Source organism: Streptopelia decaocto (assembly GCF_964273445.1).
Source record: "Streptopelia decaocto genome assembly, chromosome: Z".
Taxonomy (NCBI): Eukaryota; Metazoa; Chordata; class Aves; order Columbiformes; family Columbidae; genus Streptopelia; species Streptopelia decaocto.
Window position 1 is genome coordinate 82,097,908 of NC_138657.1, and position 68,797 is coordinate 82,166,704.

Consider the following 68,797-nt stretch of genomic DNA (forward strand, 5'->3'; position numbering starts at 1 on the left):
GGACATCTAATGGGGAAAAAGAGCACTGGAGATTTTCCTTATGTCTATGGAGAAGAAAACAAGACCCCATTTTCAGCATTACCCGAAAATATCAAGCAACTGCAAGACTATCTGAAGTGGGAAGAAATCTCAAAATATTTGCTACGGCTGCTGGAAGGAAATGAAAATCAAAGTGCTCCGTTTTTAAAGGGAGGGCTTCCCTGGTATGCCAGGAGCCCCTGGGAGACAGATGACAACAGCAGCTGGAAAGAGGTAAGTAAGATAAAACCTGTAAAAAACACTCCATATATTCAAATTCCATTGTACAGTGACACATCAGCTTTCTCTGACTTGTGGATTGTCCAGAAAAGTAGCAGAAATGCATCTTGTATGCTAGTCATTTGGTAAAGACTCTACACTTGATTGCAAATTGTCACTCACAGGCATTAATTAATGAATTTGCTACTGGGCATAAATTCAGCAAGAATTAAGCAGATGTTAGTGTCTTGATTCCCTTCAGGTTGGTTGGTCGTTCCACTCTTTTCTAGCACCTCAGTTCGCCACTTCAGCCCCAGGTTCTCCATCAGCCCAGCAGAACGAGCCGGTGTGAAGAGCAGCTGTGAGTAGAGGGGGCGGGAAGGAGGCAGAACGTGTTGTGTGTGAAGCTGCACCGCACTGACTCCCCTTGGCACCGGTCGGGCTGCTCTTTTGCCTGGCTTGTGAGGTTCTGCCAACCGCGGGACAGAGCAGCCGGGTGGGAAGCTGCTTCCGCTCCCAGCTCCACTTTCTCAGGGCAGCGTTTCTCCAGCCTGCGCCGCGCTCGCCTGCGCCCTTTCTTACAGCTTACAGTGCACTGCGCTCGCCTGCGCTCTTACAGCGCTCGCCTGCGCCCTTTCTTACAGCGCACTGCGCTCTTACAGCGCTCGCCTGCGCCCTTTCTTACAGCGCACTGCGCTCTTACAGCGCTCGCCTGCGCCCTTTCTTACAGCGCACTGCGCTCTTACAGCGCTCGCCTGCGCCCTTTCTTACAGCGCACTGCGCTCTTACAGCGCTCGCCTGCGCCCTTTCTTACAGCGCACTGCGCTCTTACAGCGCTCGCCTGCGCCCTTTCTTACAGCGCACTGCGCTCTTACAGCGCTCGCCTGCGCCCTTTCTTACAGCGCACTGCGCTCTTACAGCGCTCGCCTGCGCCCTTTCTTACAGCGCACTGCGCTCTTACAGCGCTCGCCTGCGCCCTTTCTTACAGCGCACCGCGCTGACAAGCTGCAGCGTGCGCCTCGGACCCGCCTCCTCTTCCCCCTGAGAGCGCGTGTTAGTGCTATATCACAACAAGACTTTGCAAGAGATTCACCGCTATTATTGTTCTTTTGGAAAATCTCATAAAATACACTTGGGAGGATATCAGTGAGGCTTGGCAGAAAGTAAATGGGGTCCAAATGACATAACATAAACTGCAGAACTTGCTAGAAACCTGTTTGTAAGGTGTCAGGTATGGCAATGGTGATATAGCTGCAGAATTCTCTTGGGTGACATTGAAATAGAATAAAAAGATGAACATCCCCCCTTAAAGACATGAATGGGAAGATATTTTTTCTTGCCATGTCTACTGTAATATGATGTAATTAATATTGCTGTGCTGACTTCAGCCCAGCCCCCCTCCTGAGATCCTGGTGCAGTGAAGTCAGTGAGTCCGTTGGCTTTCGCTTGAACATGGGTGAAAGTGTACCTGTTAAACGAGGCTGTGATTTAAGCCTCTTTCACCGCTGGTGTGAACGCTGCCCATGGGTTTCTTCCTGTCTATGGCTTTGTGACAGTGATGCTTCTAATAACGGTCATCAATACTATCTAAAAAGGAAGCGATTGATCTCCTCTTCAGCTCTGCAGTGTGTAGTTTTGTAATCAAATCAGATGAACAAATTCATGATGCTATGTGAAAAGGGAAGTGTTTTGTCTTCTAAAAGTATCTGGTAATAAATTGTACTTACAAAGGCTGAAAGTTGCCTCCATTAAGCTGAGTCATATCCATATGTGTGTACTTTTGCCCTAAATTAATATCCATATTTTTGTGGTCAGGTGTTGAACATGTATGTGGAGTAATGAGATTATTGCCTGAAATATCCAGAATTCTCCCATTATTAGTAAAAAAATGATGTATTTCACATGATTAAGATACATAAAAACTTGCAGAGCCTCATTTTTCCATAGAACCTTTGATTTCCAGCACTCAACAGTTACTTAGTCTCCCTCCCGAAGTAAAACATATGAAAGTATTACAATAACCTGTGCTTTCCCATGTCGGACACGAATACCCAGTTGCGTGCAGCCTGGACAAGACAGTATGTGTTGCTTCTCTTTGGCTTCAGCAAGTTAAAACCCAGCACCTCCAAGCCAGGCGATGTACGGCTTTGAGATCCACTTCCCAGGTGCTGGCGGTCGGAAGGAATGTGCTTTTCTTTCTAGAGGACTGTGATAGTTTCCTAAACATTCATGATAGTTGTTATTTTTAACAAAGGAGACCTTTTTAATGTATAAAGGTGGAATTCTGGTATATATGAAATTCAGTCGTACATGTAGACAGTGATACACGAGCATCAATGGCCTTTGGATTCTGGTGCGCGGATTTTCGGCTGTGTGGGTTCAGTGTCGCGGATTTTCGGCTGTGTGGGTTCAGTGTCGCGGATTTTCGGCTGTGAGGGTTCAGTGTCGCAGGTTTTCGGCTGTGAGGGTTCTGAGTTGCACAGGTGGTCAGACAGCACCTTTTTCAAGGTGCTGCTGTCCCCAGCTGACCGAGGTGCTGTGCACAGGGTGATGAATGCAGCTCCCTGGCCCAGGGCAGATGGCCAGATAAACTGACAATGAAGGTGCAGCGTGTACAGGAAGTTTGTACTTGACATTAAATGCTTCTGCAATCATATTCTAAGAGGAGCCAGACGCCGTATTTAGAGCGGGTCACTGAGGTACTGGAATGCGACCCAGAAGGTAGATGGTGAACCCTCCCGTCGGCTGGTGGAGCAGCTGTCCCGAGAGCCGTCTGGGGCTGCGACTCCAGGGTGCCCGTGCAGAGACGCTGACCGAGGAGTCCGTCTGTCCGTCTGCACAGCCCCACGCTCCTGCCCGCCGAACAGAGCAAAGGCAGGCTGTGTTGGGAAGAGACGTGCTAGGAGGACTTTGTCACGGACTGTTTCAAATGTAGCTGATTTGATTTAAAATCTGAATTTTAAATTTAAGCTCAGAAATTCCCAAAGCTAATGGCTGCAGAAGTAAATACGGATAATGTACTTCAGGTAACTCAACTCAGGGTCTTGCTTACCAGCTCGGATTCACTCAGTGCGTTAGTTACCACTGGTGCTTGTGTTGTGCTCTGCGTGTCGCAGGAATAACGCAGCACTGCTGGAGGATCCCCCCGAGCAGAGAAAGCGCTGCAGCGCACGTGAGCGCGGCAGGTCTGGGAGCCGGCTCGGGCGCTGTGTCGCCTCTGCCCTGGCTCCAGGCAGCGCCAGGCAAACAAGGATCTCGCCTGCTCTTCGTTCTGTGAATAAATTACAGCTAAAGCAGTTGAGGATTGGAGGGGAAATCTCTCCTGCAAGTTGGCCTAAGTGTAAAAGTAAGTTGGAAAATAAGCTTAGAATCATTTCCATAACTTGGCTGTTTGCCACTAATGAGACACTATATAAATGAGATGGCAGACAGAATTATTTGGGAGAATGACTTTCCTCTTATTTTGGCAGTTGGTTATTACGTTAACCAAGACAAATGAGGTCTGTTTTGGAAAGATTATTGGGAATGTGTTTGTTATGTGAATACACAGAGCAGATATGTATCAGGCTTATTAACTTAGTGAATGGCTTTTCTCAGGACTGGTCTATAAATAATATTTTTCTCTTTTTATTAGATGATGGACTATCTGCTTCAAGTTGTGAATATGAAAGAGAGCACTCCAAGCTGAAAGAAGGGCTCCAAATCATGAAGAAACGTAATGTTTCCGTAAGAGACTATATTTCACAAACACTTGATTGTATCAGATAATCAACAAGGTCTCTTTCCTGTAAACAAGATTTCCTTTGTGTAAAATATCTAAATACACATATTCTTCTATGTTTCAACAATGACTAAACTCTCTACTTCATTTTCAAGGTTGCATTTTCTCACTTGAATGGCTTTGATATATATAATTGTCATGGAAGGGTCTTCCAATTAATTATATGACTTACCTATCTAATCAGTTCATCTCTTAGTTCAAAACTACATGACATTTCAACATTTGCAATAAATAGTACTAATAAAGAGGCTGGGTTTATGTTTTCATTTGAGTTAACAGAATCTGGCTGTGCTGCGGCTGGTAACAAAGAGGCGACAGCACGATTTTCCCACTGCAGCTCTTTCCCTCCGGATCTGCAGCCTGGCCTGTGATTTTTGTTGGTGGGGAAGCTGGCGCTGGCTCCCCCGGCCGGACGGGCACCGGGGTGCGGGAGCGCGGGGCTGCGGCACCGGGGTGCGGGAGCGCGGGGCTGCGGCACCGGGGTGCGGGAGCGCGGGGCTGCGGCACCGGGGTGCAGGAGCGCGGGGCTGCAGCACAAGGGCTGCGGCACCGGGGCTGCGGGGGAGCGGCTGCAGGAAAGCGGCTGCGGGGACCCAGGTGAACACGGCGGGGACGGAGGCGGTGCGGTGTTGGTGGCACTGCTGGGAACTGGGAACACGGACCTGGCCCCTGGGGGCTGTGCTGAGTGCGGCGGGGTTTCCAGAGGCGCAGGTGAGCGCCTGCTGCTCCGACCGGCCCCCGTCCATAGGCCTTGGCTGCGGGGCCGCTGCGCGCCAGAGGCAGCTGCGCTGCCCGTGCTGGGCTTTGACGCCCTCCTGTTCGCGCACTGAGGACAGCTGTGGTGGCCGCAACTGCTCTAAATTAGTTAGATCTTGTATCTTGCTCTTGTCGGTGTCTCTCAGTGTTTAGAAAAACAGTATCATGATCAAAACGGCAGCAGATGCTTCTCCTCCTGCCACCAACAGGCAGCTGTCTAACAGCATCTTGAGTGAGAGATACTTTTATGCAGACAATTTGTTAAAAATGGGCCTTCTTCCATTGCTGAAGCCTAATCTATGCACGTGTGAGGGAGAGGTGTCCTTCCTACATATATATTTACCCCATTACTTTCCAGTGAAGATCTTTCCTGAGCCTGTTTATTCACCATTCCTTTAAGTCACCCAGTTCTCTCACTACAAAGCAATGAGCCCATATAACAGCAGCTTAGTCAGGTACTTTTTTTCTGCTCATTTCCTTTTCTTGAAGGGTGTTGTTCCAGCTCCCTGATGGACGCTCTTCAAAACCAACATGCATGGAGTATTTTCAAACAGAAACCATCACCCTATAGCTTGTCATCACCCTGATGTCACCTCCTGCTGTCTGTTGGGAAAACAACAGATTTTACTGGCTGTTTCTATTAACCCCCTTGTATTTCACAGGTGAATATATAAGCCACAGACCTGAGTGGAACGTGAACCCTTTCCACCAAAGCACAGCATTAATGGCCAGCTTTCTCCTGCAATCACTCAGCCACCAGTGCTGGGCACTTAGACCACATTCTCTCACCAGGTGATGTGAATTTTCAGCCTGCTTTCCCTGTAACCACCTCACTGTTACTGGGCTAAGCAGAACATCAGTGTCTGCGTGTTACCGACTCCACGAGAACAGCTGACCTGCTTACAATTAGCAGGGTTGTCTTAATACCCCAACCTAGCCCTACAAAGAACATTTTCCTCTTGTTCACCCACCTTTAGTTCCTGTAGGCCTTCATTATAAATGTTTCAATCAATTGCTGTTGATACATACTGGAATTATAATATTTGTGCTATTCATAGTGAAATGCTCATTCAGCTGAATGCTTGGCTGTGTCAGGGCTCTTTTGATCAAACCAAACAGAAGACTTGACCAGGTCCTCTGCGTAGCCCAGGTCATACGGAGGAATTCACCGGTGCAGGGACTGCATGCAGTGTAGATCGCGTCTGGGGTTCCAGCAGATGGAAGGAAAGATCCTGTCAGTGTAGGACTCGATCTGACTTGAGAACCCTTTAAGGGCATCATCGAGTGGAAGGCATAGACAGGTAGATAAGTGCATCTAAGCAATATGATTCTTGCAATCCAGAGAGTGAAGTGCAGGCTGCAGACAGGCCCATTTCTCTGAACGTTTAATTTTTGTCTTCTTTCCTAGAAGCCTGTAGCGAAGTTTGGTGTTGTATTTAACTTGCATTACCCATCTCAATGATAGGAATCCCGCTGTCCTACACTTCCCTGTCCCCACAGCTCCCTGCTCCCCGCCAGCCCTCTCCGCGCCTGGCAGCTTCACGGGGCGGATGGGGACGGGCTGCAGGGAGCCGCTGAGCCCGTGTGCGCTGGCAGAGCGCCAGCTGTCCCGCCGGACGGCGCCTGACGCGTCAGACCCGGGGTGTCCCCGGTGCTCTCGCGCTGTGCGACAGGGACCTGCCACCCCTGCTCCAACTCTTTGCCATGCTGAGCGATGTGCTACCCTGCAGCCTGCGGACGCTAAGGGTGCTTTTCTGGCCACAGTAACGCAGAAAGAGATTCTGCCTGCCTACCCTCCTGCCCTATGGTTGCACGTGTCTCTTGAGTCTCCTCGTGCCGTTCTTCCAGTGTCAGTGCTCTGTAACTCACGCTCCTGGCCTCTCCAGCCTCCCCTCTCGCACCTCTCGGTGCTGTGAAGCTTTCCCACTGTGTGCGGCTCCCTCCCAGCTCTGGAAACCTTGTTACAGCAAAAGGGGGCACTCCTGCACTGTGCTCTCCTCGCTAACCTGTTCTCTGAGCGGAGTCTAAGAGCTCTGACCAGTAATCGTTCACCAGTGGGTAGTTAGTTCTCTGGTTTGCAACTGACTGCCTGTGTTAAGAATCCTTCTTGATTAAATGGGTGGCAAAGACGTGCTCCTCAGGTGCGTGTCCTTCCTTAAAGCTGCTTTAAACTGTCCCCTGCTCAAGGAGAGACCAGCGTTTCCACCAGTGCCCAAGGTGTGCTCAGCCTGTCTTGTCCTTCTCTGCTGCTCGTCCCAGCTCATTGCCTGAACGCTCGCTGGCCTTTTACCCTGCGTACATCCTTCCCCTGTTTCTCTCCTTATGTCTGCCCCGTGCACCCAGAATCTGGTCTTTCTTTTTGTTCCGTACTTGCTGAGGAACAAAAACGTGTTTGAACTGTCAGCTTCAGTTGATCCTTGTTCTATCTGTGTATCCCACGGTGTCTTCAGGCTGTGGCAAATACTAATAAGGCTTGGGATTCGCACTCACATTAAGCTCAGTTTTTCCCTGAGCTGCTGTCTGTAGCCGCTCAGTCTTACCCCGCCTCACCTCGCACAACGGGCTGTTGTGGTGAACGGGCTCCCCTCTCCGCGTCTGACGCTCCCCGGAGCAGCAGGAGCAGCAGCCGAGCCCCTTGGGTGGCTCCAGTGCTGGTGATCTGCATGGGGACAGTCACCAGGAGAGGGGACTCCGGGTTCCTGTCTCTGTTCCCAGTGTTATACAAGGTGTTCCAAAAAGATGCGCTCAATTGGAAATCACTGTATCTCTGCAGCCCACGTTCGAGAAACTCTCACCGCTTGAAAGGGCCGGGGTAGAGTTTCCAGTTATTGCCACTAGGTGCCTCTGCCAGCGCGCAGACGGCCCCGGCCGCTGCGAACCGCGATCTGCCAGGGCCACGGGGCGCTGGCCATCGGCACCAACGGGGCGAGGAAACGGGCACGGGAGTGGGGGAGCACGGGGGACCGCGCGCTGCAGGGGAGGAGGTGGGAAGAGTTCAGGGGAGTTCTCTGCGCGGCCCGTGCGCGTCCGTTCGTCCTGCCGGCCGAGTCCACCTCTCTGAAACACCCTGCAACACTTCATTAGATAATTAGATAATCGTACAAGCATAAAACGCAGGGACAGTTCTTGGGACAGAGACCAAACACAGCTTTAGCTCCCGTCCTGGTGGTCTCGTCTGCTCTCTCCGACTCTTTTTCTGCATAATGCCATGTTTCAGAAGGAAAGAAGTGGAAAGAAAGAACTGTTCTTTCGCCTTTCTCCTAGACAGATGTGGTGGGGTGATCTGAAATGTGCACATTTCCTGGAGGAGAGGTGAGAATTGGACCGGCTATCTCGCTTCTTGAGCACCTGTTTCAGTCACTGGACTAACGGGGCCCGGCGGGGACCCGCTGCGTGCAGAAGCCCGGGTGTGACAGCACGCGTCACGTGGAGAAAACTCCCTGGACCGGGCTGCTGTGTGGTGTAGAGAAACACTTAGTCCCTGGATGACGATTTCACTTCAGCTAGCTCTTCATGAGCCACCCACACTGTTCTTAGCTGACCTAGAACAGAAACAGGATTTTATGGCATGTTCTTGCTGCAAAATAAGGCAGAGCCAGAGGGCCGGCTCAGCTCTTGGCGCCCAGTCCCCCAGGCCGCGCGGCTGCAGCGCCAGCAGCGCCGGCCCCTGCCGAGAGGCAGTTGGTGAGGGGCCTTGCTGCAGCACAGGGCAGCAGCGCCGCTGACGATGGACAGGAGAGACTCTATCAGAACCGGTTCCCTGGCATTTCGCAGCTGCCTTCTGCGGGTTTTGTGCTCCGAACCACATCGTGCACCGACACCACACTGCACGGCGGGCAGCGTGTGCTCCTCCAGCTTGCAGCCGCTCCGGCAGCCCGAAATGGAGAGGTGCATGTGCCAGGAAACCCTCACATCCTCCATGTCTCCCGGCCGCATGGCCCTTAGATGAAAACCAGCAGAAACCCAGAGCTATGAGTCAGGTAATGGGAACGGGTCTGGTCTGCGCTCCGCGGGCTCACGCTGGCACTGTCTCACCTGGACTAGATGTAGCCAATGCACCATCTGAACCAAAGGCCGAGTAAGCTGGTCCCAAAGCACTGCAAAGGGTGGCAGCAGAGGGGTTTTTTTCCCATGGCAGTGCAGGGTCACACCTGTCACTTCCCTCAGCCTCACCTGTCCTCCCTCAGCCACCAGCAGTCACCTCAGCCACAAGGCAGGGCCTGAATACACATACTCTATAGGGAAAGGGCCCGGTAAAAGGTAAGCTGCATACTCTTATAATAAATGTATATAACATAATTATATGTATGTTAAATTATATAAGATAATAATATAATGATTGTATATTATACAAGCATCATATATATAATATATTGAATATTTATAAATATGTAATACATTATAATAGTTTTAATTTATGCTATTTATAAAGCATTATAGCAAGTTATAATATAATATTTCATGTTTGCATTGAAAATATAATAATTTCCTTTTAATTACATAAGGAAAATGTCGCTATAGAAGTGGGTGAACACTGGAACATGGGCCCAGAGGGCTGTAAGATCCCAAAACACAAAGGCCCTGGACATCTGGAGAAGGCCGAGAGCGGCTTCGAGCCCTGCAGAGCGCCTGTCCCCATGGACGTGACCCCGACTGTCGACCTCAGGCAGGAGTGCAGCCACACTACAAATTGTGACATGTACACGCTATGCAGAGCAGAGGGTCAGTCTTCTGACGACGTGTCTCTATGGTGAATCTCAGGTATTTTGTGATATGAATTGTGAGTGAAAGGGGGGAGAAGAGGGCGAGTTAAAGATGAAGGATCAGATGTTACATCCTGCCTGCTCAGCTGCTGGTCCTTAAACTGCTTGCTGCTGTGCATTCACCATCAACAGCAGACATACTTATGCCACCGTACTCTGCAAGCAAACAATCAGTGCGGGCAAGAGTGGCCTAGGTGGGTTCTGTTTGGCAACATTCAGAACTCGGCAGCTCTTGCAAATGAAAGGCCAAAGACAAGTCTCCAGCCAGGCCCCGCGTGACTGTGGAGCGCAGGATGCGGCCCCACGTTAGCAGTGCTAACCAGAGATGGGGTCACTGTAGGACAATGGGCAAAACTGAACTCTGCTACAACTGAATGTCGTGTTGATAAATGCAGCCTCACCGGTTTTTATAAACAAAATTGAACTTAATTTGCTTCAGAGTAGCTAAGGTGCTGTTAATTCAAAACCCACAGAGTAACTCACTGGACACAGTTAATAGTCAGCAGACCACATAGGCCAGGCTTTGAAAGCATTTAATATTCGCTGAAGTGCTGCTTGTATCCAATTATAACTCGCTACTTGCCATCTTAATAATTTAAATCTGTCCACTCTTTAGAGAGAAAAAAATGCACTAATCAAAGACATGAATGCACCTTTTGCTTTTGACAGCATTAAATTAAAACTAAATGGTAGATCTTGAATGAGTTACTCTGCAAGAATAAAGGCATTAATGAGGTAATTTCATTATAGAGGCTCATCCAAGCCTATGTGAAAACAAGGGAAGTAAATGGAGAGGAAAGCCGCTGAGGAAATTAGGGTTCCTTCCACACTAATTAATGTTTTGGGGCATTTAGTACAGGCACCAAATTAACTGCTCCAAAGAACTCCATTGAGAAAAAAAATACATTGTTGCTCTGCCATGTAATTAGAAGACAGTACAAGCAGAACACTTAATGAGTATAAAGCCAGCCTTTAACTTATTCTGCCCAGCTTCTGAAAACATGCCATTGTGGAGGCCTAAGTTTAAGGAAGCACAAGGCGTACAATATAGGATTGTTTAGGTCCTTCTGTTCGGTGAGCTGTAAACAGGTAGCCCTGAATGGGGACTCTGGGACTCCTGGGAGGCCCGGCTTCCCAGAAAAAACAAGGTCTTAAATGCGACCAGAGGGAAGAAGAAAAGGTGAATAGGCCCGGCCCGGGCAGCGCCGTGAATGCGCACCGCTGTCCTAAGCGATTACATGATGTTGTGCCACCCCCTCTCATTGAGTTATCTTTACACTGCTTTTGTCTCCTCTAATTGGAGCTGATGAGGTGCTAATTGGTTGCTTTTTAAAAAAAGCACTACTTAAGCACTGGCAAACAGAGTAAGACAGCGTGAGTGGAGTTAATGAGGGCTTAGCAAAAAAGAAAAACCAAACCAACCAACCTCAAAAAAAATCATACCAGAGCTAAGACAGCCCATGCGAATGTGTGCACCAGCACATATAGACGTGCCATCCTGGTGGTGTAAACAAAGACGCGAAGGGAAATGTCTGAACGTAGGCGATGGCTGGGAGGATTTAGTTGTGCGAGCGAAGGGGCAGCGCCGGGCGCAGATCACGCACGGACAGACGGACGCCCCGCGCTCCGGCGCCGCGGAGGGGCGGGGGCGCCGCACGGTGCGGAGCCCGGCGGGGCTGCCGGCGGGGCGCGGGCCGGTGGCGCACGGAGGACTCGCTCCGGAGGTGTTCACACCGTCCTGAGGAGGGTGCTGAGGTGAGGTCTGCAGGCTGGCGGGCCGAACCCGCCGCTTTGCGGCTCGCAGGTGAGCTGCTCGCCATGGCCCCTTGCTGGCCCAGGGCAAGGCCGGCGCCCTCCGGCGTGGCAGCCGGACCTCGCAGGGCCACCCGCCACGCTGCGGTGGATGTGGCATCGCAGCCACACGCAGGTGACAGCTGTGCCTCTGCACCCACAGCCTGCAGGTTGGACTAGGCTGGAAAGGTTTCTATTTCAAACCCGTATCTGTGGTGTTAAACCGAGGTCTAGGCTGGTTAGAAATAGCCCAGACACCTGTGTCAGGCTGAGCAGCTGCGGTCAATGGTGCCCGTCAGCAGCAGCAGCGCTCCCGTTTCGGGGCACGCGTGTCCGCGGCAGTGGGTCTGTGTCAGTGCCCGTGCCGCGGGTCACCCCGCGGACACCGCTGGCCGGATCGCAGCGCTCGGCTGTCACCAGGCTCCCCGCCTGCGACCAGCACCGAACCCAGCAACAGGCCTTTTGTCGCCGGGTTGCTGTCACCTGCCCCACTGCGTGTGCCGCCGTGATTTACACGCGAGCAGTAGCAGGTGTTGGGGGACACTCTCACTGACCTCATTTTCAGCAAATGGGCTTGTATAAAAAAATAAATCTGTAAAGCGTTAACTTTAAAAATGCTTACATGCTTAGTCTTTTGGTAATTTTGTGTTTTGAAAATATTCTTAATATAGTTACTTAATTTGGGTATGTAGTTAATAACTTCGACAACATTGTCAGTAACAACATGGATACAGAAACACCCTAAATAATTTGAACCCCATGAAGAAAAGAAAGATTTTTTTTTTTTTAATGCTTGGCATGGTTTTAGCTTTTTAAAATGATTTTTTGCCAGCTTCATGTGAAGTATTGTGATTAGAGCGCGTAGTGTTAAACCTGTTGCTACTACAGCTGGATCCAGAGGTCCTACTTTTGCCATAACTATATACATCTCCTAAAAAAGATATTGAGTAACATTAGGTCCTCTGCATTTTACGCATATCCTGTAGGTGGGTTGATACTACCTCCCGCGTTTCTAAACCAATTCTGAAGTTCCCCACTGCTGAAAGTACTCGAGTCCTAAAGGAAAGCACAGGAAGCACCTGGGCTATTGCTGATGTTGCCTGGCAACACGCAAAAATAATTCTGCAAGCTTTTTGAGAATGATATTGCAAATGCCTGTGTTCCATGGAGTCTGTGCTGTTTATGGGTTTCCTTACATACAGCTTGTTTTATGCGTAGCTGCAGGGCTCCGTGTTTTACAGGCGGCACACGGGACTCGGGGAGCGGCGCCGGCGGTGCCCGCTCCGTCCTCCCTGCGGCGGGCTCAGAACCGCCGGGCAGCTGAGCCCTTCGGAGCTGCCGGGCAGCTCCACGTGGACAAGGAGAGGAACGTGCAGTTAAACCTGTAAGAGCCACAGTCAGCCTAAGAAGACAGTGCGCCTTTTATTAAGACAACTCAGATGATCTGTTGATGCTGAAGAGAAATAAAGGCTCAGGGCCCTCCCTTTGCTCCCTTCTGGGTTGGGTTGGGTTGGTTTTGGCTGTGTATAACGCAGTTAGAAAAACCAATTCATTTGCAAACAGCCAGTTATTTGGGTATGTGTTTATGCCTGGTAATTTGTACCCCTATTGACATTTTAAACCGGATTCTTTTCACTCTAACGTGTTGTCACTTGATTTTCTTTCAGTTGTCATGAAGATGGGGGGTTTCTTGCTGGCTGGTAGAAAGAAACTTCCTAGGGAACAAAGTTGCAATTAATTCCTCTAAACGTGTTCCTAGAACCATCCATCTGTAAAACAGGCAACAAAGCAGAGCTCTTTGCTTTAAGAAGTCACAAAAGATGCAGAGCTGAGAAAAAAGCTTGGATCCCTTAAGGCTAATTGAGCAAATATTTTGTTTTTCCTTCTGCGATTGATGCACTTGACAATGTTTGTGTGTTTCCAGGGGCAAGCGCCGCCGGCCGCGCTCGTCACCGCTGCCGCTGCGCTCACTGAATGCTTGCGGGAGGCCGTCCCGCGGGTTTCCTTTGTTTCCCATGGGATTAATAGCTTCTGGTTTACCACAAGCCAGCGTGACGTGAGCTGTGGCATTGCATGCTGTGCCTGCCAAGATGTAATCCTTACGCGTCTTCTCTTTCCACTTCCTCTTCCAGTTTACCTTTTGCCTTGCTGCTGTTGGGAAAGATGCTTCCCAGGCCCCCTCCCTTCCCAACAAGCACGGCCAATTGTGCACCCATTTAAACAGGAATGACCTTCATTTTCTGAAGGTGAAGGTGATCCTGTTCTTAAGGAACAAATAGGAGAGAGGGCTGGGGTCCTTCACTGGCTCCTGGCATTCCTAGTCCTGATGAGCGATGGCTTCATTGCTCTGGCTGCTGCGGTACCAGCTGCAGCTCAGGGGCACAGGCAGCCCTATCACGTCTAAATGAGGTAAAGGGGGCACCACTCGCCTGAGCCCATGGGATGGCATATCTCATCAGCTGCTGCTAAGGAGGGGATTAAAGGTGCCTTAAACCATCTCCTCTTGTTGGTAGGTTTGGGTCTGGAAACCTTATCTCTTCCTGCACAAGTGGTGAGTAGTTTAGTGGTTGCAAAGTGCATGGAGTAGGTGTGTCAGAGGCAAAATCACGTTTGTAATTACTATTGTACCTGTTAGAGCGGAAGCATCTTTGGATTCCTGCTGGGATTAGTTCCCGGATGCATTTCCAGGCCATCTCATCTGCGAGCCTGTGCCAGCGGCTCCTGCCACCAGTGCGCAATGAATCTCTCGTCTTTGACCTCGGAGGGAATTTGGCAGCTGTCCCTGCGTGAGAGGGAGCAGATGGCCGTGTGCGCTCAGTACCGTGGCACAGCACCGTGTGTGCAAAGTGGGAAGCACCGGAGCCACTTGTCCACCACTGCTGCCATCAAACTGTCCCCAGAGAGAGCAGCAGCCCGGGACAGGCAGGTAAGAAAACCTCCCTGCTTTCCCTGTCCCCTGCCTGCTGCTTTGTCTGAAAACGTCTCCTCTTCAATATTCATCACTCTGGAAATGTTAATTCAGCACAAATTCACTTGCAGTGATGTTTAATAGGCGAGTTGTCTCTAAAGGAGGTAAAGTCTGTTTACAGACTTCATGTGAAGGGAAAAGGTGCAAAGGGTGACAGCAAAAGACTCTAACATATACCAGATAATCTTTGAAAATGAAAAATTACCATTTCCAAAGGAAATACCTTAAAAGTATCACAGAAGGCTCCGAAAAGACACCAAGTTTGGAAAGCACCTATCCTATGGAAGGGTGGACAGGTTTCTGCTCCTGTCCCTTCAAACCCCTTTGTGTGGGCTGCCCAGGGCAGAAGCTGCGGGTGGGTCAGGCCCACGAGCTGCAGCGTTGGTGGCCCGAGGCACCGCGGGTGCCGCCAGCAGCTGCGAGCGCTGCGGTGATGGTGATGCGGTGAACCGGACTCGCTGGCTTTAGAGGAAGGCATATGAATTGGGCTGCATGAAGTAGGTGAGAGCAAAAGAAGTGGTGTGTTGTCAGCAAAGCACACAAAGCGACAGGCACCTGGTGTCTTAGTCTCCCCCTGTGCCCACCGGGGCTGTATCTCACTAGTTAATGAAGGGCTCACACCTGCGCCACTGCCTCTTCCAAAGCTCAAGCGTAGCGTCAGGCAGGGTGCTGCTGTCAGCGCCCGCTCCCTTGGTTTGCGATGGCCGGAAACTCACGGGCACAGCAGTAACGAGGAGCACAGTGGAGTCTCAGGAGCCACAGCGCACGCGGCGCCAGGCACCAGCTCCGCACTCTGCAGAAGGCGAGCAGTGCCGCAGAGGAGGGTGAGAAGCGGCTCCTGTGACATAGTTATCTTCACTAACATGGTTCTAGCTAGTGGAGAACAAAAGTGCAATGTCGGGAAATGCACATGACCTCTTTTTTTTAAATTATTATTTTAGTGCTAAAAGAACTGAGAAATACTGGATACTAAAAATATGAACCATGTGAACCCACACTGAAATGGTTACCATGTAGGCTGAAAGAGGCTCTGTAGCTTACAGTGTGACTGAAGAAAAATGAGGGAGACACAGCCAGCGCCAGTGGGAATCAGCTGCAAATGGAACATTGGGCTCGGAATGCAACCAGAAATAGTGCACCTCGGTGCAGGTCCTGGAAGCGTCAGGTGTGAATTCTGGGTGAGGCAGTGAGGACGGCGCCTCCTCTGACCGGCTCTGGCACTTGCCATTGTTGACCCCAGTTTAGAGGGTGCATCTGGGAGCTCTGAAACATAGGAGGAAAAGCAAAGAAGTTCTCGCAATAAGTCATCACAGCAATATGGGAGCACAGCCTTTGTTTGTCAAACTCTGCTGATTATCAGGAAAAGGAGATGGAGACTGAGCCTGTACACTGCTTGTAAAGTGTAAAAATTAAGATTATGAGATTTGCAGGGAAAAAAACCAACATGGAAGATTCTGGATCTAAAATATTAATGTTTTAGTAAATCAGCTTATGTTTGCTACATATGAGCCGCTTGGACATTTTATCCGTGCCCATGATGTTTGTGTGCTTGCCCTGTCAGATCTCCATGAGATTAGTTCCCAGAGCCCTAGGGTGCGTGATGCCCCAGCTCGGCCGCTGTCCGGCTCTCCGGCTCTCCGGTGCGTGACGCCCCAGCTCGGCCGCTGCCCGGCTCTCCGGTGCGTGACGCCCCGGCTCGGTCGCTGTCCGGCTCTCCGGTGCGTGACGCCCCAGCTCGGCGCTGTCCGGCTCTCCGGCTCTCCGGTGCGTGACGCCCCGGCTCGGCCGCTGTCCGGCTCTCCGGCTCTCCGGTGCGTGACGCCCCGGCTCGGCCGCTGTCCGGCTCTCCGGCTCTCCGGTGCGTGACGCCCCAGCTCGGCGCTGCCCGGCTCTCCGGTGCATGACCCGCCGGGCCGTTCGCTGGCGGCGCCGCACGGGCAGCGGCCCCGCAGGACGGGCCCTGGGCGGAACGCGTCCAGCGAGGAGCGGGGCTGTCACGGCAGCTTGCGCAAACACTGACGGCCTCGCGCCGGGAAGCCGTGAAACCCATGGACGATGACTGAAGTAATTTCAGCCTTAAAAAAAATGAGGTTTGTCAAGCGTCATTGTTTTGGACTTCTCGTGACCTCACTTAGCAGAACGGCCTCGCTGCCTGTAACCTTTGTCTCCAGTATTTTCAGCAATAACTAGCTTTGTAGACATTTGTTTTCTATCATCAAATCATTAAATGGTAATGCAATTGTTAGTTTCATTTCCCCAGTTCTAATACATTTTACAGCCAGTGACCATTCCCAGTTCATTAACTGACTGACCTCAGCATTAACACCCCCTCTGCTCGGGTTGCCTTGGAAACAAAGCTTCCTGTGCGTAATCCAAGCTTATCTAGCTCTTTATCCTACATGTGACCCTTAATTACTTGCTAAATTAGAATGGTTTTCTGAAAATCACAAGAGGAGGTTAATATGTTCTTCCAGAGCTGGTCAAGCTAAGATGACACTAAATTCACAGGGAATTCAAATTACATGATCCCTGAAGGCGTCTCTTTCAGAAAGAAGATGAACTTTCCCAATGGGAGGCAGTGTGCCATGATAATGCTCCTGTCACTCACTTCCCTTGCCCTGCTTGTCCAGCTACAGCTTAATCCAGTATGAACAATGCGGTAAGTAAATATCAGGTTGATTAATTATGGTGCAAGATTCAGTAACCACTTGTCTTCTGTAATTAACATTCTAATTGAAATTAAGTAATACACTTCATACACAAATTTCTGGACTAGGAGAAGGAGCGAGTGAGAATCCTCAAGGGTGAGACAGGGAAATTAAGAAAATAATAACTGGGGTCAAAATATTAATTATCTCTTTAAAATTGTGTTACATTTTAAGAAACTTTTCAGTCAAAAAACCCCAAACAAACAACTTTATTACTTCCAGGTATCTCGGACGTGGAGTTGGTTAATCAAAATATTGCTTACACTTTCTGAAAATACACCTTTCCTTCACCGATTTGATAAGTGGAAATCACGAGGAAAGGTGATGCTGTCTAGGATGCCCAGCAGTTTTCTCCTCCGTTGTTTCCAGGGGCACATTACTGAAAGGAGAGTGTTTTGCCTCTGGAAGCAACTTTATAAAGCTTTGCTAAGGCTAAAATGCTATTGCATGATCTCAGGAAAAAAAGCAAAACCAAAACCAACCCCAAACCCCCTGTGTTCCATCTGGAGAACATAGGCCAGGCTCAAGCAGCTCCTTGGTAGAGCCAAAAATGAGGCCGGTGTAACTCACCTCTGCTCAGTGTGGCCGGCCCAGCCCTCGGTGCCTCTGCCCCGTCCGGCGGGACCGGAGCGTGGGGTGGGGAGGGCAGGGTGCCCTGAGGGACCGGAGCGTGGGGTGGGGAGTGCAGGGTGCCCTGAGGGACCGGAGCGCGGGGTGGGAGTGCAGGGTGCCCTGAGGGACCGGAACGGGGGGTGGCCGGTGCGGGGTGCCCTGAGGGACCGGAACGGGGGGGGGTGGCTGGTGCGGGGTGCCCTGAGGGACCGGAACGGGGGGGGGGTGGCCGGTGCGGGGTGCCCTGAGGGACCGGAACGGGGCGGGGTGGCCGGTGCGGGGTGCCCTGAGGGACCGGAACGGGGGGTGGCCGGTGCGGGGTGCCCTGAGGGACCGGAACGGGGGTGGCCGGTGCGGGGTGCCCTGAGGGCGCCTTTCCTGGCCGTGCTCTGGTGTCGCACACGCGGCTGACGGGACGTACATCTGTCCTGACAGACCAACACTTGTTCCGAGTGTTGGTTCCAAAGCAGCACTTACGAGTTGCTTACATGTCCTTAATCTTTTATTGACATAGCACAAGGTAAATTTTGTACTGGTTTTATACTGTTATCTAAATCCATAATCACTCTCTTTATTACCTTGCATGCGGGGCGCTGTCCTGTTTCCAAAGTGAACAGTCTGCAGACGTGTCAGCTCTCGCTCTGCTCTGAGGGCACAGCACCGTGCACTTTGGTGATTTCAAGGCAGTGTGTGTCCAGCTTGCAACCTGCTGAGGAAAACTCATCAGTCCTGCAGGCAAGACCCCAGCACAGAAGGATCTTTAGTCACCATCCCACGATAACACAACGTGCCCTTTGGACAAATGCAGTTCGCGTTCTCCGTCTGTGCCCGGTGTCGTGGCTCCTCCTTGCTGTGTGTTCGGCAGATGTGCCAGGTCAGCTGTTCGCCACAACTGCCGAGTGGAAATTCCCTTTCCCAGGTCTCCAGGGAACAAAGCTCTGTGTCAGCAAGCCAGCGGAGCGCCTCAGTTTCACAAAGCTCACTGGAACAACGTGATTTAATGGTTCTTTTCCACCTGACGCACACACCGCCTCTCTACTGAGCAGCAGCACACTTGGGCACAGAAGATCCATTTTCCAATAGAGATGTCACAGAAAAGGAGGGGAAAGGCAGCTTGAGGTTGGCAAAAACACCAGTCCGGGAACAAGCAGCTGTCTTCTTTAGGCCCTACAGAAGTTCATGCTTCTGAATGTTATCGTTAGTGATAAGAATCCCCAAGTTCTGTGTTCTGGAGATGTCAACGTCTATATCATCACTGACGGAGCATTGTCACCAGGAGTCTAATGTCTGGTTTAGCAATTATGAGCTTCTCCTAGCTAGTCAGACTTTCTTTCCATGCAGCATTTGACTCACTACACATAAATTTAAACACAGCCAATGCAAAAAACACGGTCTGTTTTAGCATGTCCCTATCTGTTCTGAAACACAAAACAGTGTGGATCTGTGTGCAAATGTTTGCTTTCATGGATATACATAAAACTCACACGCTAATCATTCACATCGAGGTGGGAAGAAACTAGACAGGTAAGTGCAGTCAACCAGTTGTACTGGAGATTTCTTTTGGTATAAGATATATTTGTGTTTTACACTTTAGTTACAGATACAGTCATCTGCATTTCTGCTTAGAATTCCTGGGTTCAACACAAGATACCTCAGGTGCTCATTAGCATGACAAACAGTGGTCACTGTGGCCTCCTTTGTTTTCTCCCTTTCCCCTGCACCCTCCCAACGGGGACTCTTCAGCAAAGGCTCAAATATCAGAGGAAGGACAGATCCCGTACTCTATATCCACTCTATATCTTTCGCTTCGTTGCTGAGACCTCTGGAAATATGACAACATTTTCCTAAGAATAATGACAGAGAAACTATATCATCTACTGCTTGGCAGGATCTGAGACAGCTGAGGTATCTAATTCATTATGATTATATGGAATTCATAATTCTGCCAATGGCTCATCACCCACGGAAGTATTTATGAAGATACATTCTAGATGTGTGAGAGATTAGCAGGTGCTAAGCAAGAACATATTTACATGTTCTTTGGTGTTTCTGCTGAAACTTCCAGCAAATATGATTATGCTTTCCTAGTGCCTGTCTGTTGGTACCAGGACTGACGGTAGCACATATTTTCTCGACTAGAGAAGGCTGGCAGTCCCTGCCAGTCCAAGCGGGTTTCAGGCCAGTAAGCCATTTTCTGTTCTCTGTTTGCTGAACCATCATTTTCCTGTTACCGTATTTGAATGAAAACTTAATTTTCAGGACAGAACTCAATAAAGTTCTTACAAACAGGAAGTATTTTTTGTTTTCTCTAGTGAGTTCGTGCAGTCAGAACAACCTGAAGGGACAGTTAGTTCCCTGTCTCAGCTATAACGTTCATAATTTGGGAGTCTCTGGATGTTTTCCTGTGTGTCCCAGTGGATTGCAGGGCAGCTTTCTATGCCTGGAAAGACGATTTTTAAAGAAGTGAGTTTCTGTTTTCAAATGAGGTTTTAAAAATCCTCCATGCACAATTGCTAATATAGCCAAGTAATCATGATAAAATCTTTGGATGCCACCCAGATCCTTGAAAGCCACCTGGGCTTTAATGTGAGCACGCGTGCTGAGAGGTGCCTGTGGCAGAGACCGCGATTCCTGAGACAGGAGGTGTCTCAGTGACCTTGGCAGTGACCTTGGCAGTGGGCATCGCACCCAACATGGGCTTCAATGAAGACTTTAATGCAGTTTGCACTGCACGGGGGCTTCGCAGACTAGTTACAGTTACACACGTGTTCACGTGTATGTGTCAAACTTCCTTGGCATTAATCAAACCTTATGTGGTTTGATTAATCAAAACCAACAAGGATGAGTTTAACAGTGAAAGTGCAAGGGCCACAAAGGGAAGCGATGAAGAAAAGTGGTGATTTGCTGTCTTTTTAAATCAAATGTTTTGAAGTTTGATATCCCTAGACTTTTTACCACTTAGCCAATGTAAGTTTAAAATAGATATTTATACATGTGCAAGTTTGTATGTGTGCATGTATATATGCACATACAATTTGATGAGTTCATTTTCGTCTTCAGCTGAGGGAAACGAGTGGCTGAACTGACAGAGCCATTCCGTACAGAGCGATTACACAAACTGAACCGAGTTTTACTCTTTGACATTATGGTAATTAAGAAACAACCATATAGTGATCTATCTGGGAAACCTTGTTCCTCGGCTATGGAGTGCTGGCAAGTACTCAGGAGGTTTTCATGCTCGGTGACATTTATGAAACACCTACAAAGTATTATATAAAACAGGCACAATCAGTCAAATGACAGAAGAGTTGATAGCAAGAATGATGTACACAAAAGTAGTTTTATTTTGCTTACTAATAAGTTGAGACAATTTAATATAACATTGTGAAGTTATGCAGTACAGTGTCTGTTCTCTTAAGCCGTGTATTGCTTCTATGCCGGTGCCTCTAGGTGGGTAAGAGGTTTGCTTCAGGGCTAGTGCTTTTGGTTTTCTAGTCTCTCTCAGTGTGGTTCAGCTATTTTATTGCCATGAAAAGTTCCAAGATTACTGCCAAATGCATGCATGAAGTAGACAGGATAGGGCTTCGTGCTGCTCTGCCGGGATCTCTGACGCACGCACCGTTCCATCCGCCTCCAGTAATTGCAGCGTACTGTGCTGATCCAGTGTTCTAGAGTTTTACCTGAAAAATTACTTTCTGGATCTTTAAAGCAAAGTAGCTGAGTTTTCTGTGCCTACTTAGCTGCTAAGGAGAGACTCCCAGCTCCCTGAGCATCTCACAGATGTACTCTAAGAAATCCAAATATATTCTTAAATCGCTTATTTTAGAACATAGTTGGATGGAAGACACTATACAAAACAAAACATCAGGTACTTCTTTCTCTACATTAACGAGTATTAACTTATCAAGAATACTCAAGATACTTATGTTCTTCTAAAATTTATTTCAGAAATATTTTTCTTGCATGTGTCATCTGATCAACATATTTGCTTACTCCTGTGCACAACTGAGAACGAGGATGTACCTTTCCCAGCGAATATGTGAGGTTTTACTGTCACCCATGCTGAAGTAGGTGTGCCATTTTAAATAAAGGACTGCACCCCGCACCGTGCACCGCACCCTGCACAGCGCACCCCACACCGCACCCTGCACCCCGCACCGCACCCCGCCCCGCACAGCGCACCCCGCACCGCACCCTGCACCCCGCAACGCACCCCGCACAGCGCACCCTGCACCCCACACCGCACCCCGCCCCGCACAGCGCACCCCGCACTGCACCCCGCACAGCGCACCCCGCACCGCACAGCGCACTGCACCCCGCACAGCGCACCGCACCCCGGCCCGCACAGCGCACCCCGCAGTGCACCCCGCACAGCGCACCCTGCACCCCACACCGCACCCCGCCCCGCACAGCGCACCCCGCACTGCACCCCGCACAGCGCACCCCGCACCGCACAGCGCACTGCACCCCGCACAGCGCACCGCACCCCGGCCCGCACAGCGCACCCCGCAGTGCACCCCGCACAGCGCACCCCGCACCGCACCCCGCACAGCGCATTGCACCCCGCCCCGCACAGCGCACCCCGCACCGCACCCCGCACAGCGCACCGCACAGCGCACCGCACCCCGCCCAGCGCACTCCGCCCAGCGCACCCCGCACGGCGCACCCCGCACGGCGCACCCCGCACCACACCCCGCACCGCGCACCCCACACCGTGCACCCCGCACCCCGCACAGCGCACCCCGCACAGCGCACCCCGCACAGCGCACCCCGCACAGCGCACCGCCCCCACCCTCCGCCGGCACCGCGCGCCGCCCCCCGTCGCTGCCCCGCCCCCGTCGCTGTCGCGCGCAGAGGCTCGTGCTCGCCGGGACGCCCCTCACGCGCCCGCAACCCGCCCCGCCCACCGCCCCGCCGTAGCGCCACGTCTACCCCGCCTCCCCGGGCCCGCCCCGCTGGCTCCCGGTTGGGCCGCGCCCTTCGCCCGGCCCCGCGCTCAGCCAATCAGGCAGCGCCCTGTTGGCTCTGCCGGCGTCCGGCACCACGCTGCAAGATGGCGGCGCGCGCGCGGCGGGGCGGCCTGTGCGCGGCTGTGCTGGCCGGAGCGCTGCTCGCCCTCGGCCGCCTCCCGCTCGCCCTCGGGCAGGCGGCGGAGGGCTCGGCGGCAGCGGTGCCGCACCGCCGCTTCGAGTACAAGTACAGCTTCAAGGGGCCGCACCTGGTGCAGGCGGACGGGACGGTGCCGTTCTGGGTGCACACGGGCAGTAAGTGCTGCGCGGGCCCGCGCCGTGTTCCTCGGTTCCGGGGGAGCGGGAAGCGGCCGCCGCGGGGCTCGGCGGAGGAGGCCGGGGCGGCGGGACGCGCCGCGGAGCCGGCGAGAGGGCGGGGGGGCTGCGAGGGGCCGGACGGGCCGCCCGTCCCCGGGGCCGCGGGGCTCCCGCCGCTGCGGGCCCGGCCTGGCGGTGCCCCGGGCGGGCTGCGGGGTCGGCGCAACGGCCGCTGGTCCTCCCGCCGGCCGTGACCCGCGCTCGGGTCACCCGCGGCCGCCGCGGCGGCTCCGCGCAGTGCTGATGTGTCACTGGGCGCAGCCGCGGCCCCGTGTCCCGGAGCGGCCGGCGCTGCGGTGCGCTGGAGCCCTCGCGAAGTTCCCAGCACACGAGCCTGAAGCGGACGTCGCGCCTCGGCGAACGCGGCTTTGCCCGTTCGGAGTCCGTGTCCCGGAGCGCGCCGGGGCCGGGGCTCTTTGCCCGTTCGGAGTCCGTGTCCCGGAGCGCGCCGGGGCCGGGGCTCTTTGCCCGTTCGGAGTCCGTGTCCCCAGAGCGCGCCGGGGCCGGGGCTCTTTGCCCGTTCGGAGTCCGTGTCCCGGAGCGCGCCGGGGCCGGGGCTCTTTGCCCGTTCGGAGTCCGTGTCCCCGGAGCGCGCCGGGGCCGGGGCTGTACTGAAAGGGCCGGGGCTGTACTCAAAGGCTTCCCCAGGTGCCCCGCTCGAATGATGCGTTGATATTAAACGTACACGGGGCTCTGGCTCAGGTCAGGTTCCCTGCGGTGACTTGTGCTGCGTGTTTCGGTTCGACAGACTCTATTTAGTTTATATTGGTTAGTTAAAGAGTGTTACTGTTTGACTCTTATTTGACGTTATGCTACAAGTGACACGAAGGACACTCCCTATAGATGAGCTTTTTCCTGCTTTTTAAAGCAGATAATCACAAGAATAAAATGTTATTTAATACAACACTCTAAATGTATGCCTGTTATCCTTTCAAACAGAAAATTAGAACACCTGTTCTTAATAAGCTGATCACAAATCTGTGATTTGTGAGGAGTCGGGTGGGATACAGCAGGAAGCTAAACCTGACTTTTTAAAAACTAATTTGATATGTATCTTAACAGCAAGAACAATGTTCTATTGAAGTTCTACTTCATGGCCCCAGGTGGAAACTTTTTAAGTCTTGTGTAAAGCAGTGGTGGTTGAGTCGTTGGAAATACATGTGTGTGGTGTTGGTTGCTTGGTTTGTTGTCTTGTTTTTCCCTCTTGAGTGGTTGAGTACTCTGCGAAAAGTTACTTTGAAAGCTGTTCTCCAGTTGAGAAGGCCAGAAAACTTTGAGTTTAGATTTGTTAATTGGCACTTTCAATACCTTTGTATCTCAAGTGTTCGTTCCGTTCCTTTCCAGATGCCATCCCAAGCGCAGATCAGATTCGTATAACAACATCTCTGAAAAGCCAGAGGGGATCAGTGTGGACAAAAAACAAGTCAATATTTGAATATTGGGAAGTCGAAGTGACCTTTCGAGTTACAGGAAGAGGCCGCATTGGAGCTGATGGATTGGTATTGAGAATTTCATTGAACTGACAGAAAAATAGACATGCTTTAAAAACTGAATCTTGACTTACAACTCTTGCTTTCCGTAATAGGCAATCTGGTTTACAGAGGAGCAAGGCTTGGAAGGACCCGTGTTTGGGGCAGCCGATGAATGGAATGGTGTTGGAATTTTCTTTGATTCCTTTGACAATGATGGAAAGGTTAGTTGGAAGCAAACTCTGCTAGCAAAGTTTATTAATGAGTTTTCTGCCTGTTTTTTACATATAACTTTGTGGAAAATAATGGGATGTTATTTTCCTGCTCTTCCCCCCTTCAGTTTGAGGTGATCAATTAAAAGAAGCAAGTTTTCCCCCATAGAATTTTACTTTTTCACACTTTTTTTAAAGCTTTTAAGTTAAAGCGTAACACATAATGAGTCTCCACGGAGATGTGCTGGGTTTGGAGGGAAAGTACATCTGTACCAGCTGAACTTGGGAATGTCTGTACACAGCTTGGACTGCTGATGCGTCTGGAGATGTGTGCGCTGAAGAGGCGTGTTGTGCTGAAAGGGACGCTGTGCAAGCGCAGGTTTCCGCGCCTGTCCGCAGAGATGGGGGGGGACAGCTGCTGCTTTGAATTTCCACTTTCCCAGTCCAGAATAGCACTGGAAAACTTTAACAATACGTAGCAGGTCTGCTTTGTGCGTGTTGTGGTTAGTTTTGTCTCTTTTTCCTGTGCTACTTTGTCTTGCTTCTGTACATTTGAAGTATATTTTTGTAGATGTATGAGCTTTTTTCCTACTGATGGCTTTTAATATATAGCAAACTTTATTGTATATAAAAGTTGAAAGACTGAAGGCACTGTTTTTGATCTTCAAAGGCAAGACATAGAATTATTGTTCAACTTAGTAAGAGTTTTTAAATGCTTTTGTTTCCTTTTTTCCTGCCTTCTGCATTGCTGAGAGGTGGAAACACTGGTGTATTTCTGCATACTGGTGTGCTGTTCTGTTGTCGCAATCTGTGTAATGAAGGAAAAGCAGCAGATAGTTTGGTTATAGTGTGTGTTTGTGGGTTTTTTTGTTTGTTTGGGTTATTTTGAGACACAGGGCCACCCTACCCCACCACTGTGAATCGAGAAGGATGTTACTCAGTTCTCGAAGTCTGAGTCTCGTTTTCCTCTCTTAAGAGCTGGCAATCTGTGTAGTGTGACGGTACACTCCTGCACGTTGTGGGTCACCACGGTGTCAGCTGAGCACCACGCAGCTGCTTGTTCGCTCCCTCCTGATGGACGGGAGGAAATCGGAAGGGTAAAACTGAGAAAACCTGTGGGCTGAGAGAAACGCAGTTTAATAGGTAAAACAAAAGCTGCACCCTCCAGCAAAGCGAAACGAGGAATTATGTCTGTATTTCCCATCATGGGGCAGGTGCTCAGCTGCCTGCAGGACAGCAGTGCTCATCTCGTGTCACGGTGCCTCGGGAAGACGAGTGTCCCCCCTCTGAGTGTGTCCCCCCGCTCTGTCTTTTACCGCTGCACATGGTGCTGTATGATCTGGGTGCCCTGGGGCCGGTGGGCTCAGCTGCTTCCCCCGTGTCCCCCCGCTCGCTGGTGGGGACTGTGAGGAGCAGGAAAGGCCTTGAGCCTGTGCAAGCAGTAACTGAAACGTCACCGCGTTATCAACGCAGCTTCAGTGATAAGTGCAAACACACAGCCTCATACAATTTACCATGAAGAAATTTAACTCTGTTCCAGCCAAAGCCAGAACACTTTGAGAGATGATGAGTTGAACTGTTAGAGAGGGAAGGGAGATTAACTCTGGAATCTTGTGCTCTTGTGAAAGCTGGAGTTCACTTCATAAGCTCCTGGAGGCAACTGGAATAGCAGCTGTAAACTGTGCGCTGTGAATCTGTTCTGCCATTATCAGTTCAGCTTTTCTCATCCTCTAGCAGTTGAATACCTGGGGATGTGTTCAACAGCCTTTGTTTAGTCTCTGGCAGATAGTTCCTGAGGTTTTTTAGTTACCGTGACGAGGTCAGTGGGGTGTTAACATAGTGTTTGTTTGGATCTTTTTCCCAGTGTTATGTAGTCAAAGTTGGATGTATTGGGTCATCCATTAGTTTCAAGATCTCTATCTTCACTGCGTATGAATCTCTCCTATCCTTGGATTTTACATTTCTGTGTTTGCCAGATGATGGTAATTGGTGGTGCACATAGGACCTTAACGTGTGTGTGTTCGTGGCTGTGCAGAGCGTAGCAGCGTGTTGCGCAGCGTGGAACGGTGCTCCTCACTCGTTGTGCTTGTGTGATCCTGACCTGCAGAAAGAGTGAAAACACCTGACGTGTCTGCAGTGCAGGGACCTCAGGTGCTGTACTGAAAGGCTATCAGAGGTGGTACTTGTGTTTCACTTCAAATTAAACTTCCATTTGTTTGCTTTTTCTTTTTCTAGAAAAACAATCCTGGAGTGATTGTTGTAGGCAACAATGGAAAACTTCAGTATGACCATCAGAAGTAAGTGTATTTTCAATATTATTGGTGAATGTTTGCTTTTGAATCATGAAATGTTGCATGAAACCCTTTGAGAAACATAAAAGTTTATTTCATAGGAAACTTTGTTTCCTTTTCAATGGAGGTTTTTAAAATTTGTTAAAATGCTGGTTTGGCAGCACTGAGATTGGCAACTGGTGGCTGTTTAAATGGCATGTGCCCTTTGGGATGGGTGAACTCAGATAATGCAGGTACAGGCTTCTCCCTCTTCATGGCTTGTGGGTTCCTTCCACACACAGCTAGTAACTGACAGAGGTAATTAACTGAAAGCTAATTGCCTGTTACTCAAGTTAATTGGTTTAATTTTGGTTTCTGATTGTTTATTGCCAACGGCACAACTGACATTTTTTGGGTTCTCTGGGAGGAGAGCTGCCTAGCTGGGCTGGTGCAGTGCAGAACATAGCTTACCTCCATCGCGCTTCGCAGCTGCGGGAATGTGTCTTAGAAGCAGATTTCCCCATTAGCGTGTTCTGTGCATTGTGTCCTGTGTAAAGCATCTGGTACTGTTGATCCCGGAGTTCAGAGAAGCTCATTGCAGTTGCGGGGCAGCTTTTGAAAAATTCACCTATTGAAAAAGCTGTCAGGATGTTGCTCAGTGATACACCGATGCCTTCTTGTCTTAGCTGATAAACCATAACATATGGTTTTATGCGACTTGTCTTCTTGCATAGCGATGGTTCCACGCAAGCGCTGGCATCGTGTCAGAGGGACTTCCGTAACAAGCCCTATCCCGTTCGAGTAAAGATAACTTACTACCAAAAAACACTGACTGTAAGTACTCTGAAATAACATAATTACTGATGTTTCTCAGCTTTTTTAGTATGAGATTGTTGCAAGTATTTGAAAACCCCAAGACCCCATATGTTAATTCCAATGTTCTCCAAGGTGTCGAGCTGTCGTTTTGTAGGGACAGTTTCTCTCAAAGTAAACACGAATGCACCTTGTACCACGATGTAGTGTTGAAAGCCGCCTCTCCGCCCTGCCTGTCCCTCCGTCCCGGCTCCGGCCGTGGGACCCGTTTCACCCGCTCTCACTGATACCGGTGGTGTTGTGGCTCTGGGAGTGGGCCGGTGCTTCCACTGTGTTTCTCACGCGGTGTGTGTTGGTGCACAAGCGTTTCGGGCGCGCTCCTGAACCTCAGTGTAACGCTCCCACCGCAGCCTCGGGCAGTGCCGCACCACTGTGGGGTTGCCTTCATCTCTCCTGACGGTATCGCTTATTTGTCTTGCTGCTTCTTTAAACCGAAATTAATACATTTTTATAGATATATATGAATTTTAATGTGATATGTCCTCTTAGTTAATGAATAAAAAATGTCAAATTTTGTTCATGCTAAACTGTGGTTCAGATGTCTTTTTCCTTTTTAAAATAGAAAGCTTATGCATTTTCTTTGTAAAAAGTGTATTTCAGAAAAGGAGTAATTTTTGGTTTCTAGTATTGGCTGCCGAGTTACTTGATAAGTTGTATTTGTGACTGTTACTGTAAACTGACAAAGCAATTAGCACAAATAGATTTGTAGGGTAGAAATTATAAGTGTTTGTCCTTTTAGGTATTGATTAACAATGGCTTTACTCCGGATAAAGAGGACTACGAGTTTTGTGCGAAAGTGGAAGAAATGGTGTTGCCATCACAAGGCTATTTTGGAATATCTGCAGCAACGGGGGGACTTGCAGGTAGCAAATGTTACAGTCGTGACAAATGGCATGCGGGCTGGCAGGCCTTGTGAGAGGTGTCCTGACTGCTACTGTTGACCCATATACTGATTTTGGATCACGATGGTGTAGTTGGTTGTCTCCCATTCCCACATTACTGATGTGCTTAGGCCCTTTGAGGTTGTCCTGGCAGCCACCGTGCAGTCTCGTTCCCCCTGGGGGGCTTTGGGAGGGTCCCGTGCGAGCGCGGGGGCGGCTGGTGAGGTGCTGGGCTTTGTGACGTGTGGCAGCAGCGACCAACAGTCGTTTTGTGTTCTGTTTGTTGAATACAGATGATCACGACGTCCTGTCTTTTCTGACCTTCCAGTTGACTGAGCCTGGGAAGGAAGCAGTAAGCATCTTTATACGTAATTAGTAAAATATGTTATCATTTCCTCTGAAGTCATACTCATCATCCCTGTTTGAGGATTTTGGCATGTAGCCGTGCTGTTGTCTGTTTTACACTAACACTGTAATGTTTCAGTAATATTTTAATTAACATTTTCAAGACCAGAATTCTTCAAGCAACACTGAATCAACAAAAATAATGATGCTAAAACAAAACCTGCAGAGAAAACAAACTAAAAAGTGTACTTTGTTTGGAAAGTGGCCAAATAATCTGTTCTTGATCTCAACTTTCCATACCCCTAAACGCTTCTGTACTGCTAAAGAGCATCTGTCCCTGTAAATCTTGATTTCTTTGTGATCGCAGAAAGTATCAGGAAAAAGCGATGGGTTTCCGTAGGAGTGTCTGGTTCCTCACTTCAACTTACTATATTAATGTACTGCACTAACTGTGTTATGTCTTCAAATCTGAAATCTGACCAGCCTTGCTGGAGAATAAATTAAATAGGAGTGGTGGAGAACATGAAAAAATCTCTTCCCCCCTTTGATGTTTTAAAGCCAACACCGGATGCAGAGATTCCTCAGAAGGACAAGGAGAAGTATCAAGAAGAGTTTGAACACTTTCAACAAGAATTGGATAAGAAGAAAGAAGAATTTCAAAAGGAACATCCCGATGTGCAAGGACAGCCAGGCAAGTTATTTCTGTGTGGTGGCTTTCTGCTGGGTGTTTGTGTGTGGGTGTGTGGGTGTTTGTGTTTTCTGTGTGTTGTCGGGGACGGAAATCGCGTTCCGGGCCACGTGGAGCTGCTGCCCGGTGCTCCGGCTGCTCTTACGGGCTGCTGACGTTACTTACTTGATTTAAGGGTTTTGGTTATTTGTTTGCAAAGTGTTTTCTGAACTATGAAGTCACTTTTGTCGTGCCTGAATTGAGAACAAAACTAACGAATGGAAACGAATGGCAGCGATGAGGATCTGTATGGAACAGCAGGAGGGGACGTCGTGCCTCCCTCCATAAAGTGATGATTAGGGAAGCGTGGCCTTGGTTATTTGACAGCGTATTTGAAAGATGATCTTTTTGGCCTGTTTCTGCACATTCATAACACGCTCTCTTTCCACCTTGTTGTATGGGTGGTTGTTGAAGCCGGGCTGGTGGACACGCTGGCACATGTGCCTGCTCGGACAAGGGTTCTGGTGCTTGCCCGACACTGGGCATGGACCGAGTTCTGGCAGCCGCAGCGCCGGCTGGCGTTTGGGATTGGTCTTTGGGCTGGCTAGTAACAAACTTGTGGCTTGATGTTCTCAGAACCCATGGCCTTCATTTTTACATTTTCAGCTTTTGATAATGTAGGTTTGGCACGTAAGCCAGAATTGCTGTTTCTGCTATTGGTACTGCACGTCTGCAGCTCGCAGCAGGTTCTTGTTTGAAGGTATTTCAGACTGAACTGTGCTTTTTGCACTGACTTCAAATTATATTTAATTGAGGAAAATTATAGTACTGACTCTTGCCCACATTTTTGAGGTTTTTAACCAGTCCTCTGTCTTCTGCTGTGGAACGTGGTGGGGGTTTTGTTTGTTTGCCTGTGTTGTTTTTTTAGTGGGTTTATTTGTTTGTGTGTGGGTTTTTTTGTTTGTTTGTTTTTATTATTTTTCTTAGGGCTGGGCAAAAAAGAATGTGCTCATTGACAATGCAGTGGAAGCCAGTCTGTTTCCTGCTCTCGTGGAGAGAACGAGCTCTGTTTGAGTGCGCACAGATTGGGAATGTACTTCAGGCATCTCAACCTGAAATTTCAGGTTGTGATCTTTTTTTGCATGGTAATAAGTGATGACTGTTCTGAAAATCCTACACCATTTGAACTTCACCTGTGTTTTGATCAGCCTTCCATTGATCAGAAATGATCTGTTTGGACAGAGTCTTCTGGACTTTCTTGTTTCTGCTGTGTCTGAAGCTGCGGGAGAGCTCACTCAGTGTACAGTCAGTTCTGTGCTTCGAGCCACTTTTTAAAGCTTACTTTTGCTGAGAAGTCACTGCCAGTACCTGCAGATCTCTTCTGGAGGAGGCTGGTGACACAGCACTGGCTTATGCAGGGGTAGCTGCCTTCTGATGACAACGCACCTGGTCTCCGTTTTGCGTTGTGCGTTACCCGAGCACTGGGACTGGAGCTCCGAGGTGCAGCCCAGCTTTGGATGTGGTGGTTCGGCCCGCGTTCGGTGTGCTTTGCCATGGCCCTGGTGATGGGTAAACACCAAATACATGAAATTACGGGAAAAAAGTGCATCTGTGTGGAAACTTCAAGGGTGCAAGAAAAATGATGTAATTATATAATACAACTAATGAGGAACGTGTAAATATAAGAGCTACCTGTGCTTTTTTCTTACCAGCGGATGATCTTTTTGAAACTGTAAGTGATCGTGAACTGCGGCAAATCTTTGAGGGGCAGAATCGAATTCATCTTGAAATCAAACAGCTCAATAGGCAGTTGGACATGATTCTGGACGAGCAGAGGAGATACGTGTCTGCGGTCACGGAGGAGATCGCTAAGAGAGGAGCTGCCTTGCCGGGCCAGCCAGGACCGGTGAGTTGCAGAAGCCGCACGGTGACTGATGGCCTGATTGCAGCAGCACCATCAGTTGTGTTTCCCAAGGCGTGTTGATCTTTCCTCCTCACTCCTTCCCCCCGTCCCCTCCAGGTTTCCCAGCAAGACATGGAGACGGTTCTGAGAACTCAAGAAGAGGTTGTTAGACAAGTGAATGAAATAAGGTAAATGCTTTCTAAGTATTAAGGCTGAGTTTTTAATTTTATGTTATTTTCCACATTTTAAATCCTATTTATTATTTTACTAGGAGAGTACTGACAAACTTGAAGTTTCTCTGTCAGTTCTTTACTGATGGCTCTCTCCATACGTTCAGTTTCTATAATAAAGTTCCCGTCCCTAGGGTGGCAAAGCCCCTAATTTGCCTTTTTTCTTTTCTTCTTTTAAATCATGAGATTCCACTTCAACAGGTGGGTCCAGTCCTTCTAAAAACAATTCATTTCTGGTAACCTGTTAACCTGCTACCGCATGGAAACTTGTCGCTCTGATTTTGGAGTATTTGTAACAACATGGGCATAAATGCCTTTGGTTTATGTCTAGTGACCCTGAAAAAAAACAGGTGGAGTATCTGTCATTATACTCAGTCTACTCCTGATAGAATGATTGCATGAGTTCTTTATGTAATATTATTAATAAAGCCTGTAGTATTATATAATATTAGATCTATTTTAGGGAGTTTTTTAGTGTAAACAACCTATTAAGGCATGTAAATAATTCCACAAATTAGTTCTGTACAAATGAAAGTGTCTGTGCGTGTAATAAGAGTTGAGATTTATTGCTAATTTAAGTAGTTCACTTCTTTCTTCAATATAAACGTATGTTTTGTCTTTGAGGTTTTTTCCCTGGTTTTGCTAGGACTGCCTAAAGGTCGTATGTTGATTATTGCTCCATAGTGGTGTATTAGTGTTACTCATTCGTATATAACAAAAGCTATTTACAGTGGTATGTGAAGTCTCTCAGAATTTCAGTGTGTAGAAGTCTTTTTTTGCTGTTTTTCCATTTCCATTGTAAAGTACCATTTGTTTTGTAGTCGGTAGGAGCGGGGCTCGGGCGCCTTGCTTCGGGGCGACAGTTAAAACGGGCCAGAGCTGGAAGGTATTTGGTGTCCTGTCGTGGCTGAACCTCGTGCCCCAGGCTGAGGCGTGCAGGGCAGGTCGGGGTCCGGGGACACGGTTCCCGCTCCGTGCAGCGCCGGTGACACCACGTCTGGAGCCCTGCGTCCGCTCCTGGGCTCCCCAGCGCCGCAGGGACAGGGACGTGCTGGAGAGAGAGTGCGGGATTGTGAAAATGGGTAAAGGGTTGGAGAATTTGCTGTAGGAGGAGAGGCTGAGGGAGCTGGGATCACGTAGCCTGGAGAACAGGCTTGGAGATGCCATACCAGTGGGTATAAATACCTGGTTTTGGAGGTGGTAAGGGCGATAGAGACAGTCTCTTCGTACCAGTACCCAGGGACAGAGTGGAGGGCAATGGATGTCAGATTAAATACAGGAATTTCTATGTAGACACGTGGAAAGAAACTTGTGAGGGTCCTTGAACGCTGCAGTAGGTTGTTTGCCCAGGAAGGTTTTGCAGCCCGGGGGATGCTGCAAACCCAACTGTGACCGAAGACTCCGTGGTTTGTTGGGTGCCAAGACACCTCATGCGGCACTTGAGGGGAGGTGAGGAGAAGGAAAGGGGCAATGCGCTGTGCGCTCCCACTGCACAGTGAAGGCAGGTGCGTGGGGTTTCTTCACGTGCCCGTGTGCTGCGTGGATCATTTCAGTGATCTTGGTCTCGTGTAGGTCAGTGAGCCAGGGCTGTTGGGTGGCCTGTCCTGTGCTCAGAGGCCGGTGCCGCTGGGCTTCCTCGGGACACCTGTGTGTCTGCAGACACTTGCGCGTTCCCAAGCGATTAAAGATTTGGTTTTGAATTGCAGTTTTTAAAATCGATTGGGAGGTAGCTGTGCCTTTTCAAAGTACGATACCAAACAAAGTAAGGATCTTATCTCGAAGGTGCTGCAGTGCTGAGATGAGCTTGAGAAGTTCCTGCGCTTGATAGGGATGTCTCTGTGCTCCTCCTAAGACGTTTTCTAGTTGCTGGCTTTAGCAGGAATGGCTTAACGTTGGTTTAACCCTTCATTCCTTATCTTGGGTTTAGAAAAAGGTGAAAACCAATTCCTACAGTTCTGTTTTTTCCTGTATTAGTTCAAGGGTAGCTCTTGCGGTTTATCTAAGTAGGTCAGTTTTTAGTAGAATGAAGATTAGTGCTTCCATTTTTGCACTTGTTCTGCTACAAAAGCTTTTATGTTAATATTCTTGACAAATCTTTATACCTTACAAGCAAATTAGATTTTCTTGTTAACGTTGGCAGTCTGCCCCTTTAGTGACTGTTTATTAGGTATGAGTTTGTGTAACATCGTCTTAGTGTTTATCTTAGATTAAATAGATGTTTTATTTATAGATAGAAATGAACAGCCCGCTGCTGCTTGTCATCCCGGAGGAAAAGGACTTACTAAGTAATTTTCTTGCCAAGATTTGTGGATTTCTTAATCATCTGATTACAGGACAATCTTGTGCTCATACAATAGAAACTCTCAGCACGGTATTGTTCATGCAGAAGTAAACATAAATTAAATTTGCTACAGACCGTATCTGCTTAGGGAAGTTCTTCGCTCATAACAAGCAGGGGTCGGTCTGGGAAGGCGGGCGGATTTCGGGTAATTCCGCAGGGATGGGGGGATTAGGAAGGAGAGGAACAACGTGAGCGTCGCGTTTGTGTCCCAGCGCTGGGAATAGTGAGGCCAGATGAACATGGTGGATGTGGGTACACAGAATTGCTATCAACATTGATTAGGCGCTGGGCATGGGTTATTTAAGAAAAGTCTTCTAAAATAGGCTATTACAACCCTAATTCAATTATCTTAGTTAGTATTAGTCAATTTACTTAATGACAGTACAGAAATATAACATAGTATAGGTTAATTTCTGGGTAACATATATGCGAATTTGTTAGGACAGTTGAAGGGTTTTTTGCATTCGTTTTGTATCGGTTCCAAACCAGCAATGTAGAGTGAAAGGAGGTGAGAGCTGCTTGGGTTAGTTTTGTTGGCCGTGTCTTGGAGAAGCTGCTGGTTGTGGTGGCTCCTCCTGGTAACTCTGCGGTATTCAGAAAAGCCCGTGAGCTAAACGCGAGGGGTTCTGTGGGAATCCCAGCGAGCCCGCGTGTCCCTGAGCCCCTGCACCGTGCTGTGCGCATGTGGGACCGCGTGGGGTGTCCCTGAGCCCCTGCACCGTGCTGTGCGCATGTGGGACCGCGTGGGGTGTCCCTGAGCCCCTGCACCGTGCTGTGCGGGTGTGGGACCGCGTGGGGTGTTCCTGAGCCCCTGCACCGTGCTGTGCGGGTGTGGGACCGCGTGGGGTGTCCCTGAGCCCCTGCACCGTGCTGTGCAGATGTGGGACCGCGTGGGGTGTCCGTGAGCCCCTGCACCGTGCTGTGCGCTTTGGGACCGCGTGGGGTGTCCCTGAGCCCCTGCACTGTGCTGTGCGCTTTGGGACCGCGTGGGGTGTCCCTGAGCCCCTGCACCGTGCTGTGCGGGTGTGGGACCGCGTGGGGTGTCCCTGAGCCCCTGCACCGTGCTGTGGGAAGGGGCGGCTGTGCGGATGTGGGAACAGACTTCTGCAAAGGTGACAGGAAAGGGCGAATTCTTGGAGCTTTTGGTTATTGAAAGTGAGAACTTGGTGCTTTTGTTTATGTGAGAAGAATGCAGGACGCTGGTACTCGTGTACGTTAAATTGGTTTGTGTGCTAAAGGGATACTTTTAAGAAGAACTGGTAGTGTATAAAAATATACTGTTAATTCAGCATTTAGTAGGGACCATAATTACTAAATGCCTCTTTGTTGAAGTGGTGTCTGCAGTGTGAAATGGCTGTGTAGGCTGATTCAGGTGCTTCAGGTGGTTCGAAGAGGCTGCGGACCGGCCCGCGGGGCACCCAGCTGAGCTCTCGTTTGAGCAAAATGTGAAGTTTTAAGTAAATCAAAGAGAAATCCAAAGACATATATTTGATTGTTTATTCTATTAATAATGAAGAGATTAACATTCACGTGATAAATATTTCAGCTGTAGAATAATCCTCTTTGCAACTGAAAAGAGACATCACAGTAGGGGAAAATTATATAAACATATTGATTAGAGATTAAGTATTTTTCCCTCATTGACTGGTTTACCTCAAACAAAATTAGTTATGGAACCTCAACTTTTTTACGGATTTAATTTGATTTGTTGTAGAAGCAAAATGAATTCACATGAAGACAATACTAAGTATTATGACAATGCATACGGGAAATGAGTTTCTCCTATAAATGATAATCGTGAAACACGGATATATCTAAATCTTTCCTTATCCCTAAAGCCTCTTCTTTATTTTCATTTCTTACGTGACTGCTTTTATTTATTTATTTCTCCAACAGCTTTCGGGTTTCTTCAAAGATTGCGTTGAGCTCGGCTCATCCCAAAGCCTGGGCGGGCGCCTCGGTGAGACGCTGGTTTTTGCGGAGCAGGCGCTGGCAGCGGGCGCTCGCCCGCCTGTCTCAGCCGCCGCCGGGACGGGGCGCTGCACAAACCCAGCTTCTGCACAATTAAACGCGTTGAAACCATAGTTTGATGAAGGAATTATTTCTCAATAGGTATTCTTGGAAGCTAGGAAAAATGTTTTCTGCCTTTTCGGGGCAAACTGTGTATTTCAAACTAATTTTAGTGGCCTAAAAGGTGTCCAGAATTATGTTTGGAAAAGCTTTTCTGTGCTGAAGGGTGTTTTGGTTCTGCCTGGTTTCAGAAGCTCCGTGGCTGACGCGCTGCGGCTGGCGAGCGGAGCTCAGCACCCCGGCTCGGCAGCAGCCTACGAGACAGCCCAGCACTTCAGCGACATCAAGGAGCACCTCCACGGCGTGAGGAGGGACATCGAGCACCTGGCGCAGCGCAACGTGGTAAATCACCTGCCGCCGCTGTAAAGCGTGACTGTAACACCTCTTATTTGGCTGTTGCTGAAGTGCTGGGATGAGCCAGCGTGCAGTTTATGGAGCAATTAATCCTTCATTAAGCTGCTTCACTGAAACTGCACTGCATTGACCTAACTGCATGATCTGTGTCTTGATGAGAAGTTTTGCACAAAGAGCATGATTTTTTGGTCTAATTTCCTGTGGAAACAAGGTCAAGCAATTAGGTTTTCTGGGTGCTTTTCTCCTGTCTGCACCGCTGCTCAGCAGCTCTGTACAGAGGAGACCCTCTTGCTTCTGCACGCAAGGGAGAGCTTTGATCAGGGGAAGCTCGGGCAGGCTCTGCTTAAGGCCTCAGTGTGGAACATGGCTGTGCTCACCTTCAGGAGCACCTTAGTCTAGCGTAGGCAGCAATTAAGCTGAATTAGTTTATGATGCCATACAAGGTTATTGATTTCTGGGTCAATTTGCCAAAGCTTTATTCTTTCCCCTGTAGCCCTCAAATGAACACCAGTCAGTTTATCTGGGAAACATAAAACGGAAAGTGCCATGGGGAGTAAGATGATGATTTTTCAGAGTAGCGTCACTTCTGTCTGTTTTCTGCTTGTTCCGGTTTTTAGACCATGTCCCGAAGCCCTCGCTTTGTTTCGTACGCGTAACAGCTGTTTGATGGCATGCCTTGTATGCTTTTTTCTCAGAAATTTTTTTTGCTTGTGTTGTAGCCATCTAGTGAGAAATCAAAGTGTCCGGACTTGCCACCGTTTCCATCGTGCTTATCTACAGTGCACTTCTTCATATTCGTAGCGGTGCAAACAGTGTTATTCATTGGTTATATCATGTATAGGTAAGTATGTTTGTTTAAAGACAACAGGGTGAATGATTTTAAACCTCTGACCAGAAATGCAATTGCAATGGTATGATTATCTTAATCTTCTTTGACACACACAATCATTCGGATTGGAAGAGACCTCGGGAGGTCTCTAGTTCAACCTTCTGCTTAGAGCAGAGCTGGCACTGAGTTCAGACCCCGTTGTTTGGCGTTCAGGCTGGTCAGGTATTCAGAGCCTCCAAGAATGGAAAATTTACCACTTCTATGGACCCTATTGGAAATGTTTAATTATCATAACGAAGCTTTTATTCTCCTCCCACCCCGATGGTCTGTGTGGTGGGAACCTGCCTGGTGTGACTTTGACTGCCATGTCTCTGCTGTAATGTAAAGCCGCTGTCCCCGTCTCCTCCGCAGCACCTTGTGTGCGTGGCACCGCTGCTGCGGAGCCCTCCGGCCGTTGTTTGTCCCGCGTGAACGAGCCGGTTCCCTCCCTCCCTCTCTCCTGAAGCACGTACCGCAGCTCTCGAGCACCATCCTGGCGTCTTCTGCTGGACTTAGTCAAGTTTATTAATATCTCAACAAAATCTGATGCGATTTGATGCTTTTAAAAAAATTGTTGTTTCTGCAACATGTACAAGCTACTTATTTCACCTTGCAGATTGCTCAGTGAGCTCTGTTCACAAAGCACACCCTTTCATCTCTCTCCTACATACGACATTGACACTCTGTGGAAGTTTCTTCCGCCTGAACTAACTGGGATGTTTCCTCTGTTCTGTCTCACACACATGAGTCAGGACAAGGAGTAGGGGCTGAAATAGCTGCATTGCCCTTCAGAGGGAAAACGCTGCTTGCTACCTCTATGGAGGAATAACTAGTATTAATACAAGACAAATGCTGCTGGTAGCGCTGGCTTTTATTGCGGGTCTCCTCCTCGGGGGAGCGGAGGGAGCGCGTTCCTTGCGTGAGTCGCTTTTTGCCGTCAGCCGCAGAGATGGTTTCCAAGGCAAACGAGGAGCTGGTCCCTTCCAGCTGGTTTCGGTGCCCTTGTAACTCCAGTGCCTGTGTGTGGTTGTTCCGGAGTGTCTGGATCCACCAAGAGAAATACTAATGTGTTCTGTGCCGGGGAAAAGGAAATCCCATTTCAAGTAGATTCTTTCAGCGCTTGGTTGCGTATTTCCTTTGCTATGATGGTCTTAAGGCCAATCAGATACTGAGAAGCTTTAGAATATTTTAGCTGAAGTGTTTCACAAATGAGTTCGCAGGTTCTTTCACAGTTCCTGGCTTCTGATGTACAATTGGACCCGTAGGGGTGTTACCAGCGTCTGTGTAAACAGAAAAAATATATTCCGTTCCTGTGCTACGATGTATGTTTGATTTTCCTAAGTCTCTGCCGACAGGGAATGGAATCTTTTAACCCCAAATACACGCAATATTTATTTGTTTAAACCAGTTAGGCATTTTTGTGCTGTAAGTTCTTAATGAATTCTCTTCTGCTTTTTCTTCCAGGAGCCAACAAGAAGCAGCAGCCAAAAAGTTCTTTTGATGGCCTGTTCCTTTTGTGTGTACATGACAGCAGTATGTATGCACAGAAAATTATACACTTGTGTAAATGGGGGAGATTTTAGTGTTTGATATACTTCAATATTGTAAATTATTGAATTGTGGTAGACAAAATGAGTTCCCATTTAAACAGTTGATGCTGAAGTGAGAGTGGGGAGTACATGGTAGAGGGGAGTGTGGAGCCTGTCTGGGTCCATGTTCTCAGCTGACCTGCCCGTAGATACTGAACCAAATGCCGTGTTCCTCCTCTTCTGTTGGGATCCCGGAGGAGGGAACCGGAACACTCGGCTCTGGTTGTTTGTAACGGGAGTTGCAGAAACCTCGACACCAAGTGTCCCGACACGTCTCTTGATGTAAAGAGGACAAGAAAGGCAAGCGAAGGGACAACGAAGCCCAAACCAGCTGCTCTTCGGTATTTTTTGGCGGGAGTAAAAATTTGTTATAAACATTTCATTTATTTACCACTTAGATTGAACAGTTTAAGGATTAGTTAGTTAATTCTAACTCTTTGTGAAATACAGATTTAAACACTTGTTAATATGTGGACACAGAGACAGACCCGTAACCCTCTGACTGATACAGAAAACAATCTATACAGAACAAACAAAGGCCTCTCCACTTAGTTTGGGTTTGGTTTAAGACAGTGAGAAAAAACATGATAAAGTAGTTTCTTCAAGTATATTGTGGGACTGTTTCTTTTTTGTAGTTTCAAGTCTATCTGTCATTTTGTTTGGAGATTTTTTGGAACTTTTTCAGCAAAGATATAATCGCTTTGTACCTATTCAAATCTGATTTTTTTAAGGATCTGCTCAGTGTGTGAATATGTCTTTACTTTTATAAAGCTGTCTTTCATGTATCAAATTCAGATGCTTCGATTTAACTCTTGACATGGCAAGTATTCTGAACCAGAGGTACTGAATGTGAACCTGTTTCTTCATGGGCTGTTGCTTCAGACACGGTTGTTAATCCAGCAGCTGTTGCAGAACCAGTGTTGTGTGTCAGTTCCTGCTTTGATATCAAAAGCATGAGCCTGAACCTGTGTGTTTGATATCGTCTGTCAGGTGAACATTTGCTTCAGGAAAGAAACAAAGCAGATAACCCAGATTAGGAATGTGAAATTAATTCATTTTGCCTTATTTACTTACCTGTTGTAACTTTGTCCTTGAGTTGTTTGTCTGTAGAGTTAGAATAGGGGTATTCCATTTTAAAAAACTCTATAAAATACACAAATGCATCAGGATACTTCACTTTTAATTATTAATCGGTTTGGCTGGATCTGCGAAAGTTATTCGGCATCTAGTGTTGTGTCAGTGCGTTCCTGCACCGCTCTGAGCGCAGCCCGCGCTGCGAGCGCGCTGCGGCGGAGAACGCGTCGGCATCGCGCCCGTCGCTCCGGAGGAGACAGAGATCTATGCAATATATTCTGTTACTTAAAATACAGTGTCCAAAAGCAGATGTCTGCGCAGTGTCGATGGAACGATACTACCCACACAGCTGTTCGCACAGCCACAGTGTGTAGTACACTGTAACTGGTATGGCTTTATAGGTTCGTTTACAAATCTGAGAAGATTTTTGCTGTACTAATTGGAGAAACTGCTGCCTTGAGCTGATCTTGCTGGATAAATGGGGTAAAACAATGCAAAAACACTTTTCAGATAAGCCAGAATAACACATGGGAATTGATTCACTCAGTTCTTTCAACACCAGCAAATACTTACAGGTGCCTTGAGTCTAAGCTGTTCAACCCCGACCCTTCTAACTGCGCTTGATGTGTTTTCTTAAATGGTTGTGAGCACCCGCGGTGTTGTCCTGTCAGTCGCCAGCCTTCCTGCGTCCCACAGCCTTCGCAGGACCCGGCGTACGTTTTGATGTTTTGATGAGTAGGTGCATGTATCTGTCACAACGAGGAACAGCTCTAATCTGTCAACTGGAGGAAGCCTGTATTTTTGGTTGTTGTGAATTTATCAAACGTAACTCGGTTTTAAACCTGGAGCAGCCTGTGCTCTTGTGTCTGTTGGTAGAAAGAAGTGAAGGCTGGGAACGGTGTGTGGGGGAAACTCAACCTCCCCCTTTATCTGCAGCGTGAGGCTCGGCCTGTGTGCCCGCGCTGCTCGTAGATCTGACGCGTCTCCCGCGTGCAGCGGGGAAACTCTTGTACTGGGGAGCACAAGGTCTAAAGCGTAACCTCCAAAAAGTGGTAACTTTGCTTCATGCTTCATTTCACAGTCCCGGAACTTTCCTAACTGCCTGGTCACTCACTGGATCACAGGAAACCTCCCAGCCGCCCCGTCAAATCCTGCCCCGCGTGCTCTCCAAGTGAGAGCAACAGATTTGGACTTGAGATAGGATTTGTCAGTCAGTGTAGCTTCCTGCCACGGCTGGATACCAGGAGGTTCTTTCAACACTGTCACAGTGCGTTTGGTTCTTACCAAGTAAGATTTCAGACTAGAAGGAGAAGACAACGTGGAATCCAGTTTGACAGTATGGGTGAGAACAAGTCTAATAATTGTATTTGAAGTGTGGATCATAAGTAGCAAATATTTGGCAGTGATGAGAGAGTCTCATTGTACTGGTTGGAGTGTGTTAAATACATAGTCACATGTGAATCTTTTAAAAGCAAAATTCACAAAACGGTTTGTAAATTACCTAACTTCTTGTTGGAAGAAAATTTGACATTTATCAATGCATCGATTACTGTAACAGCAAAGACTGTCTACTGTTTTTTAATTCAAACAGCTGACATTTGCATATGTTTGTTTCTGTCTAATGTAAATTGACACTTGAAGTTCAGAGAGAACCTTATTTGAATAAAGATGCATATTTTTAGTAATCAGTTTCTGATTTGGTGCGCGTAACCCAAGCAGGTGTGTTTGCAGCCCTCTCCACCCGCTCAGAGGGGCCGACGTTTGCGGTGCGGGTTCCGCGGCGCCCGCGCTGCCGTGGGAGATGCGCCGATCCGCCCGGGCTCGTTCTGCGGCGGGGTTACATCAGTGCTGCAGTCTGTGCAGGAGCCACTCAGAGCAAGAAATTGGCTCAAGAGCTTGTGTTACCAGACTTGCCTTGAGTATCGGGCACTTGCGGTCAAGCGTATGGTAGTGTGTCAACTCCCAAGTCTCTTAGCGGCACACAGAGTTGCTGGCTGGCTGCTTTGAGTGTACAACGTACCTGATTTTTTTGCGCTGAAATTGCCTGTCTCTCTGAAGTGCTTTTCCAGGTTCCCCAAAGCGCTGTCACCGGGCGCTGCGCTCCCGTTTGCCGGAACACAACGCGCCTCCCCTCGCAGTCAGTCAGCGTGTCCCTGGCGTGCGCGGGGCGGTGTTTTACGGTCTGTCCAGTGCAGTGTGTCTGTCCGGTCAGGGATTCCCTCACTCGTTCCCCAGCCAGGCTGCCGGGCCCGTTTGGAAATGGCTCTGAGGTAGGAGCGGCAATACCTTATGCATAAACTTAATGCTGGATTTTTATTTGTTAAACTTTACCAGATAACAACTTAAATAGAATCTTATGCGTTCAACTTCAGAGTAGTGCACGCTCAAGTTCAGCATTCTCTGTTGAACCTGGGACCAGCTCTCTGAGCCGCGTGGGAGGCGCCGCAGTCCCGGTCGGCTCTGGAAGGCTGGTTCTCCTCCGAGTTCTGGCAGCTTCCGGGCAGTTCCGGAAGAGCACGGCGATTGTAAAAATCAGTTTTGATTTAAGCAAAACACTTCGTAGGTATTCATAGTATATCAAAGTAGTTTTGCGATTCGGAGTTTGTGCTTCTGAGTGTTACTATATTTCAATAAGAAATGCAAATTTTCCTGTTTAATCACAAATAATCCAGGATTACATAATACCGTGGGTTGTTTTGTTGTTGTTTTTTAAATAGTGACAGGTCTGCTTTAATTAGAAAGACTCTAATACAGATTAAGGCATTAGGCAGACTGGAGTCCTCCCATCTCTCAGTGAAATTATCAGAGTGCTGGGAGCACCATTTAGATAATCAAAATTACAGAATGTTTCATTAAGGCATGTGCAGTCAGTCATACTAGAACAAATGCTCAAAACCCAATATCATGAACTTTCGAGACCTATCAGATGATCTTTCCCAAAATAGCCTGTGATGCAGGTAGCAGATGCTGCAGATCTGCGCCTAACCAGGCCCGGAGGGGCCGGTGGTGCGAGTGGAGGTTTGGAAGGCGCGGAGCCGCAGCCGCGCGGGCGGGACGTGGCGGCCGCGTCGGGGCGCGCAGACGGCCGGAGCCGCCCCCCTGCTGGCGGGCAGGATGAACACGGGGTGTCCCGTGCAGGCGGAGGCAGCCGGGGAGAGCTGCGATAAACCATGAGAAGCAGGAGGATGGTGTTTGCTTGTCATGGTTACCTCTTGGAAAAAGAGTTCAGAGACAAACCAACCCTGTGAGAAGTAGATGAAGAAAAATCAATGTATTTCAGTCCAGTCTGATAAGATACTAATGGATAAAAAGGATTGGGCTTTTTGCTTACCAAAGAATTTGTTTTCAAATCTCATTTGACTGTAAATCCATGAGGGTCTTCTGCTCAGTAGCCCGAATTGTATGAGTTTACTATGGCCGTTTAATCAACGGGCGTTTGAGCTCCGATCTGTTGTGCTCCAGGGAATGTTTCCATCTCTGTGGAAGCGAGAGGCTCACGACTGAAGAAGTCAAAGTGCTATTGCACATTATAATTGTGTGTGTAAAATTAGCTTAAGGTATTAATATAAAAAGTAGGTAGCTGCATCTAATGATTTTTTTTTTAGTAATCTGAACCATCTGCCTCCAGATATTAAGGAGTTCGTTCTTTAATCCAGATTATGGCTGACAAACTGGTTTTGGCATTCACGTTTCCCTAGCATTGTGCCCTTGAGGAGCTGGTGTGGCTGTAGAAATTCTCTTGCCTACAGTTGTTGATTTGGAAACATTCTCGGTGTGGTTTTGCGTTCTCGTAGTTGTTTGCTCGTGGCTCCTTCCTCTTGAAGATGGCCTTTCTAATGAAAAGTATGTTGAGCAACCAGGTAAAGAACTTGGGACTCGGAGGTGGAGGGGAAGAAAGCAAAGAAGACAGCGCTCCTTCCGACCCAGCCGCGGCCGCGGGGATGACCAGAGAGGAGTACGAGGAGTATCAGAAGCAGATGGTTGAGGAGAAGTGAGTACCTGTTCCCTTGTTGTCAGTATGGGGCTGATTCTCGATAACTGTGCAGATAAAAATAACCCAAGAAAGCGTCAAACTTTCAGCTCTCTTCCCTTTCTAAAGCAGATGGATCTTTGCTAAAGAGACTTTGCAAAATAAAAGTTCACCAGTTTGGAGTTATAAAATGTTGTGTTCCCCTTCCTCCCCCATCTGTGACTTTCTCCCACACTTTCCTGCTGTCTCCACACCTCGGTATCCTGGATTCGTTCCTCCTTGATGGTCCTTTATCTGTCAAATTTTTCCACAGGTACAAAGCTCTCTGTAGTGCGGGAGTTAATTGTAAAGTGTGTGTGATTTGCTGTCCTGTGAACCCCCTGTCAGGTACACTTTCAAGACACAATCTTTTGTTTATCCACGTTTATTATGGCAGACATGAAAAACTAATGAGTTTTAAGAGTATTATTTTTTTAGTCACATTTTCAGTATTTTTCTAAAATCTATTAAATAAAGCAGAACTTTTCAACTGATTAAATCTCTGTTTTTTTTTGTTTGTAATTATAATATTTACCACTTGCTGTGTTTAAGTATCAAACCAGAGTTAAAATAAAGCCCTTAATGTGTAGGAGTTCAAATAATGCATAATTATAAAGAAAACAATTGACTTTTAAATCTCTAATGCATCTGTTCATCTAACGGTCAATTACATAATGGTTGTGTAAATCCGTCATGTAAGATGATTATAGGTGAAAGGTTAATGACTAGTGGAATCTGAGGTATCCAGGTCTGTATTTAGCAGTGGCCATTTCTGTCATAAAATCTTAAATAGGTATCATTTTGTTTGGAATAAAATACAGACTGTTTGCTACACATTTTGTGAAAGGATATTTGAAAGAGCAGTAGCTGCCTGCCGGCAGGAAGATGCTTTATTGAGGCTGAGCAGCAAAATGGGGCTCCTGGGACAGGGAAACAGCTTGTAAAGCAGTTATTTCTGTGATGTTTTCAGGTGTGTCGTGTGTCTGTTCCGTGCGCCGAGGAAGCGGCGCGGGCGTGCTCTGGAGCACGTTTGGAGCTACGACAGGACCGTTCGAGGAGAAGGGAACGGCTGGGGCCGTCGGAGGCGGGGGGGGGATGTGCTTCTGGGAGCACAGTTTGGAGCTACGACAGGACCGTTCGAGGAGAAGGGAACGGCTGGGGGGGCTGCGGGGCCTTCGCGTGGCCACCCCGGCCTCGGGTTCTTCTCAGGCTTGGGATTGCTTTGGCAATTAAACAGACAAAAGTGCACAGATTGCGTATTATACGTTTCCCTGAGAACCAGCAGAAAGAAACGGGTGGCTTGCGCTGTCAGTTTCCAGCACGGTCGCGTAGAGTTTGCTTCCAGCGCCGCAGGAGGTTGAGCAGGAGGGGAGCCCGGTTGGTGCGGCACGTCGCAGGCTCCTGGCGGCCACGCAGCCACTCTGGTACCTGCTTCGTGTTCCACTGGATAATTAGATCCTCCAGAACAAAAAGGTGTCAGATTAGGACAGTGCCAGGGCCTGGGCAGTGGTGGCAGATCAGCTGAGTGAGTTTTGCGAGGTCTTCCCGTGATGCCAGGACAAGCGAAAAGCTCAAATGTACCTGAGCAGAAAGTGCCCCCAGCCCCACCGGACCCCGAAGGGACGTGCTGGGACGAGCGGCCCCGCGCGGGTGCGGCCGCCAGCCCTCCGTTGGGCAGCAGAGCCCAGGCTGAGCGGGACCGGGGAGGCACGTTCAGGTGGCTTCCAGTTCACGTGGACTTTTCTGAGAGAGAGACCAAAAAACTCATTTGTGGAAGCAGAGGAAAAGCAGCATTTCATCTTACAAGTAGCTTTTATGTAACAAAATACCTGTACTGGAACAAGATAAATTTTGCCATAGAATTTCTATGACAGTGCAAGTAATCTAACAAAAAAATGTGCTGAATTGTTCTTCAACCTAATGAAAGCATTTCATAAAATCACAGATAAAAGAAGTACCTTTCCACACAGGGAAGCTGTGGAATTCATTGCTGTAGGATGTTCTGGAACAATAAATGGATGCAGACAAGTCTAGGAGGAGCCATAGGTGACAGAGACTGTCCAGGCCTATTAAAGACAATGACGTAGAGCCCGTTTCCCGCTCTAGTACTTCACACCACTGATTTTTGGAAGCTGAGCAGTTTTGATACGGGATGCTTATCCTCTTAAATTCTTCCTCTCAGCATCCACCACTGTTGGAGCTGGGACTCCAGGATAAGCGAACTTCTGGTCTGAGCCAGAAGGACCGTTCTGCCATTGCGTGCGTTGTCACCCGTAAGAACGCCCTGTTTGTAGAACAGGGGCACGGGCAGGCAGCCACGTGTCTGTAAGTGTCCCCATGCGATAACCGAGGAATAAGTGTAACTTTTCTGTTCTGCTCATCAGAATTATTCGTTGTTACAGTGAACAATAACAGTTAGTACAGGTACAAACTCCAGACAAGTAGTATTGGCTTTTCTTTCACTCTTCACAGGGCTCAAGGGAACTGTTCTGAGAACACGCTCAGGGTGCAGAAGTCTGGCCTGTTAGCATCACTTTATTGATTTCGCTTCTTTTGTGCCTTTGGGAATAACTCCCGCACGTAACATTTTGCAGCCGAGCAACTGGTTCAGTATAAAAGACCGTATTTTATTAGTCTCTTGAATACTTTTTTTTCTGATTTCCAGAATGGAAAGAGATGCGGCATTTGCACAGAAAAAGGCAGAGCGAGCCTGTCTGAGGGTTCATCTGAGAGAAAAGTACAGACTCCCTAAGGTAAGCCTGGCGTTCCTGATCTCATCTAGCTACATGCCCAATTTTAGAACAGACTGACTACCGATGTTCTGAAAACGGCAAATTGCCTTCATCAGCGGGGTCCCCGCTGCAGCCCAGTACGGAAATGGAGGAGGCCGGAGCCGTGGTTTTCCCTGCTGGCTGCTGCTTTTAGACCTTTTTTTCTGTGCTCATAGAATGTCCCGAGTTGGAGGGGACCCACAGTGAGTTTTGTGTGCAGAGCGGTGGGGACGCCGCGGTGGCGTGGCTGCCGTGGGCTCCGCGGAGCTGGGTGCCCCCGCGCCCCTCGACCCGTCCTGGCGCGGCCTGGGGGCAAAGAAATGTTAAAACCTATTGTGGAACCTGCGAGCGATAGAATTGAATGCTTATGCATTTTCTGTGGTCAGGACAACTAAGTACTGAAATACTTGCAGATATCTGTGCTGAGCTGCTTAAAGAACTTCCCACTGAAACATCAGAAATGCCAGAAGGAAAGGACCAGCGATCAAGCAATTTAAAATTAACGAAGTCACCTAGGTTCAAAAAGGGATTATATAATATAAACACAAATTGTAAGTCATACAGGCTGCCCAGGGCAGTGGTAGAGTCACTGTCTCTGCAGGTGTTTAAAAGGCACATAGATGAGATTCTTGGGGACATGGTTTAGTTCCTGACTTAGATTATGGTTGGACTCAATGATCCTGAGGGTCTTTTCCAACCGAAATGCTTCTATGATTCTATATTTTTTCTACAGTGTTAGTTTGCTGTTTCTAACCCTGAGTAGCCAAAAGCCCTCTAGTGCCATATTCATAATACTGCACCACTCCTAATCATTTGCTTGAACCCTAAAGGCACATTACAATTTGGATGAACAGGGAATCAACCTTGTGACTTAGATAAAATTGTTCCATCTGTATTTCACCAGGCAGGCCTCATTCCTAATCAGGGATGAAACATTTATTGTTCTCTAACTTTGAAAATCTGTTTTTGCAACCAAAACCTTGCTAAGTGACTTTCCAAGGAAAAGAAGTGCTGTCTTAAAGTGTTGCAGAATGTTCTGAGACAGGCCCGTGGTGGCAAGCAAGGGAAAAAATGCTGTGGAGAAACCTCAGTTAAGCTACTTTTATGTGCCCGCCCAACGTGTCAGTGTTGAATAAAGCTTTTGTAAGCCAATTTGAAGCGAATACAGTTCTGTATAACAACTAATTTCAGATTAACAAACTCTCTGTAAGGACATTTAACTTTAAAAATTATCTGAAGGCACAGTTTGTCATCCTCAAAAACAAAGGCATATTGCTACACCTATAGCTTCTCATTCAAATCACCTCTTTAAATGGAAGTATTGTAGCCTCTGGGTCTTTCGCAGATGGCTGTCAGGGTCACGCACTTGTACACGAGCTTGATCTGTTTCTCGCTCCCTAGAGGTGTTGCTGTTCTGGCCGCAGGTCCCTCTGCGGCAATGCGCGTTGGCACCGTGCGGGCGCTGCGGCACCTGCGGGCGCAGCGATGACCCGCGAGCGCGGCTGGGCTGGGTGCGGGCCCCGGGAGCTGCCGCGGGCGCCGGTGCGGGCGCTGCGGGGGCCGGTGCGGGCGCTGCGGGGGCCGGTGCGGGTGCTGTGGGGGATGTGTGGGGGACTGCGGGCACTCACAGATACAGCCTGGCATCAAAAGGACTAGAGAAATGTACCGCGTCTTCCAGTTCCCTCCAGACAGAATATCCGTCTGGAAGAGAAAGGGAGACGCCTGGAGAAACATGGGTATGCGTGAGCGCTGCGCATGACCAGTGTCATATATAGGGGCAGAAGGAGCAAGGGCAGATTGTCCACTGTGCTCTTCTGGATTTGCCAGTTGCAATATACTGTTTGTTCTGGGCCATGGGTGCTCAGCATAGTGGCAAGAAAGAGGAAAACACATCCTGAGGGCAGGTTTAATTACAGAAAGATTAATTATGAAAAAAAATGAAGTACAAGATTTTAAGTGGTTGATTGGATTGTAGGCCTAAATCTCTAAACACCAGCATTTTAATTAGCAGCTGAGCAGTAAAATATCATTAGGCTTTGTTTTCCTTTTGGAGGCGTGTGCTGAGCCAGCTACTGAGCGGTGCTTCCCCGCGGCCTCGCCGCACTCCCAGGCCCAGCTCCGCGTCCCGAGAGGGCTCGTTCAAAGGCTTCGGACCCGCGCGCCAGCTCTGCGCCGGAGCGGTGTCCGGGACCTGAGCTCTCCCGCCCGTGGCGCTTGCTTTATTCCTGAGGTGGTTTGGGTCTCGCGGGCACCCTGGCTGCCCCACGCGTGCGCTGCCGCCCGTCGCGCCCAGGAGCACACGGCGGACACCTGCCCATCTCCAGCAGGATCCTCACTTTGATATGCACCAGGTGCTCCTTGGGGCCAAATGTCAGCAGTGACAGTAGAACGCTTGTTCCAAGGCAGGACGGGAGCTCTAAGCATGTACTTAACTGAGCTGATTTGCGGTGGTTTCGAGTAAATTTTGTAGGATATGCTTTTTCGCATTTGTGTCTACCTATATAGCATTTTTGGTTTAAGGTCTGCTTTCTTTTCATCAGCCCTTATGAAACCGTCTGTTATATTAGGAAGAAAATTAAATCAATATGTGCATGCTATGTGTCCCTGAAAAAAATTAAACTCTATGATACAACATTATGGCAGCAAAATGCTTTCAGAGCTGTGATAATGCATTAACTATTTTCAGAACTGAAAGTAATTTAAGGTAGCCCAGTATGGGACAGAAACTCTGAATGTTACCAGTACCAATCACTAGCACGCACTGTAAATGAAAGCCTGAAATTCAGGACTAAGCAGGGCCCCCTTTTCAGTGCTAAATCTAAAGCTCCATGCTATCTGGGCTAGATTTATAAGAGAAAGCAGCCCCTTAATGAACCTAATCCTATTAACAGAATTGTCAACTTCAGTTTGCCATCAGGAAGATGTTTTTAGCCATGAGACCTTTCATCTATGGACAACTTTTTCACTTTTGGAGTATTCAATACATCGCCTTCATACAAAACATTTTTAAAAAAGTGTATAGATATATACATATTTTAATTTTAAAAAACTACACCAAACCCTTTATTCACTTGCTGCCTTTTTTTCTGAACTGGGATACAGTAGTCAATTAACTTCTGCAAGGTCTAAACACAGGGTCTTGGGGAGATGATGCCTGTGATGCAGGAGAAACATCTATGTGACCACAGGCCCACCCGAGCTGTCCACAGACCTCATCTGCGGCACGGCGACCTCTCCCCATGGGCCCCACCCCCCTGCGCCCCCCTGATCGGCACATGTACCCGCTGTGTCACCTCAAATGCCACTGCTGCCCGTCAGAGTACTGTCACGTTAGCGCTGTTCTTCTGTCCAAGAGCTGGGGTTGTGTCATGATCTGTGCATTTCCAGCACCTCGGGAAGGGACCGTCATCTGCTCCGCGCAGGTGGGTCCCTTTCCCCAGTCACAGCGCTTCCGTGGGCGCTGCTCTGCAGGGTTCTCGGTGACGGAACTGCAGGGTGTTTGTTGTTCACCGGTGTTTAGATGGGAAGAGTACTCAGATGCAATTGGGTGTCTTTTCAATAATGAGTGCTGCTAAAGACGTTAAAAAGGAAAGCTTATCCCTTTCATGGTGAGACATAGTCATGTAATCTCAGCTCTTGCTCTGTTGTTCTGTGATGGCAATACTGTTTCGACTTGATTGAATGAATAGCACTATTCCAGAATTAAAGGTGTTTTACTTGTCTGCAGCCATTACATAAGCTCTAGCTGTGCTGCGGGGGATGCGTATTGGCCGGGCAGAAAGAGAAACTTGTCTCAGGAGAAGCTCTTCAGTGCGTGCAGGCTTCAGATAAGTATCTGAAAGCAAGTCTTTCCTAAGCTTGAAGAATTATTTTGCTGATCTAAATGCTTTCTTAATAGGCCAGAGTGAAACATCTGTGGACCCACTGTGGAAAGATGGAGTCACAAAGTGGATGCCAGGAGGCTGAGCCAAAATGGGGTTTCGGGGCACAGGGGCAAGGGGGTTCTCCCTGAAGGCAGTTTGGGCAATGACGTGGTGGGGCACGTGGGGCCCTGACAGCCGGGTGTCAGGCAGCTCCCACACGTGTTCCCTGTGCAGGGGGGCACGAGAGGGCGTCTCGGGGGGAAGGCCGGTGTTTCCAACCGGTGGCTCCTCGTACCAACTCGTGAGTTACCTGCAGCCCTTGGGTGGCATAGCCCAGCATGAGGCTGCTCTGTTGCTTACCAAAAATCCCACTTGCAGGTTGAGGTGAAGTGAGCCCTGATTTTGTGTGTAACTGGTACATTATAGGTGGTGAATCACAGGATCAGGTCTGGATTCCCCTACCTAAGGGTCTCTGTGCATAGGTAAGTTTTACGACAGGGTAAGTTAGACATAAGGAAAGCAGTACGTGATAGGGTGATGCTCAAAAAGTTTGGCCCTCCTATGGATTAGTCTGAGCTTTGATCTTTTGTTTACAAACAGCCTTCATATTAACAGGTGTTTAGACTGACTGTTTTCTGCTTACACCTGTGTGTCATATGTGTAAAGAACTCTATTGTATTGCACCTGTAACAAAATGGATCTGAGCCTGACTACCTCAGATGCATTATCAGGGTCAAAGAATATTACCAGGCACTAGGACTCTCTTGCCTGTGCTGTTGAATGGTCAGGATGGCGTCTGACCCAGTTTTGGCCCGGGCACTCTCTCAAGCAGTTCCCAGGGCCCGTTTGGAGTTAGGACAGGCATTCCCAATAGGCAGTTAGATGGGACCACCCTGTTTGGGAGTGCGAGAGGGTTCAATAGCCTCGCAGTGGGTTGTTCCAGGCCAGCTGGCTTTGGGGCAAGAGACCAGTGCCAGGCATATTTAATTTACTAGAATAGATCTTGGGTTTGTGTTCTCAGAGATCCTAAAAGGGTGGCTGAATGCTTGCAGAGACCTGGAATCTAAAGATTAAAGTCAGCAGGAGATAGGCCATCCAGTCTGGTGCAGGTTTGCCAGGGTCTTGAGGCACTTTCCGTATGGGTTTGTAAAGCCCACGGCCCCGGCTGTCCTGCCCGTCAGGTCTGCCTGTTTTAGGGCTCTCTGCAGCCCAAGCTGAGAGTATTCTGGAGCAGGGTGATGCCTCTGTTACTGTCAGAACCCTGTCTGGCCTTGGGCAGGTAAGGGTCCCTGCACTGGGACCGTAGGGCTCCGCACGCCCTGTGTGCTCCGGTTGCGAGCGGCTGTCGCGCTGACAGACACGGCGCGTTCGCAGCGCCGGCTGCTCCCGGCGCTCAGAGCTGAGTGCCTAGACACGGCGCGTTCGCAGCGCCGGCTGCTCCCGGCGCTCAGAGCTGAGTGCCTGGAGCTGCAGGCTCGCTGTGCAGCGTTAGCCTGACTTTAAGAACACCCTGTGGGGAAATCCTTGGGGGTCTCCTTGTGAGAAGACAAGCTTTAACTTATTTCTTATGTGCTTCCTGGCTTGCTGTTGGGTGACCCTACCCTGTTCAAGGTCAGGCTAAATGCCAAGTGTGTAGAGGCAGGTGACTTGGGCAGAACTGTATGGCTTTAGACTACATCCAAATGTGCTCTTCTGTGGTCAGAGAACACTTGGAATCCCCAAACCGCGTTGTGCGTCACATCTCGGACTTCAGTAAGGCAGGAGGCTTCGGTGCAAGAACGTGCCGAACAATTGTTCACATTGCCAAAGTGGCCTTTCTGTGAACTGTATAGGCACCTCTTCACATAATATACGGTAGTATGCAGTGATGATGTCTTAAATTATAAATAATTCTAAAGAAAAGATGATGTGTGATTGTCTGCTTAGGGAGATTTTTTCAGTAATTAACCCTGTATCTTTTTTTATCATCCTCTACTGCTACTTAGGAGAATTTCAAAAGGGCTCACTCCTCCAATAACCAGCATTTGCTGATGAAAAACTTCACACATTTTTTCTGTCTCCCACAGATCTGATAGCAGCAGCCCTTACCCAAAGGGCTTAAGAGATGTCTTCACCCATTTCAGCCACGTAGTGAAAATTGTGATACACCTCTCTGTATGTTCATAAGAGATATGGGGAGAAATCGGGTTAAAGGGAAGTGCAGTTATTGGAAACATAAAGCTGTGCAAATACATGTAATGGTAAATAGTGGCTATGCAGTCAAACCTCCCAGTCTGCCTGTTCTTGCTGAGGCCTGAAACTACACAAACATTGCTCATATACGTCCTTCCATTCATTTTTGCATGCGTTCATTCATACGAACCCCTCTCACTCTCAAAAGCACCTCCTGCTGACAGCATTGCTGCTTATTCATATCAGGCCTTTGCTGCTGTCATGCTTCATTTTGGAGATGTAATGAGGCATTAATGCTTATCTTTGATGTGTGAACTGTGTCAAAATATCCTGTTCTTCTGAGCTCTGGATCCATCAGAAGATGTGAACAAAATCACCATTGTTTGAGAAATCGACATAGCCCCACCGATAGAGCGTTTCAGCAGGCAGGCAGGAAGCAAGTGTGTGTAGCGCTTTCCTCATCTCAGCTGTTTTAATTGCTTCTCCAGTTCCCTCTGCTTTTGCTTTCTGAGACTCACACCCAACTCCATCCTCTCTTTTGTTGTCAAGTCCTCCTGTTACCCTCGTACCAGCGCTGCTCTGAGGGTGCACCAGGCAGCCCCTGCGCTCCGTCACAGCTCGGAGATGGCAGCCAGACGCCCAGATGTAGTTCAGACGTGGTCTGGGAAAGGTGGAGACATTTTTTTCCTAGTTATTTTTTCCTGAGTTTAATGCATGTTTCTTCAGGAAGGCTTCCACTTAGTGCTGATATCTGAAAATACCCACCACCGAATTAATAGGGGAATGGTAGCCACATGGGTTTTCTAAAGCTATTGCTTCATCAACCGAACCACAGAACAGAGGGCAGCCTGGGCAGTGTGTTGTGGATACAAGCAACTTGTAGTGGATTTCCTGCAGCATGAGCATGTTCCACAGCGAACCCATATGGCAAACACTTCTAAAACAGCCAGCGACACTGAGGGCCTCAGTTCTGATGCTGCTGAAACCCTTTAAAGAAAGGTAATTGACACTGAAAACTCTAAGCACTAAAATGGGGGCTGGTTAAGCCACTGAGTTGCATCTAAGAACTTTGACTGAAAAATCTGTGCATATGTTTTGCTTCTCCCTAAAACAAACAAAACACTCTTCAGTAAATCCTGGGACAGCAGAAATTCATGTACCTGTTTTATTTTCTTTTTGTATCAGAGTGAATTGGATGAGAATCAAATACAGATGGCTGGAGATGATGTGGGGTTGCCAGAAGACCTTCAGAAGATGGTGGCAGAAGATCAGGTGGAGGAAGAAGACAAAGACTCTATCCTGGGACAGCTGCAGAACATCCAGAATATGGACATGGATGCGATCAAAGAAAAGGCACAAGCCACCTTCACTGAAATGAAACAGGCTGCTGAGCAGAAATGTTCTGTGATGTAGAAGAGATACCACTACCCAAGGGTGGCAGATTCAGCCTTGTCTCAGTGGGGCTGCAGAGCAGGAGCGAGCAGAAGAATGCACTTAGGTCTATAGCATTAAATGTAAGTATAGAGAACTGAGAGAGAGAGACTTTAAAACCCCAGTCACGTGCTGTGACTGCTTAGTGCAACGATAGAACGGAACCTCATTTTTTAACAACATTTTTCCCCATGGAAACAAGGTTTAAGAAAGCTAATATTGGGGAAAAAATGTGCCTTTTTCCATTTTTCAAAGTGATCAAAATGCTATTAAATGTGTATTTTTAGGCAAAATTGTTCTTCTGATGCATAGCATAGGTAACCACTCATTTCATATTGCTTTCAGAAATAAATACCTATATTTCTAATTTAAAAATCTGTTTCAAACATTTTGAAACAAATCCAGTGTTCAAATGTTGGCCTTGTCTGCAAAAATCTTACATAAAAATGGTTTTGGCCATCTCTGTGCTGAATATAGCAAAAGGTGAAGCATGTAACTCCACAGCATGAGACAGAAGTGTCCTCTCGTATAGAAATGAGTGGGTACCTGCGGGAGCCAGGGCTCGCAGCTCCCAGCGCGGCGCGGGGGGTGCGCGGCTCCGGCTGCTCCGGCGGCTCCGCTCACGGCCCCGGGTTCCGCGGCGGCTCGGACCCAGGTGAGAGCAGCGGCCCGCTGGCTGCTCCGGTGCCAAATTCCGGGCTTGTGGTACCAGCAAATGACCCGTGTGGCTGAAAACGAGCCCACCACGTTCATTCTCGGAGCCAGCTGCAGACAAGGCTCAACGAGTTCTGGCCCACCTGGAAGATGATGCTGGGGAAGGGCACCTAAACCCTGAGGCAAAGCAGGGCTTTCACTCGTACTAAACCTAAGCCTGTGGGACCGGCACGATCCAGTTCAATGGGTGGAGATTCAGGACCAAGCAAGATTTTTATTGCTGTTTTTGGAGTTTCTTCTGGGGAAAACCGAAGCAGGTGTTGGCCCGGCTGCCTTCTGCTCCCCAAACGCGACGCTGGGAGCCCCGGTGTGTTATAGCCATACAGCTAGCATGCAGGATAACCCACGCAAAAACTGTACAGCCCTTGCACATGGACGATGTATACAACGCTACTCTCGAGGGGCTCAGGTATTCTATAAAATGAAGGATTTGGTAAGTTCTCCAAGAGCTCGTCTGTAATGAAATTTGCAAATGAATGCATGTGGCATCTTCCTACAGGTTTGTAAGTCTCTCTTTCTCTCTCTCTGTGTCTCTACCCAATCAAGTAAAAATATTCATTTTAAATGAATAAATGCACTAAGTATAGTTTTTCTCTTTCTCTCCCCCCTCCTTCTCTTCCCCCCTTTTCTCTCCTCCTCCCCCCCCCCTTTCTCTCCCTCCTCTTTCTCTTTCTCTCCCTCCTCTTTCTCTTTCTCTCCCTCCTCTTTCTCTTTCTCTCCCTCCTCTTTCTCTTTCTCTCCCTCCTCTTTCTCTTTCTCTCCCTCCTCTTTCTCTTTCTCTCCCTCCTCTTTCTCTTTCTCTCCCCCCCGCTCTTTCTCTCCCCCCCGCTCTTTCTCTCCCCCCCGCTCTTTCTCTCCCCCCCGCTCTTTCTCTCCCCCCCGCTCTTTCTCTCCCCCCCGCTCTTTATCTCTCCCCCCCCATCCTGGGGGTTGCAGAAAACACGTGAGTGTCCCCAGCATTAGGTACAGGAAAAAACACCTCGGTATGTGGTGATGTAAACCATGTCTTGTAAACACCGTTACTGCCTCTGGAAAGGTGGTCTGGTCCACCTGCCTCACTTTTTCCGGAGGGTACCTTGGTCTATTTAGAGATGGTGGTCAGTGGTTCTTGTGTTTGTAACGCGTCATTTCTGTAGCGGAGAAGAGAATCTTCAGCTCTGCCTAAAATCCCCAAGACTTCTGATCCGATTTCTGTCTCTTGGGATCCTTCTCTCAGATGTCACCAGAGAGTTTAATCATCCATGTGGAAAAGAAGTGGGCTCTTTTAGGAGGTCTTTACGTAAAGTAGTTACAATAGTTGCCAGCTCAGCTTACAACACTGGTTTGTGAGGATAAATCCCTTTCCCTCTGTGTGTGTGTGTAAATCTGGTAGGTGTCTGCATACTGTTGTGTTACTTTACAGACTGAATTGTCTTATCTATAGGACACCAAAGTAAACAAGCCTAAGGCTTTTGACCTTTGAATTAAAATGTGCCAGGGACATGCTGAAAATCTTACTGAAAGCATCTGGTGGTTTAAAGGAGCTGATTAAATTCGTCAGCACATACAGGATCAGCGTTTTGACGGTTTAAAGGGTCAGGGAAGAAAGTACAGTCAGAATCACCAAACAAGTGATTAATGAGATTCCAAAAAACAATGTCAGGGCTGGCAGAGGCGAGTGGGCCGGGGGGGCGGCTGTGGGCCGAGAGGGGCTGGGGGCGGCTGTGGGGCCGGGGGGGCGGCTGCGGACCGAGAGGGGCTGGGGGCGGCTGCGGGCCGGGGGTGGCCGCGGGCCGAGAGGGGCTGGGGGCGGCCGCGGGCCGGGGGTGGCCGCGGGCCGAGAGGGGCTGGGGGCGGCTGCGGGCCGGGGGTGGCCGCGGGCTGGCTCCCCGTCCGCAGCACGGGACGCTGCTGGGGGGTGGGAGCTGCCTCAGGCACCATTTTCGCAGCTGGAGACATGAACGGGGCAGCGCAGAGCTGGGCTGCGGCGCGGGAGGCGCTGCGTTCTGCCCTGAGCCCCGCGCAGAGCTTCCCTGGGGCGGGGGCCCGGGCAGCACCCTGTTGCAGCTCCTGAGGAGAAGGAAAGGCCTTTCCCCGGGGGCTTCCTCCAGCGTCTTGCACTAAACCTTGCCCTTACTGCTGCTGGAACTGTGAAAGGCTGTGTGTGCGTGTGTGTGTTTGTGAATGCACTTGTATGTGTGCACGCACCTGTGCACACGTGTGCATGTACGTGTGCATGTCTGTGTGTCTGCGTGCGTGTGCTGCATGGGAGAGGAGCAGATTAAAGCGTTAGGTCACGTGGGAGCTACTGCTGGACCGACCCTACCTGGGATTTGGGTTCTTACAGTTAATAGGATCGCTGGAGCTCAAGGCCATCATCCCATCAAGATAAATGTCTCTAGTGCCCACTTTTAAGCAATCCGAATTCAATTAGGCTAATTGGAAAACAAGTAAAGAAGGATTGCATTAATATAGCCTTACGGCATGAACCTCCGATCCTCCCTCCGGAGGGACGGCTGAGCGTGGCGAGCCCGCGTGGCGAGCCCTGGCACAGCCCTGCGCCGCCCCGCTCCCCGAGCAGCCGCGGCCGGGCCATGGACACCCCGAGCGGTGGGGAAACGCCACCGGCTCTCCTGGGGCACGGAAGGAAAGTCTCAGCAGAGAGGTGACTCAGGGTACGAGTGATGCAGTGATGGGAGGAGGCAGCAGTTTTCTCATACATTGTGCTTTCAAGAAGGTTCTTAAACAGCGCACTTAGGAACTTCTGGGGAGAAAAAAAAGCAGAGCCATTTTTAAAAGTTTTACCAATCTGTTGATGATGCGGAGCGTGCAAACTGCAGCAGGGTGCGCGCGCGCGCTCCCACGGGGCCAATGTTTCACTCTTTTCCTTGCCCAGCCCTGTCCCCCTTGCCCCTCGTGGGTTTGCTGCCTGACCCCGGGAGGCCTGTTGATCCTCCAGGAGGCGCTCCCTGCGGCACGTCACCGCTCTGGAGAGCGATGTCCCACCTGCAGAGTCACTGCAGCTTCCACTGTCTGCTCAGCAAGGCAGTCATTATTTCAGCTTGACACAAAGACAGGAGGAAAGGAAGAATCTGTGGCATTTTATGGTGGTGATTTCACTGTGTGAAGCCATGTCCCATACATATGTCTCAACAGCACCAATAGGATCAGAACTGTTCCCATTTTGTCTTCACTGTGCATGCATGCGAAGGAGCTATAGCAGACAGCTGTGCTTTAGAGATTGTCCATCCTTACAATGTTTGTTAGCTTCTAAACAGAATTTCAGCAGTAATTGTCGTAATAATACATTGCAAAAAACAAAACAAACTAAAAAGAGATGGAATGGGGGCTGTCTTTTGGAAAGGCAAACAACTATAATAATCTGCTGAGGAAAGAGGATCCTTCTCTCTCAGGGAGGAAGGTCTCCTGTACTGTAGGGGACGTGTACCTTGCTTGGGGGTGGAAGGTTTTTTTGCTGTATGTTTTCCATTGTGATTAACAGCAAAAAATGTGAGTCATCTCTGTATTTGACAGTCTTGACAGGCGCCCTAACAGCACCATCCGTGCCAGGACCCAATGCCCTTTATGGCACTTACTGCCAGACCAGAGTCCAGCTGAAGCGCTTTCTCCTTTGCGTCTCACCTTGCTATCTTTTTTTGCCACAACAAGCAAAACCGAATCCCAAATTCGCCAATGGCTTCTGGAGGGATGGGCATGTTTTGTGCTGGTTGTGAGTGCCATAAAACCCCAGCTCCAAATTAGAAGAAATTAGGGACATTGCACAGTTCATTCATCTTCACTAATAGAGTTCTTGGGAAATACGCATGTAGATTAAAGGAACACAATGGCCCCTGGCTGATTGCTTTGAGTACCCTCCAATGCCCCTACAATGGTATTGACTTGCTTTTCATATTGTGCACAAAAGCCACACTAACCTTGTCTCTTCTGTTGGCCTCTCCCTCTTTGCCAAGGGATGGCTGAGTTCTTGTGGCCCCAGCCTCCTGCACCCCAAAGCAGGCCCCGAAGGCAAACCTCACCTGGAGCTGATAGAACAGCAAGCGCTTCTAAAGCGAATTAACCTTGGGACATCAGACCATGAACCTCACGGTGTGGGCAGCAGCAAGGACTGCCTCTGTTTTGAAGAGATTCTTCTGGAAAAATCTACACAAAATGCATCCTGTTGGGTGGGGGGGAAGCAACAATGAAGATTTGAGAGAGGTCATACTTTTTTATTGGACTAGTTAATATATCTGAAAGCAGCAGCAGTGGTGCTTTTCATTCACATACACTCAGACTTGAAATGGAAGCATCCTCAAAGCTAAGTGCAGGGTGAAAACCACTCCAGATGTTGCAGTGTTTCTCACTTAACCAGCTGGGGCAAAAGAGAGCAGGTGCCAAAGAGGAACTGGCAGGTGCTGGTGTAAAAAGTGATCAAGTGACAGAAAGAGAAAAGCAGGAAGGAGTTTGTTACAGGAAGGAGTATGTTGAAGGCAGGTCCTCCACCGAGCCAAGCACAATGTAAGGTGTAGGATCTGGCTCTCTGCCTTACCTCAAAAGCATTTTGTGGTTCTCCCACGAAGCCATGCCCTGCCCTGTGGCCTCCCAGCACACTCGTGCCATGGGGGACAGGGTCACGGCATCAGTCTTCTCACAGGCTCTGTCCTCTGCCAACATCTTGGGAAATTTCCTCAGAAATTACCTAGTGCTTTCCCCACCTCTTTCAGATGTCTCTCGAGTCCACTCTCCCCAAAAGCCCGCACGCACTGTCTCTTGGTCTGTAGACCTGGCTTTGAAGGCAGCCAGACACGGGGCAAGTATCCCAACAGGGGACCAGAGCACCAGCTTCTACCCTCAATGCTCCCTGCCCGGTGCATTTGGCACAGAACAGTGCCACAGCACCCTCCCGCCTGTCACCTTTTGAGAGGCCACCCATGAGACCCATGCACTTAAAAAATGCCTGGGACGGACGCAGCCCGGACCTGTCAATTCAGAGCAGCTCCTGGGCACTGCGCCGGGGACACACCGTCCTCTATCCCGGAACCCCCGAGACTCCCGCCCCTCCCCAGCCCCTCCATGGAGCCCCCTTTCCCGGGCCCGTCCGCCGCTCCCCCGGCAAGCGACTCCCACCCTCCCGGGCGCTGCGTGCCGGCTTGGTCCTCCCGTGCCCGGCGCTCCAGCAGCCGCCGGTCTCACGACGATTTCAGACGGCGCTCGGCCCCGCCAGCGCGGCCCCGACCTCGGGGCTTCGGTCGCGGGGCTCGGCGCGGCGCTCGGCCTGGGCCAGCCCCCGGCAGCGGCCGCCCCGCCTCGAGGGCCCCGGATGGCATCGCCCGGCGCCGTCTGGGGCCGCGGCCGGCGGGGCGGGGCGGCCGGCGGGGGGGCAGCGGGCGCTGCCGACGGGGCCCTGGGGATGCCCTGCCTCCCCCGCCATGCCGGAGCGGCGCGGGGGCCTCGCCTTCCCTTTCGCCCACCGCCCCCCGGCACTCCTCCCCCGCCCCAAGGAGGCCAGCCTGCCGGGCGGCGCCGTGCCAGAGCTGCCCGCGCCGCCCCGGGGCCGGGCGGGACCGCAGCGCCGTGCCGGGGCCCCGGGCCGGCCGCCCCATGCACCCTCCCGGCGCCCTGCTCGCCATGGCCGACGGCGCCTTCTCGCTGTCCGCTCAGGCGGCGCGGAGCCCCGGGGGGAACCCGTCGAGGCTGCACAGCATCGAGGCCATCCTGGGGTTCACCAAGGAGGACGGCCTGCTGGGCCCCTTCCCGCCCGACGGCAGCGCCGGCAGCGCCAAGGAGGCGGACAGGCGGGGTCCCCGGCACTGCCTCCCCAAGATGCCCGGGGAGCCGCCGCCGGCTGAGCCCCAGGGCCGCGCCGAGCGCTTCCAAGGTTAGCGCGGCGGGCGAGAGGCGCCGGGTGGCGGGCGGGCGGGCGCCTCTCCTCCGCGCCCTCGGGCGGGCCCCGCGGGGAGATCGCCCTCCCGGTGACCCGCCTGTCTTCCCTTCCCAGAGCCGTACTGCCCCGGCAGCGCCAGCCCCGAGCTGCCCGCCGGCAGCAGCGGCGAGGGGAAGCCGTCGGACGAGGAGCAGCCCAAGAAGAAGCACCGGCGGAACCGCACCACCTTCACCACGTACCAGCTCCACGAGCTGGAGCGCGCCTTCGAGAAGTCCCACTACCCCGACGTGTACAGCCGGGAGGAGCTCGCCATGAAGGTCAACCTGCCCGAGGTCCGCGTGCAGGTAACGCCGCGTTCCCGGCACCGGGACCCCGCGCGCAGCACAGCCCTGCCCAGCGCGGCGCAGCCCCGCGTTCCCGGCGCCGGGAGCTCCCGGCACGGCGCGGCACAGTCCGGCTCGGCCCGGCGCAGCCCCGAGTTTCCGGTGCCGGGAGTCCCCGGCCCGGCGTGGACGTGCACTGTCGGCGGCCGGAGCAGCACCGCCCCGGAGCGCGGACGGCCCCGCTGTCCCGGCCCGCGGGGCCGTGAACCCAGCCCGGCAGCGCTGGCGAGGGCCGGTGCCTGGCCGAGCAGCCCCACGGGGCAGCGCCGGGCGCGGCTGCGGCTGACACGATCCCCCGGCCCCGGCCCGGCGCGGCCAGCGGGACACCGCGGAGCCCGGGGCTGTTTTCCGTTCGGCAGCCGCGGGGTCGGGCCGCGGCCCGGCACCTCCGGCCGCTGGCCACGTCGTCAGCGCCGCTGCCGGTGGCTGGCGTGTCGCGGCCCGGGGCAGCCGCAGCCGGTATGTGCCGGGCAGGGCGGGCCGGCTCCGCGGCCGGGCTCTCGCCGTGCTGCTTCCGCCGGCCGAGGGGCTGCGGAGCCCGCGGGGCAGCACCGCCGAACCCGCTCCTGCCCGGGCTCGGCACAGCGCGCTGTCAGCTGTTCCATCGTGTTCCGCTCGCTTCATTTTGTGTGTGCCCCCCTCCGTGGGGGCAGCGGCTCTGCCGTGCCGCCCTGTGGCCCGGCTAACAGGGCTGTGCTTGCAGGTCTGGTTTCAGAACAGACGGGCCAAGTGGAGGCGGCAGGAGAAGCTGGAAGTCACCTCCATGAAGCTGCAGGACTCACCCATCCTCTCCTTCAACCGCTCACCACAGGCAACACCTATGGGTCCTCTCAGCAGCAACCTTCCCCTGGAGACATGGCTCAGCCCGCCTGTGCCCAGCAGCACAGCCCTGCAGACCCTGCCCGGCTTCGTGGCCTCGCCACAGAGCCTGCCCGGCAGCTACACGCCACCGCCCTTCCTGAACTCTCCGGCGGTGACCCACGCATTGCAGCCCCTGGGAGCCATGGGGCCACCACCGCCTTACCAGTGCGGGGCCACCTTTGTGGACAAGTTCCCCTTGGATGAGGCAGATCCACGCAACACCAGCATTGCCGCCTTGCGGATGAAGGCCAAGGAGCACATCCAGTCCATCGGCAAACCCTGGCAGACAATCTGAAACTCCCTCTTCAGCATCTGGGAGAAACCCACAGGGAAGGCTGGTTCTGGAGTGACCAAGGGACGCCCTTGCCCTGCTCTGGCTCTCCGGGACAGCCAGGAAAAGGAGGGCTGTCCCTTGCACCAGCCTTGCCCCCACGCCTTGACTTGCTTTGTATTTTGTGGTCCTTTTAATTCCCTTTTCCACATGCCCTGCAGAGTCAGTGGCCTGATTATAGCTTAGGAAAACAATCTCTTTTGCTCTCCCTCCTTGGCTGGACGCTTTAGTTGCAATAAAAGCTGCAGTAGGGCGAAGAGCTGTGTAAGGTGGCTGGGAACCAAGGCCTGTGTTACCTGGGGAGGGTTTTCTGCTTTTGCACCATTAAATAGCATGACCTGCATGAAGGCCATGCATTGTGTTTCTGCACCCAGATGGGCTGCTCGGGCCAGACCCTCCGCTGCCTGTGACATGTAGAGATGAGACAGGGCCCTCCTCCTGCCCCTTCCTGCAGCAGGACCCCGCCACGACTGGCTGTGAGCGCTGGGGGCTGCAGCTGATGGTGGGGGGCGCAGCCGGGTCAGGGCTCCCGGCTCGGGAAGGGGCACAGCACTCCCACAGCTGCCTGTGCGGGGCAGCCCCGGGGTTTCGGATGCGGTTTGCCCACCCCTGCCCCAGTGGGCCGGGGTCAGCGCCGTCCCCCTGGCCCTTGCTGCCTCCCCAGAAGGGACCAGCAGGTGCTGCAGGCCCCCATGCCGCTGCAGCCAAGCTGCCCGTGGGGGGAGCGGCAGCAGCTGACAGTGCCCTGGGTGCCCGCTGGGGTGGCTGGAGCTGGAGCCGGGGCCCACTGGTCGTGTCCTGCCCGGCGCAGCCCCCGAGGCTGCCATGGCGCTGGGCCGTGCTCGTTTCTCCACCCACCCAATGCCCCTTGCCAAGCTGCCGAAACTAAAACTGCAGCATCTTTATTTTCCATTATCTCCGTTACTGCCTGTAATGGGGCTGAGAAGCTGTAATGAAACACCCCTTCTCCTCCACTGTGCACGGGGTGCTCTACACACTCTGGAGGTTGTGGCAATTAACGTTTCTCATTAGGGAAGAGAGAAGGATGCACAAGCGGCCTCATTGTGTCCTAGGGATGATTCAATGCAGACTGGGAGGCCTCTCCTTTCACCATTTCCCACTCGTTGTGGCCAGACAAAGGCTGACATCTAATTATATTTTCACAATCTGTGCGTACCTTTTAAGAGTCCTGTCAGAAACAAGTATGTCAGCTTTGTTCAGCTTCACTTCAGAGAGCTTTTTAACCTTAGACAGCAGTTTCTAAACATCCCTTCACAGCCTTCTCCACAGCAGCCCCCATCTATTGTCTGGAGAGCTTCTTTACAGATAATAATAGGAATCCTTCTATTTTAAAACGCCTTTTCCTCTCTCCCAGCCTCCCTGCAGATCCATCCTGCCTCTCTGGACCAGAGCACACGCTGTGCCCGGGCCCCCCAGGGTTTCCTTCCCTGAGCGCTGGGCCAGGGGAGCGCAGGGAGGCCCAGGACTGGCCCCCGCTGAATTCGGGGGGGATGTAACCCTGCTTGGGCCGGATCCTCCCGCCGGGCTCTGGGCCTGTAGGTGCCACTCCATCTGTGTCTGTGGCGGTGCCCTGCCGTGCTGTCAGGAAAAGAAAGTGCTCTCGCTGTTGGGACCAGGGAAATACTTTGCTAACTTCTAGTAAGGAGACCTGAGTAAACTTCTGCGGTGGGGGGGAGGGGGACAAAAGCTGTATTGCTTCAGTTCTTAGGTGTTATTCCAGTGGTCCTTTCACGGGTGAGCTTTGTTTGCACCACCAAGGCTTGGAGAGGGCGCAGCTCGGGGGCCGGGCTGTGCTGAGCAGCGCCCCCGGGGCCGTGTCGCAGCGGCCGCTCGGGCTCTGCGCGCTCGGGCTCTGCGCGCTCGTCCTCCCCCGGGGCCGTGTCGCAGCGGCCGCTCGGGCTCTGCGCGCTCGGGCTCTGCGCGCTCGTCCTCCCCCGGGGCCGTGTCGCAGCGGCCGCTCGGGCTCTGCGCGCTCGGGCTCTGCGCGCTCGTCCTCCCCCGGGGCCGTGTCGCAGCGGCCGCTCGGGCTCTGCGCGCTCGTCCTCCTCGGGGCTGCAACAACCCCACTGTCACTACTTGGCTGCCGTCCAGCTGCAGCTCTGAATACCGTCCTGCATGTGAGCACATTTAACTGTTCCAAAAGCTCTTACCTGTGCTTATTGCTCATGACTAACCAGCAGCTCCCCAAGATTTCAGTAGCGCTCTTCCACGTTTTGGCACGGTCGGAAAGACCCCCTCAGCTTTTGATCAGCGCTGTAGCCAGCACCGACTCTTGGTTACGTGACATTCCCAAATACTAACAGTAGATAAAACCGCAGCGCCAGGACAGCACGAACAGCTGCTGAAGACACCCAGTCACTTTTATTAAGCTTGTCATGCAATGCTTGTGAACAGAAAAAGAAATATTATGTCGAGCTATGGTGATTGTTCTTCTATTGACATATTAAGCAGGTCTTTTGTTACACATTGTAAACGTGAATCTTGTGATGGATCAACTGTGTGCAGTTATGTCCTTCAAGGAAAGCTATGCGTTTATTGCTAAAAAGAAATATTTAACCAGCTAAACATAAGCGGTCACAGACAGGTAAATACTTTTCCAACAAATGAGGGGACAGAAGCACAGACAAACTCATATCTGTCTTGTACTCTGTCTAGTTTTCTGTGTTTCTGTGCTTTCTTTCAAATTGTCCCATTCCATTTTAAAAGCTCATTTGTTCATTTTGTTGTAAATATCTTCTCCTTCTTAATTGGGTGCTGAGTCTAATAATCCTGCCTCGGCTTGTTAACTGTACAATAGCAGTCAGAGTTAATGACCCATTAGTGATTAATTCCTTAAACAGCATCTAATTGCTCACTGTAAAACCTTTTCTTAAAACTGGATTAAATCATCTAGATCCTTAACCACTTCTTTACTCTAACTTTGCTAAGGCTATTAGCCTGGCCTTTTCTGAGCGATCTATTTCTTCTTTTGCTTAAACTGTGCTAGCAAGGTAGTATTTTTAGCATCTATATTTGACTTATTTGCAACACCTAAAGTTCTAAGGAAGAATAATCCTGATACAAGACTGCCAGTGAAAATATTACAAAATTACTGCTTTGCAATGAGGCAGCTGCAGACAGTGAGTGTCGTTACCCCAGCAGTGACACGCCGCCTGTTGGGAGAGGTGGACACGCCGCCTGTTGGGAGACGTGGATTGCAGATGGGGTTCGTCGGCGGCCGTGCAGAAGTCTGCAGGCATTGCGGGTGAAGCTGTAAATACTTATTGGAGTTTTCCCCAAAGGAATTTGTTCTTTGCTCAGTCTCCTGAATATCAGCTTCCTTCAGCAGATTGTCAACCACAGAATACTCATGGACAAAATCCTATCATAGGAGAACAAGAGTGGAATGGAAAGCTGATCAGACCAGACACTGGTCACTCTGATAGCAGTACTGTTTTTTCTGGTAGAATGAATTTTGTGTCTTCTCTCTTTCTGAGCATCTTCTGTCTTCTGCCAATGCATGATGTGAAAACTGACTAACATTTGGCAGCCATTCCTTTGTCATATGACATTTCTACCCCTCTAAGAACTGTGAAGTCAGCTCTGAAATGTTTGGTTCTATGTAAAAATACAGTTAAAGTCAGCTAGGCGAGACATTCAGGAGAGAGTTTAAATGGAGGCAGCAGAAATTTGTATGGAAGCAAGAAGAGATAAGAACTGGAGCTTTGGCCGCTGATCAACAAAGGAGTGTTGGGGTAAACAAAGAGGATGTGTTCCAGCTGTGACTAGTGCAGGTAGGTCAGACATCCCTCCTTTGATTCCATCTGGGCAAAGAGGTGGGTGCAGGCAGTGAAAGACAGGGCCCTGGGGAAACCCGGCGTGTCAACGAGGGGATGCCAGTGTTAGGCAGTGCTTTTGGACAAAGGGCTCTGCAGGATGCCGGGCTCACCAGCGGCTTGTTTGTGCCGAAATGCTGGGGCTGGCTGCAGTGTGACTCAAAACCAGGATAGCCTGTACGGCAGGCAAACCTGCAGTGGTTCACGATAAACCACTCGCAGATGTGCTGCCCCCACATCCCTCTCCTGTAACGTCCTGAAGAATACCCTTCCAGTTTATTTGATGCTGCCTCTGTGGGATATGGGAGTCCCAGTTTACATGCAGAGAAACTGAGGCATGGAGAAACATGGCTCGCCCAAGCTCAGGAATGCCATTGCTGAGGTGGAACATGTCTCTACTGCCACTGAGGCCTCTTCGGGTAGCGTCAGCCATCCACACATGCCCAGCACATACGACACAAGCGAGAAACAAAACAAAACAAAACAAAACAAAACAAAACAAAACAAAACAAAACAAAACAAAACAAAACAAAACAAAACAAAACAAAACAAAACAAAACAAAACAAAACAAACGCCGCAGGTGCGGGTGGGCGCCGGGCGGCAGAAGCGGGAACCGCAGCGCCGGTGCCACCGGCTGTCGCTGGTGCTGCCGCCCGGTGGCCGTGGCCGGTACTGCAGCCCGGGGGTGTGCCCGCCCCGGCCCCTCTACAAAGCTCCGTCCCGCGCATGTGCGGGGTCTGGGGGCGCCATGGCGTCGGTGGGTCCCGGTTCCGGTGGCAGGTGAGGGCCGAGGCAGAGGGGAGCCGAGTGATCCCTTGGGCGGGTGCGGGAATGTCTGCTGCCCGCCCGGGGGCCGAGGGACGGGAGGCTGCGGAGCTCTCGCTACGGAGCGCTCGCTACGGCCGGCTCCCGGGGGTCTGGAGGCGGGCGGCTCAGGGCAGCTCCCGCGGAGGTCCCGCGGCCGGCGGAGGAGCAGGAGGCGCCAGCCGGCCGGGGGCAGATGCCGGGTGCGTCCCCAGCTCGCCAGAGCTCCCCCTGAGCCTCCTCCCGCGGCCCCGCTCGCCCCGTGCAGCCGCCCCCAGCCGCGGCAGCTCCTGCGAACCCGTCCCGTGTTCCCGGGCCGCTCCCGAGCCCCACGGTGAAGGCGGCAGGCCGGCCCTCGGCACCTCTCCGGTGGCCCGTGCGGAAGGAGCAGGCTCCGGCAGGGGTGAGCTATGGTGCTAACAGCTGCTGCTTCTTCTTTCCCGCTCCCAGAGGCCACGCTGAGGATGCGGCCGTTCGCTGCCACCCCGGGGATGCCGTCGGCTGCGCCCGCCTCGGGCTGGCGAGGCTCGTCTGGCAGCGCGGCGGGAAAAGGGACGGGGGAGCGCGTCCCGTCCGTGGACGGGTGCTGCCGCGGCTGGAGCCGGAGAGGTAAAGAGGAAGAAATGCGGGGCCGTCGGCCCGACGTCTGCTTCCTGCGGCGGGCAAGAGAGGGAGCCCCTCTCTCCGGGTGGCGAAGGGTCCCTCTGCGTGGCGTGCAGCGGGCCAGGCCGTCAACGTGCGCGGCAGGTCCGTGCGCGTATCCCGGAGCGGGACGGCTGCGTGGCGAGCGAGCCAGCGAGGCTCCGTGTCCCCGAAGCCTCGTCTCGTAGCAGCCCTGACACCCCACCGTGTTCTCCTAGGCTGAGGACGGCCGAGCGCCCCGAGGGAGGAGAGGAGGGGACAGGAGCGTTTGAGCTGTTAGAAGCCTCCTGGCAGCCACCGAAAGTGAGAGCTGCTGTGAGTCCCTGGTCCTCAGGGCCTTGTCCCCCACTTGCACGTCTCAGTGCCTCCCTGCCCCTCCTTGGTGGTGTTTTTGGTTTTTTTTGTTATTATTATTTTTTAATTTTGCTTCCCTATACCTCTCCTTTTCTCTTTATTTTTGTGTCCTGCTCCGTCTTCTGTAGCTGTTTTTCCCTTTTCCGTCTCTTTGTCTGGATCTGCATCAGTCTCTTTCCCCCCCCCCCCCAGTTTCTCTGGCCCGTTCCCTGCTGTTCTTCTCTTCCCTGTGCCTGTACATGCAGCTCTTATCTCCCCACCTTCCTATCTCTCTCCTTCCTTCCTTGTCCTTCTCTCTCCATTCGTTTGTCTTGCTCACTGTTGCTGGCGTTTTTTGTTCAGCATCTCAGCGTTCCGTTCCTCCTTCCTGTTAATCTCTTGTTCTTTCTGACCTTTAATGCTGCTCCCTGTCCCATTGTTTCTCACTGTATCCCTGCTCCCTACCCACACTCATATTCTTCCCTGTCCTGTTGGCCATCCCAGGTTTCTTCCTCCATCTCCATCCTCTCTCCCGCTGCCCATTTTAGGATTTTTCCCACCGTCTCTGTCTCCTGCTCCTTGTCTCTGATTTTGGCCTCCCCTTTGCGCTGCCTCCCTGGCCCTTTTGCCTTTCTCTCTGTGTCACCTTGTCTTGCTCCCTGTCCCTATCTTTCTCTGGCAAGCTGATCTGCTC

At 50.5% G+C, this 68,797-nt stretch overlaps 4 protein-coding genes and 1 long non-coding RNA gene across 7 annotated transcripts in view; all 5 read left to right on the forward strand.

The window, feature by feature from the left end:
- Positions 1-4,250, forward strand: part of GRP (gastrin releasing peptide) — a 5,413-nt gene extending 1,163 nt beyond the window's left edge. The window contains exons 2-3 of the mRNA XM_082074910.1: positions 2-252; positions 3,872-4,250. Of these exons, the coding sequence (XP_081931036.1) occupies positions 2-252; positions 3,872-3,925 (305 nt within the window). The 3' untranslated portion in view covers positions 3,926-4,250. The remainder of the gene's footprint in view (position 1; positions 253-3,871) is intronic.
- An 18,395-nt stretch (positions 4,251-22,645) lies between these two features.
- Positions 22,646-41,310, forward strand: LMAN1 (lectin, mannose binding 1). Of its 2 annotated transcripts, XM_082075045.1 has the most exons (14): positions 22,646-22,880; positions 24,288-24,442; positions 24,529-24,636; positions 26,860-26,921; positions 27,629-27,728; positions 28,507-28,630; positions 28,942-29,000; positions 29,552-29,684; positions 31,373-31,566; positions 31,681-31,751; positions 36,396-36,546; positions 37,278-37,399; positions 38,891-38,959; positions 41,171-41,310. In XM_082075045.1, the coding sequence occupies exons 1-13, from the start codon at positions 22,670-22,672 to the stop codon at positions 38,925-38,927; spliced, it is 1,527 nt and encodes a 508-aa protein (XP_081931171.1). In that variant the 5' UTR covers positions 22,646-22,669; the 3' UTR covers positions 38,928-38,959; positions 41,171-41,310. The 2 variants fall into 2 exon arrangements, with proteins under 2 accessions (XP_081931171.1, XP_081931170.1); XM_082075044.1 differs by lacking the exon at positions 41,171-41,310 and having other exon boundaries at positions 38,891-39,623.
- A 2,593-nt stretch (positions 41,311-43,903) lies between these two features.
- On the forward strand, positions 43,904-55,583 carry CPLX4 (complexin 4). Its single transcript, XM_082075046.1, has 3 exons — positions 43,904-44,080; positions 46,764-46,851; positions 54,090-55,583. The coding sequence occupies exons 1-3, from the start codon at positions 43,914-43,916 to the stop codon at positions 54,315-54,317; spliced, it is 483 nt and encodes a 160-aa protein (XP_081931172.1). The 5' UTR covers positions 43,904-43,913; the 3' UTR covers positions 54,318-55,583.
- A 4,798-nt stretch (positions 55,584-60,381) lies between these two features.
- On the forward strand, positions 60,382-62,802 carry RAX (retina and anterior neural fold homeobox). 2 transcript variants are annotated; one of them, XM_082075202.1, is made up of 3 exons: positions 60,382-60,906; positions 61,027-61,256; positions 61,999-62,802. In XM_082075202.1, the coding sequence occupies exons 1-3, from the start codon at positions 60,630-60,632 to the stop codon at positions 62,449-62,451; spliced, it is 960 nt and encodes a 319-aa protein (XP_081931328.1). In that variant the 5' UTR covers positions 60,382-60,629; the 3' UTR covers positions 62,452-62,802. The 2 variants fall into 2 exon arrangements, with proteins under 2 accessions (XP_081931328.1, XP_081931327.1); XM_082075201.1 differs by having other exon boundaries at positions 60,482-60,906; positions 61,027-61,244.
- Positions 62,803-67,315: 4,513 nt separating this feature from the next.
- The window catches only part of LOC309451402, a 2,968-nt gene continuing 1,486 nt past the window's right edge, over positions 67,316-68,797 (forward strand). Inside the window, exons 1-2 of the long non-coding RNA XR_014186247.1 lie at positions 67,316-67,531; positions 67,989-68,085. This is a non-coding gene — a long non-coding RNA (uncharacterized lncRNA). The remainder of the gene's footprint in view (positions 67,532-67,988; positions 68,086-68,797) is intronic.

Bases quoted from the DNA above. Each gene is read 5' to 3' on its own strand.
- LMAN1 (XM_082075045.1), top strand. From the start codon at position 22,670: ATGGCGGCGCGCGCGCGGCGGGGCGGCCTGTGCGCGGCTGTGCTGGCC. The intron at 26,922-27,628 runs GTAAGTGTATTT...CTTCTTGCATAG, and splicing joins CTTCAGTATGACCATCAGAA to CGATGGTTCCACGCAAGCGC. The intron at 29,001-29,551 runs GTAAGCATCTTT...GATGTTTTAAAG, and splicing joins CTGAGCCTGGGAAGGAAGCA to CCAACACCGGATGCAGAGAT.
- RAX (XM_082075202.1), top strand. From the start codon at position 60,630: ATGCACCCTCCCGGCGCCCTGCTCGCCATGGCCGACGGCGCCTTCTCG. The intron at 60,907-61,026 runs GTTAGCGCGGCG...TTCCCTTCCCAG, and splicing joins CCGCGCCGAGCGCTTCCAAG to AGCCGTACTGCCCCGGCAGC. The intron at 61,257-61,998 runs GTAACGCCGCGT...CTGTGCTTGCAG, and splicing joins TGCCCGAGGTCCGCGTGCAG to GTCTGGTTTCAGAACAGACG.
- CPLX4 (XM_082075046.1), top strand. From the start codon at position 43,914: ATGGCCTTTCTAATGAAAAGTATGTTGAGCAACCAGGTAAAGAACTTG. The intron at 44,081-46,763 runs GTGAGTACCTGT...TCTGATTTCCAG, and splicing joins AAGCAGATGGTTGAGGAGAA to AATGGAAAGAGATGCGGCAT. The intron at 46,852-54,089 runs GTAAGCCTGGCG...TTTTTGTATCAG, and splicing joins AAAAGTACAGACTCCCTAAG to AGTGAATTGGATGAGAATCA.